Source organism: Hyperolius riggenbachi, chromosome 7 (assembly GCF_040937935.1).
Source record: "Hyperolius riggenbachi isolate aHypRig1 chromosome 7, aHypRig1.pri, whole genome shotgun sequence".
Taxonomy (NCBI): Eukaryota; Metazoa; Chordata; class Amphibia; order Anura; family Hyperoliidae; genus Hyperolius; species Hyperolius riggenbachi.
In genome coordinates this window covers 93,917,773-93,989,861 of record NC_090652.1, presented here as the reverse complement: position 1 = coordinate 93,989,861, position 72,089 = coordinate 93,917,773, and the positions used below count along the sequence as shown (strand labels likewise).

The following is a 72,089-nucleotide window of genomic DNA, read 5'->3' as shown; positions in this document are numbered from 1 at the left end:
ATATTCGCCATGTAACTTATTTATATTGCTTGATCCACAATCAGCCTGTACATCATCATCTTTACTACTGGCAGACATGAAATAAACAGACAGCACCAACTGCCATTATCTATAACCACACCCACTAACAATGTGATAAGCGAAAGGTTGTTTTTTTTATATATACATATCCACAGAAGGAGATACTGGTTGCTTGGCAATTGGAACCAGTCATTATTTCCCACAATGCAACAAAGCTCACAGACAGCAAACTGTCAGGACCTAGGTGCTGACATCACACTGTGGGAGGGGTTCCACCACAATATAAGCCATACAGACCCCCGGTGATCTATTTGAGAAAAGGTTAAGATTTCTTGGGAAAGGGGCATCAGCTACTGATTGGGATGAAGTTTAATCCCTGGTTACAGTTCCCCATTAGGAGAGTTATAATTGGCTTACTTCTGGATTCAAGTTGAGGCATACTGAGGTTGGGACAACGCGTTTCACAGGCATTTCTTGCTTCCTCAGGTCAATAATAACCACAAAAACTGCCATTAGCCAGAGAAAGTCAGACTCAAGCACCTCAGTCAAGGCTCACTGAGGCACTTGAGACTGACTTTCTCTAGCTAACTGTACTTTTTGTAGTTATTATCGGCCTGAGAACGTAGGAAATGCCGGCAAAATGCATTGTATAACCCTACTGTGTGCAATAAACTTTAGAATTGACATTGAGTTATAATTGGTTGAAGAATGGCTGTCTTGATTTAGCGGAAGAGGTAATCCAACTATACCTCTCCTTTTAAAACCTACTTCCATCTACCAATTATTACCAGGACATAAGGAACTCTAACCTGGAACACACAAAGAATTCACTGTCGGGAGAAAGAACAGGATGTTCCGTAGGACAGAAAGTAAAGGGAACCTCCCAAATGAGACATTAAAGAATAAAGAAAAACACAAATATTTTTGCTCACGTGAAAGGTCAGGTCATTTCAAAATTTGAAAGAACACCACAGGCATCTTCAACTAGCCAGTGTGTTAGTCAGCCCAGAGGGTTATTATTATTACTAATTTATAAAGCACCAGCATATTCTATGGCGCTGTACAAAATAAGAAACAAACATGGGGTACATCATTATACAGACTATGGTATACACCAATATACAAAATACAGAATTGGTATAAGATACAGAATTGGCAGGGCTGGATTTACCATAAGGCACTATAGGCACATGCCTACAGGCGCTTGATGATGGAAAGGTGGCTCACTTTTCTCCTTTAGTGCCTCCCCCTTCTTCCCTATGTAGAGTATCGAGCAGAGCATGAATGAAAGATTAATCACCCAGCTCTTGGCATTCTACTGATGACATCACCACTAGCTACTTAATACTGAGGGTACCTCTGGCTACCTAATGCTAAGGGATACATATAGCTATCTATGACAGGGCAAAAGCAGTAAGGTGGAAGTGACAGCTAGGCCAGCCAGCATATTTGCGACGCAGTTCGTGGTGGGGGTGGGGGGGGGGGGTGGTTTGAAGGTTCATAAAGGGGGAGTCTAGGGTGCCAGGACATCTGTGCCTATAGGCTCCTGCAATGTAAATGCGGGCCTGAAAATTGGTCATTACAGTGACAAAAATAAAAGGAATAAAATGTGTAACAAATTACAAGACACAAAAAGGTGAGTGAGCGACGCTTGCAATCTAAAGGAAGGGGGGAGGGGGGGTTGTCTCTGGATTTATCTACTGATGCTACTACAATTATTTTCTTGAGGAAGTATATTTCTCCAGTTAGTCAGCCTGCAGGACACAATAGAAATTAGCAGGCTTACAATAGGAAACTTTGGGTAACATGTTACATGTTGCCAAACATGTTTTACATGTCCATTGTGAATATGAGATGTCTTTTTTCTTCAAAAGCGTTGAATTAGTCACTCATGACTCATCCTATCCAAGTTGAATATATATATTGAAATGTATTATTGCGAGAGGCCCTCTGGATTTGTGAGGAAGTGTGGTGATGCGGCCCAGAGTGCTTGTATGTTTGAGTTCTTTGCCCAATGTGATGGAGACCTACTAGAGATCCAAGCTGCAGTACTTAATGTGGGCACACTAAGAGAACAGGTGATATCAACCAGCCTCTATGTACTTCTTGCTTTTTGTGTTCCTGTTTAGGTGGCCACCAACATTACATTCACTTATTGCTTCAATTTGCCTCGTTTAATATGCACGTGGCCGGGGGCCCAGAGGTATTGCTCTGAACCTAGAAGATCCGGGTCAACTCTGAGCACCAACATGTTCAGCAAAATGTGAGTGCAGTCATGACTGTTTGGGGGCATGCCTAGATAAAGCATGTGACCGTAGCAGGATTCTAGGCTCTAGCTACAATATAAATAGCCATATGATATAGAACAAAAGCATGAACAACTTCCCTCAAGTATAATTATGCAGCAAATCACTCTAAACAACATCATTAAGCAGAATATCCCACCAAACAACGTAATGTGTTGGCATGCACCCTCCCATAAACAACATACTAGGCAGCATGTAACTCCTCCCCCATCCTTTCCCAAGACATTATAGAAGAGCAGCATACCTCCCAAACTACATCATTTGGCGGTATAGCCTCCAAACAACATAGTTGGGCAGCATGTACCCCCAATCAACATAATTAGACATAGACAAATTACCTAGTCAACATGCCCACCCCAAAACAACATGAGTAGGTAGCATAACCCCCCAAACAACATAGTTAGGCAGAGTGTCCTCCAGCCAACAAAATTAAGCAGCATAACACAGCATACTACATAATTAGGCAGTGTGCCCTCCAAAACTAATCATTATGTGTCTCTTCAAATATACGGTAAATAATGGAATTATTATTATAGAGTGTGTGTGTGTGTGTGTGTGTGTGTGTGTGGTGTGTGTGTCCAAAAAATCAGGCAGTGTCTCCCCGAAATTTAATTAGGCAGTGTATCCCCCAAAACATAATTAGCTAGTGTACACCCAAACATAATCAGGCAGTGTGACCTCAAAACATATTTAGGCAGTGTGCCACCCATAACATAATTAGGTAGATTGCCCAAAATAATGTGTAGAAGTCTAACGGACAAGGAATGGATTGGGTGAACTCTGTACAGGAATGCTGAAAAGTGGAGAGGTCAAATAATATACAGAATGCCATTCCTTTTGCCTGGAACACGACATACAATTTCCCATCAGATTATCAGGTCAAAAATGATAATTTCCGACAGGTCCGATCTGATTTCCAATCATTTTTCTGATCGATTTTCTGATCACTTCTGTTCAAAATAAATCAGAAAAATGATTGGAAATCAGATCGGACCTGTCAGAAATTATCAATTCAACCCATCTATCTGACAGGAAATTGCAGGGTGTGTGCCAGGCATTAGGCTGAGCTGCTAATATTTATCAAGCTGTCGCATGTGTCATCCTGTAATTATGAGCGTGCATTCTGTGTGCTAAGCATACTGCTGTATTATTATCTGTCTGGGCACCATGCCCAGCGCTGCTTCATGTTGCTTATGCTCTATCAGTAGGTGTGGCATTTATACAGATGACACTGTAAGGTAATCACAGCAACTCAAGGTCCAAGCAGGAATCACAGCTGCTGCTTATTGTAAGAAGACATCAGACAGTGATCTTCACATCTTGACATCTCAGTAATCTTCAGTTTTCTGGTTATACCTACAACACAATCATTTTTGATACTTACAGCATACATAAAGCGTTGCAATCAGTATATATCCTAGAAAGAGTCAGAATTATTTGCAACACTGAGGCCTGGTGGGTGCACACATAACATAACATGATTATGTCATGTTGTCATTTTATGTTGTGTGCTGTTTTTGTATGTTTTTGCTGCATTCTTTCGATGTTTTTGGTGTTTTTGCGTTTTTTTTACTGCAGATGCGTTTTCAAGAGTTTTGCATGCTTTTTAGTGCGTTTGCAGTTAGCATATACAAAACGCATATGCGTTTTTCATGCATTTTTATATTTCCATTTATGCAAATCGCTAGGAAGACAACAGGAAGCGGAAATACATCATAAAAAATGTTGGGGTCAAAAAACGCATATAAAAACGCATGGGGAACTTATACCATTGCGCTCCTAATGACTTTCATATTGTGCATTTTTGCTGCATTTTTGAAGATTATGCAACAAAACCATATTCGATTTTTCCTGCGGTCCATAGATTTCCATTAGCGGCAAAAACGCAGTGTTTTCCGCAACGCTAGCATTTCTGCTATGTGTGCATGTAGCCTGAATCAAGCATACACACACTTTAACCTATTACTATGCTTTGGGGAGGAAACACAGATAAAACACCTGCTGACATGGAAATAGTATACAAACCCTAGTTGTGTTACCGGAGCTGATCCCAATCAAAGCTGAACACAATGCCAGCACTGGAGATGTACTCGCATCCACGGACTACATGTCCCAATATGCATCATGGCAGGATCATGGGCAAGACACTGCCTGGAACCTCAAAATCCTGCAAATGCTGCCGGTCGGGTGGAGAAGATGGCGCGTGCGGTACAGGACAGGGGCCAGAGAAGTAGGTGAGTAATGAAGCTCAACCCCGCCCCCCGGCTCACACCATTACAAACCTCCCTTATAGGGAGGGTCATTTAAAAAAAACAAAACATTTATGGTGCTCATTTGCCTTTAAGTACACAGCACTAAAACAAGAAGTTTTGAATCAGGATGACACCATTTATTGACTAACTTAAAAAAAAATAAGAGTAAGCTTTCGGCTATTCTGCCTTCATCAGACTCGAATCCTCTATGCAAGAAGATTTGAATCAGGATGATGATACCACTGCTAACTTAAAAAAAAAAATAAGAGTTAACTTTTGGTTATTTCACCTTCATCATACTTGTATCCTGCAACTACTGGCAGTAAAACAGGAATCTATTTTTGTACTTACAAAAATTGCCAGTCAAAGCAGCAGGCGCAGCTCCAAATAAACATCGAAATTTTATTTGTAACAGTTAAAATTTTGCTAAAAACAACTTCACAGCGCTATTACCGTAAATAAAATAATGAGAATAAAATAAATAAAAGAATAAATGCTAACATCTACTCCTTCCATCACTCCACCATGGTGGCTCCCCTCAGTGAATCCCTCCACTGGCTTCCTATCCAGTCCAGAATCAGATTTAAGATACTGTGTCTGGCCTACAAATCTGTCCACGAAACCTGTCCAACCTACATTTCCGATCTTACTCAGAGGTACACACCTAGCTGTTCACTCCGCTCCTCCAATGAAGTTTGCCTGACTGCACCCCGCATCACCCAATCCCATGCATGGCTCCAGGACTTTTCAAGAGCTGCTCCAACACTATTGAACTCCCTACCTCCCCCCATTAGGGTTCCCCTCTCTTTCAACATCTTCAAGAAGGCCCTCAAAACTCACCTTTTTCACTCTGGGCAAACCACCTCCCACCCCCCACACCCCACTGGAGCTGTAAACTTGCAGCTGAACTCTGGTCCCCTACCTTTTGTGTCCCTACCTTCTCCCTCTAGATAGTAAGCCTGTGGGCAGGTTTCTCCTCCTTTTGTCTCCTACCTGTTCATGCACCTCCTTACTGTACGCCCTTCCTATGGATCTGAATTCTTGAATGAACTCGACTGGCCTAATCTCCATGCTCCCATCCAGTGACTGACTAAGCATTACCATGTATTCATACTGTGCTGCGTGATCTGGTTTGCATGTATTCCTGTATTGTCGTATTGCTGTATGTCACCCTAAATTATTGTCTGTAACCTTAACTAATGTCCAGCGCTGTGTAATATGTTGGCGCCTTATAAATACAATAAATAAATAAATGCATGGATGTTTAAATAAACAGGTAATTAAAAAAAGTGAGGTATATGAACAAATCTTTCAGTGAATATCTGACTGCCCTCCTGTTTTGATAAACATCAAGCAGGTAGCAACGTGAATGAAGTCTTCCCAGGGATGCCTGAGGAGTGAAGTGGACAGATGATAATAGGATGGAAGGTGATATCATCGTCAAGATACACGTGTCAATAGCCTGGGCACACTGCTGTGTTACTCTTTTCTGGGCATGATGCCCAGTTCAGCCCCCCTGGCACTAGTGACTTATGAGCATGTGTGACACTTGTAAACAGGAAGTGTAGAGATAATCACTGGCACAGCGAAGATTGGGAGAGAGTCCTAAGCTACGACTCATAGCCATTCATTGTGTGCAGAGATCACACTATGCAGCTAGACCCGCCTCCCCGGGAATTCCTGCAGATCTGGTCACACCTCTAGGAGACAATGGCGTCAATTCACCAGAGATTACCAACCTATTTATCTCTTGGGAGGTAATTTACCTCCTGTGATATCTCCAAATAGCAATTCTCCAGAAGTATAGGGGAAAATATCGACAGAGAGAAATGAAAGAGATAAATGTGAGATATGTATGAGATAAATAAGTGATAGTTAGTAGTTAGTTTTTCTCCAAATCACAATTCACCAGGGAATGTGGCCATTCGTTATTTTTTCATCTCTTTATCCCCTGAATGAACCTGGAGATATCGTGGTTTTCACACAGCAGCTGCTGCTGTGGAAGATGGAGCCTTTTGAGCTTACTCTGTTAGGCCTGGTGCACACCAAAAACCGCTAGCAGATCAGCAAAATGCTAGCAGATTTTGAAACGCTTTTTCTTATTTTTCTGTAGCGTTTCACCTAGCATTTTGCGGTTTTGTGAAGCGTTTTTGGTGTAGTAGATTTCATGTATTGTTACAGTAAAGCTGTTACTGAACAGCTACTGTAACAAACCGCCTGGCAAACCGCTCTGAAGTGCCGTTTTTTCTATACTTAACATTGAGGCAGAAACGCCTCTGCAATCCAAAATCTGCAGCAGCCCGGGAGTATGCGTTTCTGCAAAACGCCTCCTGCTCTGGTGTGCACCAGCCCATTGAAATACATTACCCAAGCGTATCCGCAGCCGCAAGCGGATCGCAAAACGCAGCTGAACCGCTCTGGTGTGCACTAGGCCTTAGAGCTTGCTTCTATTATGAGGAGACGAAGGCGCAGGAGGAGGGTCTGTTTAATCGCCCCTCGTATTTTTCGTGAGAGAACAGTTCTTGATAATTTTACTGAGACAGAGGTGGTGAAGAAGTTCAGACTCACTCGTGATATGATTTATGATATGATCTGGCAGTAAAAGGCAGGAATACTCTGGTCAGGGAGTGGTAAACTCCGCCTCCTACCCACAATGCTTCACTTTCAAGCTTACAGAGAGGAAAAGTATCCCATTTAAATCATTAATACCGATTACCTAACTCTCTGCTTTCTCACACTTTCCTCATGCATATCTCTCCATTATCCCCTGCTATCGAACATTTTTCTCTCTGTCCTCTCACACTGGTGAATCGACTCCAGAGTGTTAAAATACCTCATGAGATAAACTACCTACCTTTTTTCTCTTAGTAAATCCTCTCTGGTGAATTGACGCCAAAGTTACAGCAGGTGTAGCTAGGTGTTGCCAATACAAAATATGAGGTGTTGCCAATACAAAATATGAGGTTTTTACTTGAATCTTTTATTGTCTGCAAGAAATAAATACTTCATCACACTGCGGCTTCTAAATACACCCAGACTCCACCTGACAGCTTGTGTGTGTGACATAATAAGATGTCATAACTGGGGATGAGGAGAACAAAAGTCTATTATACGCCTGCTAATGGTTTAGCAACCAATAGCATTTGTGCTAAGAGACTTTGCATTATGTTGATTGCACAAGTAAAGGACATACAGACTCCGGGACCATTATTCACCTTTTCTGTTTAGTTTTCTCCTAGGTGATATTTTTAAACCTTATCAATAAAATGCCTTTAAAGGGGAACTAAATTAAGAGGTATATGGAGGCTGCCATATTTATTTCCTTTTAATCAATACCAGTTGCCTGGCAGCCCTGCTGGTCTATTTCACTGCAGTAGTATCTGAATAACACCAGAAACAAGCATGCAGCTAGTCTTGTGTCAGATCTGACTTTAAAGTCTGAAACACCTGATCTGCTGCATGCTTGTTCAGGGGCTATGGCTAATAGAATTAGAGGCAGAGGATCAGCAGAGCTGCCAGGCAACTGGTATTGCTTAAAAGGAAATAAACATGGCAGCCTCCATATACCTCTCCCTTTAAGGTCATTGGTTTTTTTGTTTTTGTTTGTTTTTTAAAGCCAGATTAGGAGAGGGAAGTCTCTGGGTCCTACAGAAGACTGTAAGTGCACGAGAGAGGGCGCTCACGTGTGCACAGTATGGAGCGGCCCGTCTTCAGGAGCACTCAGCCTCCCTTTGGCGGCAACAGTATTTGATCAAATTGGTCAAATACTGCTACGAGGGTCGAGGGAGCCAGTGCTGGAATGAGGATGGGGAGAGGAGTGGGAAGGCTTATTAGGACCCAGAGCCTTCCCTCTCCTTAGGTAAGTATCTGGCTTTAAAAAAAAAATCCCATTTACTCTAAAGGATATCCAAGACGACTTGCTTTGCACAAATGGAGTGAGCAGGCATGTATGGGCAGCAGTCCTCATGCCCACTGCTCCCAGCATATGGAACCACCCCATCAAAAAAGTCCTCTGCAAGTTTGGGCACCGGATAATGCCTATAGCAGAATATCGGTAATATTACCGATATTCTAATATTGCATTACCTAAGCTATCTCTAACACTAACCCCCCCACACCTACTCCTAACACTAACCTAACACTAACCTAACCCTATCTACACCTATCACTAACCCTTTCATTTACACCTAACATTAACAGTTCGCTAGGTTTGGCTACATAACAATTAAACCCTGGGAGCCCTATCACTTACCCATGCCAATATCTAGAGTTTAGCTACATAGTAGCCCAACGCTGTAAGACCCTTTCTGACTACCTCCTCCAATATCAGGTGTTTGGCTACTTGATAGCTGAACCCCTGGAACTATTGAAACCCCTTTGCCACTAATTTGGAGCTTAGCTACATGGTAGCTGAATTCTGATGCCAAATAATACACTCAGCACCGCTACAACCGCAATTTATATTGTGGTCTATGCTGGCACCCAAATTAGCAGCCAGGCTACGCGCTCATTACCCGCTGTGATATACTCTATCGCAGGGGCGTCGCTAGCCCTATTTTGGGGTGGCACGTGCCCCCAATCTGTCCTAGAGTGCCACGGATCTCAGCGGCTCCCTCCAGCCGCCGCCGCGTCACTCAGACCTCAGGATCAGGCGGCGAGCCGGCGACCAATCATGCGGGCGCTAGGACCCAGCGCCCGCACTGATATGCGGAAGTGACATCACTTCCGCATATAGAGCGGGTGCGTCCGGCGCCCGCTCGTACTACTGGTCGGGTCGCCGCTGATCCTGAGGTCTGACTACACTGCCAGGTGAGGGGGGAGCGGCGGCGGTGGCTAGAGGGGGGGCCTCCCTGTCACTCACTCACTACCTAAAGGGGCTCCCTGGCACTCACTCACTACCTAAAGGGGCTCCCTGGCACTCACTCACTCACTACCTAAAGGGGCTCCCTGGCACTCACTCACTACCTAAAGGGGCTCCTTGTCACTCACTCACTGCCTAAAGGGGCTCCCTGGCACTCACTCACTACCTAAAGGGTCTCCCTGGCACCCACTCATTGCCTAAAGGGGCTCCCTGGCACTCACTTACTGCCTAAAGGGGCTCCCTGGCACTCACTCACTACCTAAAGGGGCTCCCTGGCACTCACTCACTACCTAAAGGGGCTCCCTGGCACTAACTCACTGCCTAAAGGGACTCCCTGGCACTCACTGCCTAAAGGGCCTCCCTGTCACTCACTCACTGCCTAAAGGGGCTCCCTGGCACTCACTCACTACCTAAAGGGGCTCCCTGGCACTCACTCACTACCTAAAGGGGCTCCCTGGCACTTACTCACTGCCTAAAGGGCCTCCCTGGCACTCACTCACTACCTGAAGGGGCTCCCTGGCACTCACTCACTACCTAATGGGGCTCCCTGTCACTCACTATCGGGGTCCCTGTCACTCACTACCTAACTGGAGGCGCCTGTCACTCACTAGCCAACCTGGGGGTCCCTGTCACTCACTTCCTAACTTGGGGGGCTACCATATTAAGGGGGCATTCTGCCTATTTATGTGAAATGCTGTCTATTTATGTGCCTCATGACTGCTGAATTTGTCTTGTTGGGAGCCTTATGATTTGTTGGGGGCCTCAAGATTGCTGAATTTGTCTTGTTGGGGGCTCATGATTTGTTGGGGGCCTCATGATTGCTGAATTTGTCTTGTTGGGGGCCTCATGATTTGTTGGAGGCCTCATGATTGCTGAATTTGTCTTGTTGGGGGCCTCATGATTTGTTGGGGGCCTCATGATTGCTGAATTTGTCTTGTTGGGGTTCTAAAAAATTGAATACATTTTTCAGGAGTAGGATGGATGAAATTGTTTATCTTCACAGTTTATTTTCAACTTGGATTTTCCATAATGTTCATGTATGAGTTAAAACGTTTGTACAGTATTTAGTTTAAATTGCTGTTGCCACTTTGCGATAGATAAGTGACTTTTGGGTTGCAGTTTGGGCACTCGGCCTCCAAAAGGTTCGCCACCACTGTCATAATCTAATGTCCCACCATTGCTAGGTTCATGTAAATTTGTCTCCACCTGTTACCACACCTATATTCTGGTCCATGGCCCACCCATTTTTTGGTGTGGCGCGATAAGCACGCCACACAACGTGATCCTCATATTTTTGGCACGCTAGCTGCAGTGTGCTGAATTCTGCTGCCTACAGTATGTACAGTATATGCTGTTCTCTCGTGCCTGCACTGTGTGCTGATTTACCTCCAGTGTGTACAGTGTAAGGTGTTACACGGTGCCTTTACTGATTGTAAACCAGCTATATTGTATGCTGATCCCTGCTACTTTCAGTATGTACAGTATTAGCTGTAAAGCCTGGTACACACATACAATTTTGATTAGCCAATTTTAGCTCTGTTCATAAAATTCATTGTCTGTTGGCCCACTTACTGCACGGGGGTGGTAAAATTGGGGGTCAGTGATTGACCAATCAAAATTGTATGTGCGTGTACATCTTTGATCTATGCCTATACTGATTGTAAATTATCTAAATAAAGGACAGGGGGCCCCATCCAATATTTCGATGGGCAGGCCCGTTATCTGTAGCTTACACCGCTGCTAAGTTCATGTACATTTGGCCCCACCCATGACCACGCCCACTCACCTCATGGCCACGCCCATTTTTGCCACCTCTCCACCTGGTGCCCACAGGTGCCCCCGATCTCCAAGGACCCTAGAAACGCCCCTGCTCTATCGCATACACAGTCACTGTTGATGAATGTGCAAGAGCACACTGCTTCTAGATAATATTACACATGGAGGTGGGGCTGCTTGTGCTATTGGTACTGCCTATAGAGAGGAGGAATAAAACATAGGGTCTGCTTGAAATAAGCATGTACATGCCCATTTCTAGGGCTGTGTGGGGCGTGCCGCCGCCCTGAGTGCTGTTGGGAGGGGGGCACTGTAATGGAGGGGGGAGCCAGAGCCACGGGCAGGGCAGCCCGACCTCTCCCTCCCTTTCTTTCCTCTTCCGGGCCGCCCTCCGTGCTCCCCCCTCAGATGGAGAGTGAGCAGGAAGTGCTGTATACAACTCCCTGCGTTCCAATCGCTGCTCTCTCGCCGCCGGTCTTTTCCTCTCTGCATACACGCTGATACACACGCTGCTTCCGGCTAAACAGGAACCTCTAGGTGGTTCCAGCCCCAGTATAGGCAGCCAGGTATAGGTGGTAACCCAGTACAGGTAGCCTGTAGCCAGATATAGGTGGTGCTCCAGTATAGAAAGTCCGCTGTAGCGGGCTCACTCATTTGCTACCCATGATCAAGCACTGATGTCACTCTTCTCTCAGTGCTGGAACGCGGTGTGTTGGTTAGTCAGCCACTAGCCCGCAGCCAGCACATGCGGCCCTTCCAGCGCTTTTGGGGGGCCCAGGGCCCCCAGAAGCCCTGGGCCCCTCACTGCAGTGTCAGTTGTCCCCTCCCCCCTGATGGCTGCCCTGTGTGCATATGATCGGTAAGAATAAAAAGGGTGTGGCTGTGAAAGTACAGTGGTTTTATTGTGTAATTCATGTTTGTCAGTCCTATGATGACTGACAGATAGACCTGCCAGATAGTGTAGGCAGGATAGCAAGGCTTCCAGACAGCTGAATGAATAGCACCCAATTTCTGAGATTGTCCTTCCGGCTCTGGTTCACACTTCGGAGCTTGAATTATCTCTCTTGCCTACCACTCTTCATAGCCTGTGATAGTGATGCAGTGAGGAGAGGAGGAGGCAGTCTTGGAGGAGAGGGGTCCATATGTCGGCAGCAAAAAAAAAAAAGGAGGCTGTCTGTCAAGTTTCCTATCGAGTGACAGGCAGCCTATTGGGCCAATCAAAGTGCAGGGATAATGTCCTTTAGAGTTATTGGACCCTCAGGGGCTCAGGGCAGGACGAGTGGGGCTCTTGTCATTTCAAGTTAGCAGGCATAAGTTTGTAGCGCTTGCTATGCTACTCTGATAAGGCATGTTAACTCTGATAAGGCACACTATTTGTTACAGTGATTCAACCCCTATGTCCTTTGCAGAATAATTCTGCATGCCAACGCACTGCCAATATGGACCATGTTATTCTTACTCACTGCATTTTGGCTTTGAATTATGTCCAGACTCCATTGAAGTTCACACTCATTAGACTCAATGGAGTTTTAACTCCCAATGAATTGAAATGCACTGCACAGCAACTCACTGTTGTAGTGTGAATGATAAAATGAAAGTCTATGGACTTTAATGTTACCATGTAGAACGCACACTATGTGCAGTGAGTCAAAACTTACTGCAACTTACATAGTGTAAATGAGCCCCAAACTAAATCATTAACATGGAGAAGTATTTCACCTACTTCACAAAAGACAGGTTTATAATGCACTACATGCATTGTAATGGCCTTTATCGTTATTGACTTCTTAAGGGACACTGACCTGATGAAGTAGCGATTGCGCCACAAAACGCATTGCCATGTGCCAACTAATGCATCTTCTGTGTGATCTTTTTGGAGGTTATACACAATGACCGTATGCAATTCCATTTTTCTCCTGAGTTTCCATCCAGGTGATATTTTAACACCTTGTCATAAAATCGCTTTTAAGCCACCAGCAAGCAAGAAAATACTCAAAATAATTTTGATAGCACTTTTTCTTTACTTTTTGGTACTTTTTTGATTACCAAAGAAAAAAAATGGTAATTGCATATGGGCCAATGCCTTTTGATTTTAATTAGTTTATCCTTTCTGGGCACCTCCAGTAGTTTCCGTTTCTCTATAATAGGCCCACAAGCATACACTACCCATACAATTTGGACACTAGCAATACTAAATATTGTAGTTAGGGTGAACTGCATTGCATGATGGAGTATTGTATGTACTGTAACTGAAGTTTCAGCCACATTGTAGATCCAACCTCTCTGCATGCTCCAATCACTGACTTGGATAAACAATCTGCTTTAAGTGCAATCACTTAAAGGGAACCTTAACTGGCGAGCAAAAAAAAATTCACTTACCTGGGGGCTTTCCCAAGCCTCCCGCAGCCGTCCGGTGCCCGCGCCGGTCCTTCGGTGCCCTCCGGTCTCCCTCCGCCGCTAAGTTTCGTTTTCGGACGACTGCCAGTCGTCCTCGGGCCTCTTCCACACTCCTCGTCGTAAACTGCAATAAAGCGCGTCCGCATGACGCCGAACGCGTCATGTGCATGACGCCAAACGCGTCATGCGGCGCGCTTTATTGCAGTTTACGACGAGGAGTGCGGAAGAGGCCCGAGGACGACTGGCAGTCGTCCGAAAACGAAACTTAGCGGCGGAGGGAGACCGGAGGGCACCGAAGGACCGGCGCGGGCACCGGACGGCTGCGGGAGGCTTGGGAAAGCCCCCAGGTAAGTGAATTTTTTTTTGCTCGCCAGTTAAGGTTCCCTTTAAAGCGGAATATAACCCTGCATTTCAACTTTGCTCTAAAACATTATTTACAGCATATTATATGCAACCAGCATTTTTTTTTTACTAGACCAGCATTGAAAGGGTTAAACACAGAGGTTTAAAGTTCCGTTGAGAGATATGCAGAAGTTCAGATAGATACATTTAACTAAATAGAATGTAAGGCCCCGTTCACACTGCACGCGTTTCCAGACGCGTTTGGGAAACGCGTGCAGGTGGCCGACACGCACGACATCAGACAGTGCATAGAGTGCACTGTCTGATGTTCACACTGCATGCGTTCCGTACCTATGCGGTCCGGGAACGCAAGCTGCACGCATTTTTTGCCAAAACGCGTGGCTGTTCCATTCACTTTTCAGTGATGGGATCAGCCACGCAACGGACACGCGTTGCGGTCCGCATGCATGGCCGTCCGCGTTTGTGATGTGAACGGGGCCTAACAAGTGATAAATGTTACACACTCTTTGGCTGTCCTCCAGCTCCTTCTCAGTCAGAGAGAGTGAGTCACATTCCACACTTAGATACATTTATGTAAACAAAATGTATCTATGTAAGCTTCGGATGCGTCTGCAGTTCTCTCCAGGAACTTTAAAGCTCTGTGTAACCCTTCCAATGCTGGTCTAGTAAAAAAAAAAATGCTGGTTGCATATAATATACTGTAAATAATGTTTTAGAGCAAAGTTGAAATGCAGGGTTATATTCCGCTTTAATGAGTTAATTAACCCTTTATCAGCCAATTTTTTAAAGGCTTGTAAGTGCTCCAGGCCAATTACTTTTAGCCAGGCTCGGACTGAGCCACCGAACCACCGATGGTCCCATCGGTGGGCCCCGACTGCCCCTCCTCTTGGGGGCCCCAGAGCTAAGAGGGAGGGGGGCACAGCTTGGAAGTGGGGAATTGGGCACAGAGCGGCGGGGAGGGGGGGAAGCGTCCCCCCCCTCCCTCACCTAGGGGCCCCCCCTTCTGCGCACCCCCCTCCTCCAGAAGTGCAGCCAGCAGCGAGCGGAGAGTAGCTACAGAGATGATGCTAGCTCCGCTCCGAGTCTGCATGCCGCTGCCCTGCTGGTCTCTGTCTGCTGTAGTGATGCTGTCCAATCACGCTCTCGCAGTACTTCCTGCAAGAGCGTGATTGGACAGCGTGACTACAGGAGACAGAGACCAGCAGGGCAGCAGCGGCATGCGGAGCGGAGATAGCATCATCTGAAGCTCGGTAAGCTATTCTCCGCTCGCTGCTGGCTGCACTTCTGGAGGAGGGGGGTGCGCGGAAGGAGGGGCCCCTAGGTGAGGGAGGGGGAGGGGGGGAGGCTTCCCCGCTGATCGGGGAGGGGGGGAGGCTTCCCCGCTGATCTGTGCCCGCTGATCTGTGCCCTCTGCCCCCCTTCCAATCTGGGGGGGGGGGGACTTGCATTGTGTGGGGGTATCTCTGCCACCAACCTGATTGCATTGTGTGGGGGTATCTCTGCCACCAACCTGATTGCATTGTGTTGGGGTATCTGCAGCCAACCTGATTGCATTGTGTGGGGGTATCTGCAGCCAATCTGTTTGCATTGTGTGGGGGTGGGGACTTGCATTGTGTGGGGGTATCTCTGCCACCAACCTGATTGCATTGTGTGGGGGTATCTCTGCCACCAACCTGATTGCATTGTGTGGGGGTATCTGCAGCCAACCTGATTGCATTGTGTGGGGGTATCTGCAGCCAATCTGTTTGCATTGTGTGGGGGTATCTGCAGCCAACCTGTTTGCATTGTGTGGGGGTATCTGCAGCCAACCTGTTTGCATTTTGTGGGGGTATCTGCAGCCAACCTGATTGCATTTTGTGGAGGTATCTGCCACCAACCTGATTGCATTGTGTGGGGGTATCTGCAGCCAACCTGATTGTATTTTGTGGGGGTATCTGCAGCCAACCTGATTGCATTTTGTGGGGGTATCTGCAGCCAACCTGATTGCATTGTGTGGGGGTATCTGCCACCAACCTGATTGCATTGTGTGGGGGTATCTGCAGCCAAATTGATTGCATTTTGTGGGGGTATCTGCCGTCAACCTGATTGCATTTTGTGGGGGTATCTGCCGTCAACCTGATTGCATTGTGTGGGGGTATCTGCCGTCAACCTGATTGCATTTTGTGGGGGTATCTGCCACCAACCTGATTGCATTGTGTGGGGGTATCTGCCGTCAACCTGATTGCATTTTTGTGGGGGTATCTGCTGCCATTTAACTACTTGATGAATTATCATGAGGCATGTAACTACTTGAATATTTTATCTAAAATGTATCTTGTCAGACCTAATCTCTGTGAATAATACCGCTACTTATTTTGTGTTGTATTTTTTTTTTAAGTCTTCCCATGACTCATCATGACCACGCCGATGTTCCAGTGCGTGGTGACACCCATTTAAAAGTTTCGCTGTGGGGCGCTGTGCGCGCCGCATTTAGACATATCCCTATTGGAGACTGTCCTCAGAATTGCTCACAATCTATTCCCTACCATAAAGTCATGCAAAATTTCTAGAGTACATTTGTATGTGAGCCCAAAATGGGGAGAGGGGGGGAGGAGGAGAGGGGGGTGGGCCCCAGGCTGAAACTTCCTTGGTGTTTAGTGCCCCCAAATATATAGTTTCCCTAGTGGTGTTTAGTGCCCCCCTTCCCTATAGCTTCCCTGTTTAGTGGTCCTTCCTCCATCCCCCACATAACATCCCTGGTGGTATTTAGTGGCCCCCTCTCCTCCATATAGCTTCCCTGGTGGTGTTTAGTGGTCCTTCCCCCATATAGTTTCCATCATATAGCTTCCATGGTGGTGTTTATTGTTCCTTCCTCTCCCCCCCCCCTCCCATATAGCTTCCCTGGTGGTGTTTAGTGCCCCCTCCCCTTATATAGCTTCCATGTTGATGTTTGTTGCCTCCCCTTCCCTCCTCATATAGCCTCCCTGGTGGTGCCGAGTGGTACTTCCTCCCTCCTTCCCCCATATAGCTTCCCTAATGGTGTTTAGTGGCCCCCTCCCCCATATAGCTTCCATAATGGTGTTTAGTGACCCCACTCCCCCTTATACTGTAGCTTCCCTGGTGGTGTTTTGCACCAGAACGTGGATATGCACTGCCGTAGAACACAAGGAGGGCTCCCACAGGATGCAGACGTCAACTTGGCTTGCCCCGGACTGCCTAAGGGTCCCATACAGTTGTGATAGTTCTGATGCCCTGATGGCGGCCCTGGGAAAGAGCATACATTAGTGTGGGTGGGTAGGACAAATGAGCTTGGAGAGAAGCATATCTTAGTGTGAATATGACAAATCGAGGAAGGAGCATGGAATGGGGTTGAGTAAAATAATGAAGTCAGAGGATCACAAATTGGGGATGGGCAGAACAATTGTGCTGTAAGGTGTATATAGGTGGAATGTAAAGGTGAGGGAGCACCATACAATGGGATAGGGAGGACAGATGTGGATGGGCACACAAAAGGGTTAGGAGAGCAGACAGGGTTAGGGCACATTATGGGGGCAGTAGTTCAGGTGAAAAGAGCACACTGTAGGGGAGGAGTAGTCAGTTGAGTCGAGTGGGGTCTGTATGCATTTTATGCCCTCTCTCTGTGTATACACATTCTCACTCACCTGTATGGTCAGGGGTAACTAAGTTCTCTCTTTTTTTTTCTTCTCAAACTATAATACTGAATACAAAGATCATGTGAACAGTATTACTAGGCATCTTGTGAATAAATTATGTAGTGTATATCATGTAAAATTATTTTAATCACAGTTGCACTTTATCACACAATTAGCTGTACATAGAAAAATCACATTTAACATTTTCCCAGCAGTATTTTAAATGATACAGTTACATAGTTATTTTGGTTGAAAAAAGACATACGTCCATCGAGTTCAACCAGTATAAAGTACAACACCAGCCTGCTCCCTCACATATCCCTGTTGATCCAGAGGAAGGCGAAAAAACCCTTACAAGGCTAATTGGACCATGCCTTGTAAGGGTTTTTTCGCCTTCCTCTGGATCAACAGGGATATGTGAGGGAGCAGGCTGGTGTTGTACTTTATACTGGTTGAACTCGATGGACGTATGTCTTTTTTCAACCAAAATAACTATGTAAGTATGTATCATTTAAAATACTGCTGGGAAAATGTTAAATGTGATTTTTCTATGTACAGCTAATTGTGTGATAAAGTGCAACTGTGATTAAAACATTTTTACATGATATACACTAGGTGTACAGTCTGAATTCCGTTCACCAGGTTGATAGATGATCGCGTTCCAGCAGAACCGTGCTGTGAGAAAGCAGCACAAAGATACACAACCAATCCCAGAGCTGCTATCAGATGCGCCCTTATAGGCCAGTTTCATTTTCCTGGATGGAAACTGTATCACTTTTTTTACATTTCATATACATCTACAGTATAGTTTAGTTTACTAAAGTACTAAAAATAATGTACACAACTAGTGTTCATTACAGACCCAATATGACACATACAACAGTACATAGCATAATGCAAAGCTGACAAGTATTCTACAGTACAGCAGTGTAATCGTAAAATCCACCTTTATACTGATAAGAGCAGATTAATCAACAATATCAATATGCCATGTTTACAGACCGTGCACCTCTAGGTTTGACTGTTCTATGCATTGAGGAACATTATTCACAAATAACAAAGTCAACTATATACATTAAACAAACATCACGTCTATTGCCAAGACAACATCTAGAAGTCAACTTCATATGCCGCTGGTGACTCAGCTTTCAATCCGGAGCTAGTATAGTTACACTGATAAAGTATCATGTGCAGTGATTGGTGAATTTTGCCATTTAGAACATACCTTAGCATGTATCTGTTGGCAACCCCTGTGAGTGTAGACCAATTTAATCAAAGTTAAAATTGCATTACATTGGGGGTTTTTACCTCCTGCGGGTCATAGGGAGTCCGGGACCTGGAGTTTTTTTTTCTGCCTTGCCACTGCCTGGGTCAGTTGTCTGTGCAGGTACAGGCCATGTGGAGTCCACCGCTGTTACCCAGATGGTCGAGGACTCACTGAGGTTGGAAGATACCATGGTGATCGGGAAACCTTTGGCCTTGTTGGATGCCGGCTCCTTTCTTCCATCGGCTGCTGCTGCACCACAGCAGGGACGCCTTTGGTTCAGCCCCTCCATGATGCCAGCTGCTAATCCGGAAGTAAGGGCCGCCACGGCTGGATGCTTCTGTAACAGCCAGAGTATCTTGACCAGCCCTGCCAATTGCTGCCAAGAAGCCCAGACCCACCACAGAAATGAACACTACTGCACCTTTTGAACTAAAACACCTTGGCCAGCATTGCCAAATGCCATCAATCAGGATTCTCTTTCATGGTGAACTGGGCCATCACTGTTGAATCTTCGCCTCCCCCTGCCCCCATCTTTCAATGTCTCCTTAGGAATAACAGATGATTGCCAAGTGCAACTGGTGGCACCATAGTATGACAGCCTTAGCTTTCAGACATTTCCCGTCCTTACTCTCACCATCCAAACCGCTCTTTCCATAACCTGTATGAGCCAAAAGCAATTTGGGGTACAACCTCCCCCCCCCCCCTTTGTACTTGGCAAAATAAATTATTCTGATCCTTAGGAGAGTTTGCATAAATAAGTAGGAGGAATATGTAGGGTTTGGTACACCAGAGGAAGGGTCTGAGTACCTGTAACATGTGGTGTGTAATTGCTCAATAGGTCAAGCACAAATGTTACCCTGAGAAATGACTCTTTCATTTATTAGTAGTAGTAATTTGTTTATTTTGTAGGGTTCCTTAAAAAAATAAATCATTTTGGAATCCCAGTTTAAGCTGAGAAGCAGCACTCCATGACCACTGTTTCTTATACAAAAAAAAACTCAGGCACTATAGAACTACCTTGCTATGATATTAAAGCAAACCTAAGGCCAATCTCAGGTGAAAAACAAAATACTTACCCAAACAGGGGGAATTCTTTGGCTCCTTCAGAGGCTTCCCACGCCGTCCTCCAGACCTCTTTTGCTGCCTGAGACCCTCCATAACATTAGGGCCATGCCCCTCTTCTGGCATGAGCACAGCCGTGCTCACATCTGAAGAGGTGCACAGCCCTAATATTCCTTTCCGACAGGCCCTTGTCAGATGGGCCACACTTGACCACGGCAGGATGGTGTGGGAAGCCTCTGCAAGATCCAGAGGCTTCCCTCTTCTTTGGTATGTACAGTATATGAATACCTGTTCGCTTCAGGCAGGGGCGTAGCAATAGGGGTTGCAGAGGTAGTGACCGCATCGGGGCCCTTAGGCCAGAGGGGCCCCCTCAACTTCAGTATTAGCTCTCTATTGGTCCTGTGCTCATAATAATTACTTCTATAGATACTTTGAATAGTGGTAACCCTTAACAAGCTGTTTCCCATCCTTTTCTTGCACCTCTAAAACTGTAGTTGCCCTTGGCAGGTTTTGGTGTGCCGTATCACTTGTTACGTATAGAGTGCTTGGGGGGGGGGCCCCATTGTAAAACTTGCATCGGGGCCCACTGCTCCTTAGCTACGCCACTGGCTTCAGGTACACTTTAAGGTGCACACAGAGATTTAAACTTTACAGTCAATGAGATGGGACATTTTGGGCTGATTTTTTCCCCTCCTCCCCTTCATAAGACTCATGATACAGCTCAGCCAAGCCCAGCATGCATGACTGTCTCTACCTAGCAGCAAACAGATGGTCAGAATGAGCAAGGAATGGACTGTTTCAGCCAGCAAGAGCCTTCCGTCTCTATATGTGGCTTTAGAATGCAGAACTTGCACTTGGATACACTGATCAGTAAACTAGGGCTGGTCAATGCAATGCTAATAATTTGAAGCTTATGCAAATTTTATTTTATGCAGCTAATAAAAGTCACCAGTTCTTCCATTTCAAAGGTACATAATTGTGCAGGAGGCTCTGTAGTGCTAATCAACTAATTTAGCACCACCATAGGCCGTAATACGGCTATAGCAGCACTCAGTGGCTAATTTGGGCACCAGCAATAGATCATCAAATTAGCTGTCTTGGAACCCCAGGTCCCAACCATGGGCCTGTATGAATATACCATGTATGACTAATCCTGGTATAGTAAACTTCTGATAAAGTTTACTATAAAGGGATTCTACTGTATTGCTTTATATTAGTTTGTAACCCCACCCTCCCAGTGATGCTTAGCCTAGGCCTTAGCCAAAAAAAAAAAACATTCTGGGAGACCAGATACATTTTCCACTGCTTAAAAACCCTAGGCCTTGTTCACATTAGTAAACACAGATGGGAACACGTGCGGTGTGAATGGGGCCTAAGTAAACCATCATTCTACAGAGATCGCCTGACAGGACAAAAGATGTCACCTTAAACGCCGCTGGCCCAATGCTTCACCTCGCCACATAATTTAAAGTGACTCTAACAAAAATTACAACGTTTTTTCTACCATCCTACAAGTTCCTAAACCTATTCTAATGTGATCTGGCTTGCTGCAACTCTTTCTACTATAACCATCTCTGTAATAAATCAATGTATCTTTCCCCTGTCAGACTTGTCGGCCCAGTGTCTGGAAGGCTGCCAAGTTCTTCAGTGTTGAACTGTTCCTCTATGCACACTCCAGTGTCTGTTTTATTTACATAAGCCAGCAGCTTCTCTGCTATCTTATCAGTGATAGAAGAGAGCTGGATAAAGCAGCCCATACACTCAGCCGATTTTCTGGCCGACCGATCGATCCCGATCGATCGATCGATTGCAAATCGGTTGGCCAATCGACCGATCGATGGCCGATTTCGATGGATTTCCATCGAACTTGCAGGGTGGAAAATTTAGGTCGATCTGAAGAGATTGCTTATCAGTTTTTGCATTGGCCTTAATGGAAATCTGATGGCAAAAAAATGCCATCAGATCGAATTTCAATAGATTTCAAACTGAAATCTGTTGGAATTCTATCCTGGTAAAAAATGTTCTAAAAACGCATCAGATAGACCATCAGATGCATTTCTTATCTATCTGCTGCCAATCTGACGAGTGTATGGGCACCTTAAAAATCCTCCTCTGGAGGCTGTGAAAGTAGCTGGCTGACACATACTGAGGAATTAACGACATAGGCAGAGCTGTCTGCAGGAAGCCTGTAATGTTCAGTGCATGAGAGAAGCTGGGGACAGAAGGTAAAAACACACAAGTGATCTCTTGAGATTCAGAAGTAAGGCTGTATACAGCCTGCTTGTGTATGGATGTATTTTCTATGTGTGGACATGCTGTACATCAACCTACTTCCTGTTTTGGTGGCCATTTTGTTTCTTTATAAACAAACTTTTTAAAACAGTTTTTGACTACTTTTAATGCGGCGGGGAGCGGTGAAATTGTGACAGAGGGTAATAGGAGATGTCCCCTAACGCACTGGTATGTTTACTTTTGTGCGATTTTAACAATACAGATTCTCTTTAAATGTTACCTGGGCACATTTGAGCTAATCACTGGAGGCGCTGTTGCCAAATCTAGTCTGGCACGACGTCACCCTATGTGGCTCAAAGTGTTGGCCAAAACTTAACACTCTGATCTCCCTCTCTCCCAGCCCCATGCTGCACTAGTATGCAAACTATGTAATTAGAAAGATACGCTGGCACACACGCAATACGGCAAAAATACAGTACACAAGAGCTGGCACCCACCCTCTAGAGCGAAAAGGTAGGAGACCCTCAGGATCACACCCACTACAGCACTCACACACCCCCTCTCTCCCTCCCCCCCCCCCCCCCCCCCACACACACACACACAGGAAAAAAAGCAAATACTAAGGATGATTGGGGAGTAGCCGTAGGTGATCAAGATATTGGACTGGAAAACATTAAGACCGTTGGAATGTAAAATGATGCATTCAAACTCTATCCCTTCATATTACTATATATATACTTTTTCACCAACTTCAGGTTTACAGGTCCATAGATAAATACCAGTACAAAGAAACAAAAAAATATATAATTTGGTCAGATTATGTCTTCTACGGTACATTTTAGACGTTCCTTCAGAAAATATTTTTTATTAAGTTGACAAAACTACCAGCTGTGAAAATAATTTGTATGATAACATTGACTCTGCAGTACTACAGTCAGTTCAGAAAATAGAGTGAGAACTAGAGTAGGCAGTAGTAAAGACACAACTGGCACAGCTTCCTGCAGCAGATGCCGCCACAGTACAGGTGGAAGATGCCGGGTTCTAACTGCCTAAATACTGGCATTCCTATTTATAGCATTTACGACTTTCCTATGCAGGAAACATCCACTTGGCAGGTTACTGTTTCCTCTGCTTCAATCTGTCCATATAGGCCTGCAGGGACTTCTGGATGGACTCCTTCGAGATGAATTTGACAAAATTGTCGATATCAGCTTCACGGTATTTGACTAGTCTGTCTATAGTGTCCTTACGCATCATCGACTTGGTGATCTGCCGAGCATGATCTGTAACACAAAGGAATATTGTTAAAGAGACACTGAAGCGGAAAAAAAAATGATATGATTTGTATGTGTAGTACAGCTAAGAAATAAAACATTAAGATCAGATACATCAGTCTAATTGTTTCCAGTACAGGAAGAGTTAAGAAACTCCAATTATCTCTATGCAAAAAATTTATTTCTAAGACTTTCACAAGTGGTGGAGAGGGCTGTCTTCTGACTTTTATTATCTCAACTGTTTACTTTTTCTCTGCCAGGGGAGAGGTCATTAGTTCACAGACTGCTCTGAAAGAATAATTTTGAATGCTGAGTGTTGTGTAATCTGCAGATATTAGAGAATGATGCAATGTTACAAAAACGCCATATACCTGAAAATAAAAATATGAGAATATTTTCTTTGCTGCTAATCTTCTAGTAATTATTCATAGTACACAACCAATTCATTATATCATATTTTTTTCGCTTCAGTGTCTCTTTAAAGAAAGGCCAACATTTAAGGCCCGGTTCACATTAGCGGTGGCTATCCGGAATAGCCGTGCCGGAGCCGCACCGCATGCTGGCCGGACGAAACGGACGCACGGCATAGCAATGTAAGTCTATGCCAGGGTTCACATGTGTCCGTTTCGTCCGGACCGGAGCCGGACCGGATCCGGACCGGATCCGGACTCCGGTGTCCGTTCCAACATGCGCTATTTTTTGGTCCGGCTCCTCCGGCAGCCGTATCCGGGGCGGAGCCGGACTGCACCATCCGGCCAATGGAAACCAATGAGAACCGGAGAGCGCACAACACACTGGCAAAAAATCCGGATGTTCTACCCCACTTCCTAGGAGGATTGTTGCGGCGATATTGTATCGGGGACACATGGGCAACCATTTTGGAGTGGAGCAGCACGAGCTGGAGATGTTGGCAGCATGTTGGAGGTGGAGGTGAGTGCTAAACAGCGGAGGGCCTGATTCCACAGGTCCCCCTTCTGCTGACCTCCCAGACCCCAACATTTTTTTTTGTTTTTATACAGGTTGTTATCTCTTTAAGAATCCGGATCCGGACCGCAACCGTGTTCATACCGCACGGAAACCGTATGCAACCGGACCGGATCCGGACAGGAACCGTACGGTTCAGGTCCGATCCGGCTCCGGTGCGGTCCGGACATCCGGTGCGGTTTTTGCAAAACCGCAAGTGTGAACCGGGCCTAAGTGTTGTCTTAGCATAAGAGACAATGAAAACAAATCATAAGACTTTGTACTGTCAGTGCAGTTGTATTTGCTCATGAAATAAACTTGCTGTGATTCCTATTTAACCCTTTAGCAACCAAATGTTAAAAACTTTATTTGGGTGCAGCGCCGAATTTTTCCTGCTGCTGGGGAAGTGCACCTACCCTAGTCTGGCAGGTATGCAGAGCGGGTGGCAGGGAGCTTTTATGGTTACCCATCTGGATTGGCTTCTTCTTCCTCCACAACGGTGGCGATGTACATCCCCGACAGGTCTTCTTGGTTCGGATCACGATATGATATGTTTTGGGTCCAGGAGCTTGCGTCACAGTTACAGCTGTAATGCCGACACAGCCTCCTGGATCCCAACCACGTCATGTGATCAAGACGCAGAAGTCCTGTCGGAAGTTCAGAGGAAGTGAAGAACCGTCCAACCGCTCGCACTAGGCAGCCAAATGAGATTTGCAGACAGAGGTGTACATTGCACAGCAGATTTCAAACAAAACAATTTGTTTGAAGCTGCTAATGTGTTAATGCTTCCTTGTAATGAAAATACTTACCTCAGTAGAAAGAAGTCTCCGGATAGTACACTCCTCTGTTCCTGTACTTGGAATGCCCTTTGAACATATTTGACACGACTCGTGTGGCTTTGTGCTACTGCACAAGCGCGAACCCTACTGGCAGCTGCATTGAATCCTGGGCTTTTACATTTACCGTTATTCCTCAGTAACAGAGTTAATGTATCACAGATTGATGAAAAACATAACACTAACCATGATAGATGTTTGTGAAGCTATGGAACATGGCTATACAACAACTGAAAGAAGCAGTGCTTGACAGAAACATCTGGCGTACAGAAGAAGATATGGTTATTCAGAGTCAGAGTGGACTAAATGAGTGAGGAGGAAGAGGAACCATGAGGAAAAAGTGTAAGAACAAGCAGTGCATTGCAGCAGGCTGTTTAACCACACCACAGTGTTTATGCGGCCCCTGACCTGTAAGCACATACAATGGGAAATTGAGTATATAAGAACATGACCACTGAACACAGGAAGAAGATGGCCTGGCCTGATGAATCACATTCTCTAAAGTGAACCTGAGGCAGTTTTTAATATAAAAAAGGGACATGCCTCCAAGCCACTGTCTGATTTTTGTACAAACTCCACAGTCCTCGTAAGAATTAGACTAGGGAGTCAGAGTCAAGGAGTCGGAGGTTTCATAAACTGAGGAATCGGAGTCCGATGATGTTTGTACCAACTTCACAGCCCTGGATCCAGCTATATTCCCCACCACAGTCAAATCATCCTAGCGAATGACAGACTGGACATTAGCAGTCAGAGGGAGGTGACCAAAGTCACACCTCACCATGACATTGACTTTGTTACAACAGGTACCATGTGACCTGCCAGAAGTTGCCAGGACCAGCAAAGACTGGCTGCTTTGGGGTTAAAGATTGAGGGGTGTAAAGAAGACCAAGTTTGTGAGAAACTGACCATCATTTTGTTTCGCATTCTATTCGGTGGTTTTCTGTGTGTAATTTACAATGTGCGAGCATAACGGCCTGTGTCTGTCACCTCTTCAGCCAAGAGAAGTGTGACAGGTGAAAGGTTAATGAAAAGGGTGGAAACGGCTGTGTCATTTTAAAAATAGGAGCCGTAACCAACGATGCTTAAACATAACATAAAAACTGGTGGATGCCTAACTTTTTCGGGGAATATCTTTTGTTATAAAATGTAGAACATGGTCCTTTGCTTGTCAAAGTAAACATATTACATGAAAAATATAAATGCTGTAAAAACAACAAAATAAAAATAAAAAGGTTTACTGGTTTGGCTCTCATGCGATACCCTTACCTGGAACAGAAAACCACTGGGCCATGGCTGCAGCTGCTGTGCTCAGTACCTTGTCCTCTGGAACTAGCTGATCCACAAGACCATTTTTAAGGGCATCAGGGGATGAATACATTTGCCCCAGCTGGAGGGACCGTTCTGCCACACGATACCCAACAATGTTTACCATGGTGTCTTTGAACCTGCAAGAAATACAAATAGTTGTTTAGTAACACATTATGGTGATCTGAAGCAATGGTAATAAAGAAACTATTTAGAGCTTACTGCAGTCCCAACTACCAGCTGATCTGAACAGTTTGCATTGTTTTTGGATGTAAAACGTCAGACAGCAACGTCCCACCCAAAAGGCCGGCACACGTGCTATAATGTTTTTGACTGAGGCAGTCCCTGCAAAAACCTAGTGCGTGTACACCTGACCCAATGCGTCTCAGGAAGATCTGAACTGACATAACATCACACCATAACCCGCTCTGTCCTCCCTCCTCTATCCTCCCATTGCAAAGTACTCAGCCCTGATCTGACTTTTCATTTAATACCTTCAATGCTAGCAATTAGTGTGCTCCTAGCCCAAGTTTAGATTAGGGGGCTGTGCTTCAGAAGTAACAATCACGGAATAAATGTTTTAACAATTCTAAAATTTCAGAGCAGATTAGTGTAATTTATGGCAATACCAGAACATATGCATGATGTCCCCAGGATGCAGCCAATTTTAAAGCAACTCTGTGTTCTTTTATACATGTTTTATATAGTCTTTCCAGTGTATGTTTATTATTATTTAGTGTTGATAAAGAGCCGATATCTTCCGCATCGCTGTACAGAGTGTACATTGTCTTATCACTTAAAAGAGAAACCATGACCAAGAATTTAACTTCATCCCAATCAGCAGGGCTGTGGAGTCAGAGTAATTTTGGGTACCCAGAGTTGGAGTTAGTGATTTTATAAACTGAGGAGTCTGAGTCGGATGATTTTTGTACAAAATCCACAGCCCCGGTAAGTATCAGACTAAGGAGTCGGAGTCATTTTGGGTACCCGGAGTTTGTGGTTTCATAAACTGAGGAGTTGAGTCGGAAGATTTTTGGACCGTCTCCACAGCCCTGCCAATCAGTAGCTGATACCCCCTTTTACATGAGAAATCTATTCCTTTTCACAAATGGATCATCAGGGGGCTCTGTATGGCCGATATTGTGGTGAAGCCCCTCCCACAGGAGACTGTGAGGACCATTTTCCTGGCAGTTTCCTGTCTGAACATCGTTGCATTGTGGGAAATAGCAGTTTACAGCCGTTTCCAACTGCCAAAAAAGCAAGCAGCAGCTACATCACCTGCCAGCAGTAAAAATGTCACCATGTGATAAATGTCAGAATGTAAACCAGAGAGAGGAAAACTTTTACAATGGGCAAACACTGACTAAATCATTTATACATAATTATTGTAAAAATGAAGCACTTTTTTTATTACATTGTTTCACTGGAGTTCCTCTTTAACTGTCCCTCAAAGGAGCTCACAATCTAATCCCTACCAAAGTCATATGTCTATGTACAGTATGTTTCGTGTAGTGTATATGTATGAACCTGTTAATCTAGTTGCCAACACTATAACTGTTCTAGAAGCAGAGGGTCCGCACCTGTCCAGGATTCCAATTCTTTATTTAGGACATATCCAATATTAGACATACAAGCATCAAAGCGCCAACATACTATAACTTATGTAAAACTTTTCTACTGCTTTACAGTTATCTGTAAGCCTGGGGAGGCATTCCAATTTAATCCTCATTGTTGTAAAGGTGCCACTAATCGAGGCCCCAGCATGGACGCCTGATCATAGTTTGGATCATGTTCTGGTTGGCTCTGAGGGCCAGATATTCAGCAAAGATATTGAATAGATTTCATGCTGAAATCTATTTGTAGTGGGTGGGCAGATTAGATGCCTCTCTGATCAGATTTAGACCAGAGAGGGAACTATTTTGGTCATATCGGGTGGCTATCAGTTAAAGCGGACCTGAACTCAGAACTCTCTCCCATAAAAGAGAAGCAACAGCATAACCTTAAAAAAAAACATTTCAGCTAATGCAAATCCTGCAACAAATCTGCATGTCTACTTCCTGCTTTCATGGAAGCAGACATATCGGTTTACCAATTCGCTCTCTGTTGAGGCAGCCAGCTGACTCAGCTAAGGGATCAAATTACACTTGTGATTAGTCACAGATGAGGGGGAATTGGACAGGCTTAACTCTCTAAATACATACAGGGTGTATTTTTATATGTTTCCTTCTGTCCTGTGCAAGAGATCTGTTCCACTTTAATGTATGTCCACCTTTACTCGGTTTTTAAAGGGATACTGTAGGGGGGTCAGGGGAAAATTGGTTGAACTTACCTGGGGCTTCTAACGGTCCCCCGCAGACATCCTGTGTTGGCGCAGCCACTCACCGATGCTCCGGCCCCGCCTCCGGTTCACTTCTGGAATTTCAGACTTTAAAGTCTGAAAACCACTGCGCCTGCGTTGCCGTGTCCTCGATCCCGCTGATGTCATCAAGAGCGCACAGCGCAGGCCCAGTATGGTCTGTGTCTGCGCAGTACACTCCTGGTGACATCAGCGGGAGCGAGGACACGGGCGTGCAGGCGCAGTGGTTTTCTGACTTTAAAGTCAGAAATTCCAGAAGTGAACTGGAGCCGTGGCATCGGTGAGTGGCTGCGCCAACACAGGATGTCTGCGGGGGACCATTAGAAGCCCCGGGTAAGTTCAGCTCATTTTCCCCCCGACCCCCCCTACAGTATCCCTTTAAGTGTTTTATTACAGAAATAAAGATCAGACTTGTGTCTTTAATAAGAAAGAATGTACAGTATATTAACAAGTCCCATTTGTACTCGCGCATTTTTAAAGTTGAGCATATTTAACCCCCCTGGCGTTCAATTTCCCCTGGATTTCTGTACAAAAGGTGATCCAATTAATTTTCATAACCAAGCAAGGGTCTAGTATACAGTGCAGGAGAGTATTAACGTGTATGCATGCAAGTACTGTTCACAACATGTTTTGTATGAACGTGTATAACCGTCAATACCGCTAGGGAGGATAATAGAACCATGTTGGCTGGTTTGTTGTCTGGAGCCCACTGAAGACATACACACTTTTTGTTCTCTTGCTTTACAAATATAGAATTTGTATTTTCTAACAAAATAGGGTTTCCTTGAAGTTTCAACCCCAAAGCTTATACAGTAGAATCTCTGATATAATAAACCTCTGAATATAGTAATCTCAATCATCAGCAAATGTGTCTGTATAAATACACAATGTATGACCAATTCTTATATAGTAAACTTTTGATACAGTAAACTACTTTCCCTGGTCCCTTGGAGTTACTATAAAAAGGATTCTACTGAATTATCAATTTGCTAAGAGTGGTTCCCCAAGGCATTAAATGACTTTAAAAAGTGAATAGTGACCTGAATGTGCCCTCTTTTGTGTCTACTGGAGAGTGGATTGACTGCTGTGGTTCTGGAGGAGTCACTTCCTAGTTTGTTTGCTGGGGGTTTGGAGCACCATTTCTACCCGGTTGGAGACTTAGCTACTGGGTGGGATGCAGGTGACGGATAGGAAATGGCCTACTGATACGTAAGTTAGCTGTGGATAAGGCTAAAACCAAACACACAGTCCAGACCGAGGCCTGGACTTGCCTTCTTAAAACAGAAGGTTTTTGCAAACATTCAGCTTTATGTGAGCAAGAAAGGTCTCCCATGATGCATCACTGCTGGATATGCAAATCATCCCTTTATGACCCTAGAATGTACACACCCAGAGCGGTTGGCATATAGTGTGCCTATAGTCCATTCATTTTACTGAGCCATACTAAGGCTCGGTTCACATCTAAACCGGATGTAGACCGTTAAGTGTTCACTCCGATGGGCCCATTGGGATCCGCAGCAAATGCGTTTCTAACATGGTTTTCTAGTAGAATTGTACTCGCTTGTCCATAAAAATCATAGTTGTCTGGAGCTTGCATAGCACTTATTGCAACGCATCTATTAGACTGACAAGTAATTGGATGCTCTTATTACCATAGGATCCGACGGCGGTCAGTTTTTATATTCTGGCAAAATGAACAAAAAAATGTCCCAAAATGTCCCGTTTATGAAAAGAGCCTAATCAAACATGCATACAGCTGTTTCAGAGTTGTTGCTCCTCCTCAGTGCAAGGCATGGATTAATATATCTCTAATAATGAGCATGAGGAAGCAGGACGTGTTCCATATTTATAAGACCTCAGATTAGCAATAGGAATCTAGAGGCAGGAGAGATCTTCAAGCCCTAGTTCAGCCTATTTTGTAATGCATACGACAATCAATTTGCATTAATGAGTGGACAAACATTTGTGTTGGCTCGTCTGAACTCTGCCACAAATATATATATATATATATATATATATATATATATATATATATATATATATATATATATATATATATATATATGTATACACACACATACATACATACATACATACATAGATAGATAGATAGAGAGAGATGTTTAGGAACAGTTTAGCAAAATGTAAAACTGCCCTGGCATGTATGGGAGCACGTTCCACGGCGGAAGGGGTTAACTTACCTATGTTACCATTTTTCAGCGATGCGCTGCACGCCAATCTCCACTTTCCTGACATTCGATTGTGAAGGCAAAAGTGTGGGAAGTTGGAAAGCGGCATGCAGCAGCGATTAAATGGTTAAACCCTTGTTTCATGGCCCCTGCGCGCTCAGACACTGGGACCGTTTTCCATTTCCTGAAATTGTTCTCACTCATCCATAGGTCCCATTTCTTTTTGAGATTACAGTGTCCAAATTGCTCCCCCATCCCATTATCACCAACATGAAATAGTCAGCAGGGAGCTAAGAGGAACCATTATCCAAACTCTACACACATCACCTAACCCTGCCTGACTCCTCCCTCTTCTCAGAGGTTCACTCTTTGTGGCCAGGAATGCATCACTATAGCTGAGCACAGTCTTATCTCCATGATCAATACCTAAAAGTATAGATATGCAATGTGTATTAATGTAAATATACCATCATGTACATAAAGAAAAAAAAAAAGAAGTGAGGCTGTATGGATAGGTGCACAGCTCGAAGCATGCACAGCTACACAATAGGTCATTAAATCTGAAAAGCTCAGTTCCAAAGGTAATACTTGTAATTTGCACTAATTAGCTTAATAGCTTTAGAATGTGCCTTATTGAATTATGGATTTAGTTCGGCTTAAGTAAACACCTATAATGCAGACCCCTCTTACGGTAGGCTGCCTCCATACGGATATGTGTGCTACCGATTCATGTAAAGCAACAGGTCAGCTTTGATGGTAATCTATGCTGCCAGGCATCTATCCGCCAGTATACTGGTGTTTCTATTTTATTGTTAAAAGTGTGAAACCATTTAATCAGCTGAATAATACAATTTCCTGATCTCTTACACAGAATAAATAGAGGGATTGTTGTTTGCCTCATAGCTAAGCACCACGATCCACACAGCGCACGAGCACACCTGTAATTATGTGAACAATGTGCAAGATAGAATTTCTGCCACTCCTAGACCGTTTATCTACTGGAAAACCGAAAACATGACGAGGTGGCATTGACACACACACACAATACATTTTCCACATTACCAGAAGGGTGCCACTATGCCCAGCTGGGTCTCATTGAGGCCAATAGCAAATTTTGGGTTGTCCGCCATGATCCGGTAGTCACACGTCAAGGCCATCAGGCACCCGCCAGCGGGGCTTGAACCCTGTGTAGAGGAAGGCAGGAAATAAATGCAGGTTTTTCATATCACGCTCGCTGCTCTGTAAGTCATGGTCATTATTTGTTTTATAAGCAGAGTATTTTTAATGAGTAACTTCCAGAAGCCTCTATACAAGTGCTTAACATCTGCCTGCCCACATGGATGTTGCATTACATCACTTCACATTCTTCAATGCATGCAGAGGACACCTTAGTTATATCTAAAGTGTCTTATGCTACGTAAAAATGGCGACTATGGTCGTTTGAAACAGCTAGTTAACGATCGTTCCGCCGACAATCGGGGGGGAAAACCCCCCCCAAAAAAACTTTACCCAACGATCATTAACACGAACGACAAAAGAACGACATCGGGAAGATGGAAATATCCAACCTGATGGATCGTATCTACCAACAATCGTTACAAAACTATAGTGTGTACAGACATCGGCCGAGAACGATCGTTACAAGGGCCAATGCGCCTGCTTTGAATTATGCCCAGCTTCAGTACTTCCTTTGTAGCGTGGCCGTAAAGATTGTTACATTACTCATTTCAAGTTAACAATCATATATTTGTATCGTTCTTTTCTGTGAGAACGATCGTTAAAATGTGTATGATGATCGCTGCATCCCATCGTTGCATTCCTATCATTGCCGTATCGTTCGTCTTTCAATTATCGTTCCTAGCGAACGATCGTTATCGCAAGTGTGTACGTTGCATTACTCTACTTCCTCATTAGCTCAGGAAGTAGAGTAAGGCAATACAGAGAAGACTGGGGACCCATCTCGTGGAACGCAAGAGGTAAGTCCGTGCTCCTTGCCCGCCGCCGCAAATTCTGGAGGTGGGAGTGCTTAACCACTGCGGTCTTAAACCCTCTAGTGACTAGGCCATTTTTTTTACTAATTAAGCCACTGCAGTGCTGTACAACCCAGCACACAAGTGGTTCCCTACCTTTTTCTGCCCACCAACAGAGCTTTCCGTTGGTAGGCTATGATCGCCCCCAGGATGTTTTTTGTTTTGTTTTTTTAATAAATAGTGTTCTTAAAAATAAATAAATACTATTTTTAAAATATTTTATCCGAAGCCCGCTAGCCAATGACAGTGATCTCCTGTCATAGGCTTAAGCCTATGACAGCGGATCGCTCCTGTGTGTCCCAGTACAGCGCTGCACCATGTAAATAGACGGCGGTTTCGCCGTCTAACAGTCTACAAGCGACAATCGCTGCTGGCAGTCTGATAACTCAAGCAGGGACGCACGTGCATCAACGCACGCGGTCCCCTGCAGTCTCCGCCCCTAGGACTTCCCGCCAACTGGCGGGGAGTGGTCCTGGGGCTGCCACCACGTTCACACCAATTGGCGTGGAGTGGTCAGCAACAGGTTAATGGGGAGGTCAGGCCCCCCCTACCCGCCACTGTGTGTGCCTGCTGCTCCCCCTCATAACCCTGGGGCACCTATAAATGGCTATACTGGCGGCACCAATAGCTGTCTACCTATACTGGGGGTATAGACCTGGCAACAATGGGGGCACCTATAGCCGGCTACCTATACTGGGGGCACCTATAACTGGCTACCTATACTGGGCAGTGATTTCTAGTTACGCCCCTGCTTCGCCTCAGTTTTGCTTCTGACAGGAGAATAGATACTTGCATTGATGGCTGCGATTGTCACCATGTTGGAGCTGTACAGTTTCAGCCACATTTCCTGTACAGCTCTCCAGAAAGCTGCATAGTGTTCATTGCTCTTTCCACACATCTCTGTAATGTCCAGCCCAGCAGAGAAGATCTTAGGGGAGGCCTAGGTATAAAACAATACAACAAATAAAATAAAAAAATAGAAATCTAGATTTACCACCTTTCACTTAACCATTTAACGGCAAGCATACGTATTAAAACGTCATGCTTTCCCCTATTAATGGCAACATGACGTTTTAATACGTCGCGCGTTCCCTCCGCCGCTCCGCACGTGTCCGCGCCGCTACCGCCGCCGTTTCCGTCGGGTTCCCGTGCTGGGTGATTGGGGAAGAGGACCGAGCGGTCCTCTACCCAATCGCACTGCCTGGAGTGAATGGACGCGACCGCGAACAGCGGCCGCATCCATTCACAAAACAGGAAACTGTCACAGTTGCTAAAATGTAAAAAGAAAAAAAAAGTTATCACTTCCTAATGGGAGAGTTTTCACTAGCACCATCTTGTGGCCAAAAAGTATATTGCACATACAGGCAAATACATAATATCCACACAATATTAATAAAATTAAATTACATTTCCACCCTTTCCCCCCTCAAAAAAAACCCACTTTTAAAAAAAAATCAGCTATAAATAAATAAATAGTTGCCTTAGGGACTCAGCTTTTTTAATCTATATTGTATGAGGGAAAAATAATTTTACTTTATTACATAGGGGCTTGTAATTATGGCCAGAACAAAAACAAAACAAAATAGAAAAATAACACCTATATTTCAAAATAATATATTGTCGCCATACATTGTGATAGGGACATAATTTAAACGGTTTAATAATCGGGACTACTGGGCAAATACAATGTGTTGATTTTATCAACAGGAGCATGTTTAATTTTAAAACTATAATGGCTGAAAACTGAGAAATAACGATTTTTTCCCATTTTTTTTGTATTTTTCCAATTAAAATGCAATTAGAATAAAAAAATTCATAGCAAAATGTACTACCCACAGAAAGCCTAATTGGTGGCGAAAAAAACGAGGTATAGATCATTTCCTTGTGATAAGTAGTAATATAGTTATTAGGGAATAAAAGGGAGGAGCACTGACAGGTGAAAATTGCTCTGGTCCGTTAGGTTAAAAACCCTTGGGGGTGAACTGGTTAATATACTGCTTCTTAAATAAACCATATCTCTCATCCAATATGTTGTACAGACTTGATGCAGGTGTCTTCACAGAATGCTGGGGAACAATTAAATGGAATCTGCAGTGGGAGGGATATGGAGGCTGCCATATTTATTTCCTTTTAAACAATACCAGTTGTCTGGCAGTCCTACTGTTCTCTTTGGCCCCAGCAGTATCTGGATCACACATCTGAAACAAGCACGAGCTAATATTGACATTTTTGTCAGAAACTTCTGATCAGCATGCCAGTTCGGGGTCTATGGTTAAATGCATTAGAGGCAGAGGCTCAGCAGAACAGCCAGGCAACTGGTATTGCTTAAAGAAAATAAAGAAGGCAGCCTCCATAACCCTCTCACTTCAGGTCTCCTTTAAACAGATTGCTGTAAACAGCATCAATCTGGAGCTGTGGGGGAGACTGAGCATCACATGGCAGCCTGATCATCTCTCTTCTCAATCAAAAACATCAGAATGCAGAAATGAAAAGTGCCTCAGACGCATTCTTATTTCCTGACTGACAAAAATTGTAAGCATATGTCTCCGCCCACTATTCTAAAGCGCGGCATTATGGGTGTGACTTTTCAGGCATGTTTAAAGGGAACCTGAGGTGAGAGAGATAGGAAGGCTGCCTTGTTTATAGGGATGATCAGTGAGTTGTAAATATTTCTGAGTTCATGCAGAAATATGTACATTTTTATACAAATATATGCAGGTTGAAAATGGACCAATCAAGTCCCACCCAGGTTTAAACTGATTGGTCCATTTTCAAGCTCATTGATCATCCCTATTTGTTTAATTTTAAACAATACACGTCCTGCTAATCTGCATGCTTGTTCAGAGTACATGGCTAAAAGTATTAGAGGCAGCAATCAGCAGGACAGCAAAATGAATGTCAGGCTCCATATATCCGTCACCTTACAGGGGTTCTGTGGAGGGGCTCAAAAGACAAAATACGACACTTACCTGGTGCTTCTATCAGCCCCCTGCAGCTGTCATGTCCCACGCCGTCCTCCTCCGTTCCGCTGCCGGTCCAATATTCATCTAAATAGACAAATAGTGCTCGCTCCAGTGCGCGTCATCGGGAGCTTACTGCGCAGTACGAAGTTTTCTTCTACTGCGCAGTAACCTCCCGATGACGCCACATCCACGCAGCCGCAGTCTAGACGCAAGATTAGACCGGTACCGGCGGTGGGGAACGGAGGTTAGGAGGAGAACGGCGCGGGACATGACAGCTGCAGAGGGCCGATAGAAGCAACAGGCAAGTGTTGGATTCTGTCTTTTTAACCCCCACCACAGAACCCCTTTAAGTTCCCTTTTAGGCTAATTTCACATTTGTGTGGCGAACAGGAAGTAAGTCACTGGATTACCAGCGCTCTGCACATGTGCGCCGCTACCGCGAATGCTTGTGCACATTTACTGTGGCTCTATAAAATTGCATTGCTGCATAATCCATACGGTAGGCACAGATCATGCGGCAGCACACTCCACAGTTTGCAGTGGGCTTGCATCGATTTCACTACTTCCATCACAACACGTCCACATAGCGTGCAAGTCTCCATAGACTTACATTGCCCTTGTGACAAGCTGCAGTGGAGGAGAGAATGCTACAAAACACGGCAAGTGTTAAAGTAGTTTAAAAGACAATTTCCCTTTTCTAAATAAGAAAGGCACGTCGGAAAATGTGAGCGTTTCCAGCTATAGGCAGATGATGCCGGGACTCCATTCTTCTGACACTGATTCTATAAGCTGTGCAAGTAATGGAACCCCCATGGTTCAATCAGTTTCCATATTGGAGTATAAACACCATTCACTACAGCAGGGCTGTGGAGTCGGTACAAAAATCTTCCGACTCTGACTCCTCAGTTTCTGAAGCCACGACTCCGACTCCAACTGCGGGTACCCAAAATTGCTCAGACTCCGACTCCTTAGTCTGATACTTAACAGGGCTGTGGATTTTGTACAAAAATCATGCAACTCCGACCCCACAGTTTCTGAAACCACGACTCCGACTCCAACTCCGGGTGCCCAAAATTGCCCCGACTCCGACTCCACAGCCCTGCACTACAGTATGGCATTCTCTAAACCAGGGGTCTCAAACTCGCGGCCCATTTGCGGCCCTCGGTACAATATTTTGTGGCCCGCGCCGGCAAAAGCGACTCGGAAGCAAACTATTTTACCTTATAGTTCGCTTCAGTGCTCCCAAGTAATCCGCCGCATCCCCGCCGCTAAACGAGGGCTGCAGAGCCCCCAAATTCCCCGGGCAAACATCCACGACTGGGCTGAGGGGCAGAGTTTCCAGCTGTAGCTCTGCGCCTCCTGACGTCAATCTCGGCTCGCCGCCTCTCCCCGCCCCTCTCTGTGAAGGAAGAGTGAGAGGGGCGGGCAGAGGCGGCGATCCGCCACGATTGACGTCAGGAGGGGCAGAAACTGAAAGCTCTGCCCCTTCCAGGAAATGCCGGCGGATTGCCCCCCGGGCGATTTGGGGGCTCTGCAGCCCTCGTTTTGTGGAGGGGACACAGCGGATTACTTGTAATGGGAGCACTGAAGTGAACTATAAGGTAGGACACTTCATGTTCAGAAGAAAATTAAAACTGTTAATAATGACATTTGAGGACTTTTTTTTGTGAAATCCCTTATGCGGCCCAGCCTCATCCTGACTTTGCCTCCTGCGGCCCCCAGGTAAATTGAGTATGAGACCCCTGCTCTAAACAGAAGGTAAACTACATGCGATTGCTTCCCCTTGTTTGAAACGCAACACCCCTTCCTCATACTGTACATTATTCATGTGCAGAGCCTATGCTAACATACAGAAGTCAGGATAAGGCCCCGGCAGCCTCGGTCCATCTCCAGCTTCTCCAAGGTGATACAGAATTCTGTCAGGAACTCCAGGCTGAGGCTGTTCACTGGAGGATTTTTCATTTTCATGACAGCCACCCCTGGGAAAACAGACAAAAGCGCCATTATCTCCTACTCATCAGTAACATGAGGCTCTCTCTAGTGAGCTCCTTTGATCAGGAAGCATGGCAGCCTTCCCAGCAATGTCATCTGAATAGACCAACAAGCAGCAGACTCCAACAATGCTTTATGCAGTGAAAATAAGCAACACGTTACCTCAGCCAAGAGAAAATCCTGGAAATGTGTACTATCTCCAGTACAAAGCTCAGTTTCAGGCCCAAATATGAACATTTCAATTCATGCTGCCAACTGAGGTACTAAGGAATTCAACCCTTCCTGCCAGATTGAAGCAGTTCTTGTATAGCCATTTATAAACACAGTGCCTTGTAACAAAGGGCGGCCATACTCTATGCACACTGTTAAAAGGCATTGTGTATTGACCTGAGGAAGCAGGCTAGTACCCAAGAAACATGTCTGTGTTTAGAATTAAAAAAAAAAATACCTTTTCCAGTACAACTGGTGTTCTAACTTTCAGAGAGGTAAGAGAAAAACCTCTTTTTATGAAATTTTATGCCAATAGAAAACCTGATAGTCTGCAGGCCCATGTGGACAGTGCGACCACCTTGAGCACTGGGCGGAGCGGCAGGTGGGTGGGCGCAGTGGCGAGCGGGGGGGGGGGGGGGGCCGCATAGCGCTACAACTCACCTCCGCGATGCACGCTTCTTCAATCTCCTTCCTCCCAGGCATCTGTTGTGTTGGTAACAGTGCCCCCTGTGATGACGTAACCGCATGTCATCACAGGGGGCGTTGTTACCAACGTTGCGACGGATGCCTGGGAGGAAGGAGATTGAAGAAGCGTGCATCTGCCCCGCCGCTGCATAGCAACCTAGCTATACTGGGAGCTCCTATGCCTGGCTATCTATGCCAGGTATAGGTCCCCCTGACCTATACCTGGCTAACCGATACTGTGGGCACCTATACCAGGCCAACCTATACTGCAATTTTTACACCCTCGCCCTGGGTGCAATTTACCCTAGATACTGCCCTGATACTCTGGGTGCCTCCATCCCCAGAAACCGGCATGTGAAATGAGATAAACATGGAAACATATAGTACTAGCCCTACTAAGAACTTCTTTGAGGTCCATTTTTACTTCATTGCAAGGATTCATAAACCAGTGCTCTGATCTAAGCAAATGAGGCACTAAAACAGAAGTCAAATGCAGCCCTGGTTCTCCTGAAAACCAAATGGAAGCTGACACACTTCTACTTGACTAAGGAAACACTTCTGATAACAGGAAAGGGCTGAAAAGTTCAAAATGGTATTTATTTTATTTTGCAGCTGAATGAAACCGATTTTACATCACACTGACATGGGCGATGTTTTTAAATTCAGCCCTTCAAATGAAATTAAATAAAAAGAATATGAGACTCGGTGAAAAAAAAAATTGCATTTTCCGTTATTACTACTCACACAATTAATTATCTCAGTTATATTCGGTTCACGTTTGGTTTAACCTCTTGAGGACTGCAGTGTTAAACCCCCCTAAAGACCAGGGCAATTTTCATTAAATTGGCCACTGCTGCTTTAAGGCCAAGCTGCAGGGCCGCACAACACAGCACACAAGTGATTCCCCCCCCTTTTTCTCCCCACCAACAGAGCTCTTTGATCGCCCCCCCCCCCCCCCATTTATTTTTTTAAATGTCTATGTTATTGTTTTTTAAATAAAATTTACTATTTTTTTTTTTAATTTCCTCTGAAAACCCTCCCCCCAGCCAGCCAATGACGCGATCGGCTGTCATAGGCTTCAGCCTATGAGAGCTAATCGCTCTCCTGTGTGCCGGGGGACAGCCGTGTCACACAGCTGCCCCCAGTAAAGCGCTGCTGCAGATCGCATCGCTGTACTTAGTGAAAAGACGGCGGTTTCGCCGTCTAACAGTCTCCCGAGTGGCGATCGCCGCTCGGAGATCCTCAAGCAGGAGATGCGAGCACAGGTCTCCTGCAGTAGCCGGCCCCAGGACTTGACGCCAATTGGCGTTAGGCGGTCCTGGGGCTGCCGCTGCCACGCCCTTTGGTGTGGGGCGGTCTTTAGGTAGTTAAAGATCTGGCATGCCGAATCAAACAACGTCAGAGGGCAGCTGCACATATGCTAGATTCTTGTCCAAGACGGCCTAAAATGGCTGCCTAAGCCAAGTTCACACTCGTGTGTGCATGAGACTTAAAGAGACCCTGAAGTGAAAAAAAAGACCCACTAGGGGCGTTTTTACCTCTGGAGGTGGAAAGCGTTTGGATCCCTGACTTCCCGTTCAGTTTGAAAAGTGACAGTGCCACACTAAATAATAAAGAGTTTCCTCCTTAACTAGTTAACCCCGTGTGTCACCTATACTTCACCTTAGATCAGGGATGTCAAACTCCAGTCCTCAAGGGCTGAAGTCCTCACACATTTTTGACACAGCTCAAATTAATTGACGGGAATGAATTAGCAAAGGTGTGGTTCATCACATAGAACCCATTTCTTCATTTCTCTGTCCATCCTAAACACTGGCATGAATCTGGCCCTTGAGGACTGGAGTTCGACACCTGTGCCTTAGATTCATGAACACTTGTAATGGCTGCCGCCCGTAGCAATCGGATGCAATTGCTAGGGCGACAGTTCGAGGGTCCAAGGCTGTATAGATACATCACTATGCTGTTGCCTAGCAATGTTTCTCTACAGCACTGGGGTTCCCAAACCTTGCACCCTAGCGATGCATCCAGTACCGCAGACTAGCGATAATGGTACGCTACATACGCGACTAGTGAAGAAATATGGCATATGTGGTATCATTTTAATCGGTACGAGCCAAATATATTTTGAGGCGTTTATAACTGTCTCTCGTCTATAAAATTAAAAAAATATTGAAAATACAAGTACCCAAAGATAGCCCAGATTGTCCTGAAGAAAACAATATAGTTATTGCTGTATCAATGATGACAGATAAAATGCCAAAACCATGAAGAAACTCAAGAAAGCAAAGTGGTTAAACTGGCAGAGAAAAATGCGAGGTGGCATTTCATTGCTTCTTATGGACCCCACTCCTAAAATAGACGGCATCATTGTTTGGCTACCTGTAAAATGGAGAATACTCTTCAAGATTGGACTGATGACATTCAAATCACTACACAATTTGGGCCCTGGATACAAGGACTTGCTGAAACTGCACCACACTTATCACAACCTCAGATCAGCAGGACCCACAAACTTGGTCACTCCCATAGTGCACTTCAAAACCTTTAGAGCGAGAGCTTTCTACCCTTACCCTTTGGAATGACCTACCACACCCCCAGTAAGAACAGCCCCATCCCTGGAGTGATTTAAATCCAGACCGAAAATCCACCTGTTTAACCTGGCATTTGCGGACGTATAGAATTCTTCCTCTGTACCAAAATTTACCAATCAACCAATTACTGATCTGAGCCATGCTTATGCGTTTTGAGTCCTACAGGAGAAAAGTGCTTTACAAATGTTATTTGTTGTTGCATGAATGTGGGGTTTGTGGTCTGGAAAACGGACATACTCTAGATCAGTTTTATATGGCAGTAATCCATCCATTTCTCTTACCAGAAGACTCATCCATCTCCACCAGGATCTTATCATTACTGAAGTGCCTGTTGCTTCGATGGTGATTCCATGATGCTAGAATACTTCTATGACCATACCCTACAAGAAAGAATATTGAAATAGTAAGATATCAAATTCCAAATTTGTCAAACGATGGCAACAACACTGTGACCTTACTAGTGTCTAGGATGCTGTAAAGGGGCAATTGGTATTCGGGCAGGCGTTATTCCTCTTAAAGAGAGTCTGAAGCGAGAATAAATCTCGCTTCAGACCTCATAGATAGCAGGGGCATGTGTGCCCCTGCTAAAATGCCGCTATCCCGCGGCTTAACGGGGGTCCTTTCACCCCCAAATCCCCTCCGTACAGCGGGGGAGCACTTCCGCATTGGGGCAGGGCTAACCGCCGCAGCCCTGCCCCACATCTCCGCCTCTCCCCCGCCCCTCTCAGTCTTCCTTCACTGAGAGGGGCGGGGGAGAGGCGGCGATGCGCGTCTGATAGACGTGACTAGAGGCAGGGCTGCAGCCGTTAGCCCTGCCTCCAGGAAACAAATTTCACAACCAAGTTTGCGACCAAGGTTTGCGGGGGTGGGTTCGGGGGTGAAGGGACCCCCGTTTAGCCGCGGGATAGCGGCGTTTTAGCAGGGGCACACATGCCCCTGCTAACTATGAGCTCTGAAGCGAGATTTATTCTCGCTTCAGAGTCTCTTTAAGGTTGCCATACACTGTACAATTTTTTTTTTTTTTGCCCAATTAGACATTCAGACACAAACTTCTGATAGATGGTACATTAAGGCTGGGAACACACTAGGCCAGGGGTCCCCAAACTTTCTTCGGTCAGGGGCCAGGTCAACATATTTCAGTCTGCTGGGGGTCCGGAACATACATAAAATGATGTTGAAAAACATTACATTGAATTTAGGCATTGATTTCTCCCCCCAAATCATGCCCGGAGAACTCACAGCAGCAGTCATTCATTCTTAAAGTGCCCGAACAACATCTTTGTGCACCAGACAGCATAGCTCCCAACTGTCCCTTTTTCGGAGGGACAGTCCCTTTTTGGGAGCCCTGTCCCTCTGTCCCTCTTTCACCCTCATTTGTCCCTCTTTCAGGACTTTGTCCCCCTTTCTATATAAATATGTATATATTTCTATACTAAAATGTGTTTGATTGACTCTGAACTTTATCCCAATCCTTTAAATTGATATATTACTAATTTTATAATGTTACTATGAAGGAAAATAAACCAGGATAGAAAGGACCAGTGTGGTTTGAATTATAAAACAACATCTTTTTCTTATGAAATTTTTATGGTATGTGTGACTAGGGGTGTGGTGGGGCGTGGCCAGGGGTGTGGCAGGGGCGTGGAATTAAGTGTCCCTTTTTCTTATCTCAAAAAGTTGGGAGGTATGCAGACAGTGAAGCTTACCCAGGTGACAACATGCCGTCCAATTGGACAGCAGTGTGACCCGTCACAGAATTGGATTGGAATCCAGCGAATGACTGCTCGCTGGCTTCTACAGTATGTGGATGGGTGGTGCCAGCACTGCTATTCTATATGCAGGCCGCCAATATTTCATAGTGCAGTGGGCCACATCTATAAGTTTTATATTTTGTGTTGTGCGTGGCTGGTGAAAACGCCTCAGCGGTCCGCATTCGGCCCAGGGGCCGTAGTTTGAGGACCACTGCACTAGGCATGGTGTGAAAGGTTGCGTTTTGCTACATAGTGCATTTTTTTGTCAAAATAAAGTGTGTTTTATGTGCATTTTGCACATATGAATCGCAAATGCACACTAGGCATTGTGTGAAAGGTTGCGTTTTGTAAGCATTTCTGATATACGTTTTATGCAACATATTTTTGGAATGTGGCCAGTATAAGCACATATTTACAATGCCCTCTCTGGCTCATCATTAGGAAGTCAACAGGAAGCAGAAATACACACTTTTTTTTTTAAACGCATTAAAAAAACGCAATAAAACTTTGTACTTCTGCGTCACCATTGACATACATTATATGTGTTTTAGATGAATATGCTGTAAGTTCAGGGTTTTCTAAAACGCACATTACAAAACGCAAGCAAATGTTTTTTTCATGCGGCCCATTGACTAACTTTATATATTATACGCATTAACGCTAGCGTTCTAAGCAACGCTAGCGCTTCTGCCTAGTGCGTTCCTACCCTGAAGTAGATTTAAGAGTTTACAGTTAAACACAATCAAAAGTAAAAACTGTATAGAGCATGGCCAGCTTTATAAAGGCTTCAGCACTAGACACAGGCACTGCATGTCTCCAGATCAGTACCCCACGTAGCCTTACCCATCAGCACATACCACTAATGAGGTTACTTCATTTTTTTCATGGACTGTTGATTCAACAACCAGTTTAGGATTAAGTATTAATGCTCCTTTAAAGTTAATATCATTTGGAGTTACAGATTTAACGTTACTTGGAATTCGTGCCCCAGCAGTGGTGTAGCTAGAGATCATGGGGCCCTCAGATGGAGCAATTAAGCAATGCCAGCTGCCTTTACCCTATGGATATGAATGAGTTAATTGGGCAATTTACATTGTCATGCAATCACCACTGCACATAGTTCATGGGCGCTGAGACAGTCAGAGGGTGGAGAAACACAAAGTTAACAGTAAATACACTATGGCGAACAATTGTAAAAGTTAAAATATGTGCAAACAGACAAATAAGAAGTACATTTTTTCCAGAGTAAAATGAGCCATAAATTACTTTTCTCCTAGGTTGCTGACACTATAGTATAGTGATGGCTAAACTTGGCACTCCAGCTGTGGTAGATCTACAAGTCCCATGAGGCATTGCAATACTCTGACAGTTCTAAGCATAATTCGGGGAGGCAGAGGCATGATGGGATTTGTAGTTTTGTCACAGCTGGAGTGCCAAGGTTAGCCATCACTGCTATAGTAAGTACAAATCTGACAGAAGTGGCAGGTTTTGGACTAGTCCATCTCTTCATAGGGGATTCTCAGCAAGGCTTTTATTCCTTATAAAAATATTCCCTAAAATAGACAAAGACAAGACAAATAACATTTAAAATAGGATTAAAACAATGATGCTGGCCAGCTTCCCTGCTCGCTGCACAGTTTTTTGCCAGTTGGACAGAGCAACTGCCATTCACTATGTGATTTAGAAAATAAATCCCTGAGAATCCCCCCATAAAGAGATGGACTAGTCCAAAACCTGTGGCTTCTGTCAGATTTCTATCTACTGTAAGTGACAGCAACATAGGAGAAAAGTAATGTATGGCTCATTTTACTTTGGGAAAAAAACAAAAAAAACTTGTTTGTACATTTTAAATTTTACAATTTTTCACGATAGTGCCCCTTTAAGTACCCCATAGCGGCTTCTATGGCTTTTGCTACGCCCCTGTGCACCAGACACTGATATGCAAGAAAAACACATGAATATGTTGCAAGTACCTGTGTAGTTTCTGGCTTGCAGCATCCAGTAGTTCCTTACTGCTCGGGGAGCAGAGTTCCTTCACCAGCACAGAGCAGATTATCTGACAGCTCGCTTCTTGCAGTTGCTCTCATACTGCATCTGCTACTCTTTTCGCCCACACATTAACTTTCTTTTCTACATTTAGGCTACTTGCACAGTAGGACATTATGTTTGATGCGACGTTAAGGTCGCACTACGGGGCGCTAACGCAACGCATATACACTTTCACAGTGCGACGTTAAAGTCACACGTTACAAATTGTATTTAGTATGGAATGAAAACGGCGCATGCAGGACATTTTAAAAAAGGAAAAAAAAAAAAAAAAACATTATCGAGCATGAGCAGCACAAGTAACGCAGCAGATTCATTGTTAAACGCACAGCATGCAGCACTTTCTAATAACGCTACACACAAACGCAATGTGTGCACTGTGAATATCGCACAGACTTTGCATTGCTGTGCTTTACTCTGCGTTAAAGTACTTTATAACGTGTGACTTTAACGTCGCACTGTGAAAGAGCCCTTAACCACTTCCCAACTGAGGGGTTTTACCCCCTGACCACCAGAGCAATTTTCACCTTTCAGCGCTCCTTCCATTCATTCGTCTATAATTTTATCATTACTTATCGCAATGAAATGAACTATATCTTGTTTTTTTCGCCACCAATTAGGCTTTCTTTAGGTGGGACATTATGCCAAGAATAATTTTATTCTAAATGTGTTTTAATGGGAAAATAGGAAAAAATGTGGGAAAAAAATTATTATTTTTCAGTTTTCGGCCTTTATAGTTTTTAAATAATGCATGCTACTGTAATTAAAACCCATTAAATGTATATGCCTATTTATCCCGGTTATAAAACCGTTTAAATTATGTCCCTATCACAATGTTTGCCGCCAATATTTTAGTTGGAAATAAAGGTGCATTTTTTTCAGTTTTGCGTCCATCCCTAATTACAAGCCCATAGTTTATAAAGTAACAGTGTTATACCCTCTTGACATAAATATTTAAAAAGTTCAGTCCCTAAGGTAACCATTTATGTATTTTTTTTAAATTGTAAATTTTTTTTTTTTTTTAATTACAAAAAAAAAAAATTGGGGAGTGTGGGAGGTAAGGAGTTAATTTTTTGTGTAAAACAAGTTTATTTGTGTGTAAAAAATGGTTAGGATGTAGTTTTACTATTTGGCCACAAGATGGCACCATTACCAATTTGTTTCATACGACCTGCAAGCGTCCTTCTGGACTCTTGCAGGAAGTAGAAAGAGGCTGGGACTTTGTTATTTTTTCACAATGATCGGGCTGCTCAGCCGAGCGGCAGCAGATCATTGCGGGGCTGAGATCAACCAACGGGAATGGATTTTCCCGTTCATTGATCTCCGGGCGAGCGGGCGGCGGCGTGTTTACTAGCGGTGGGCGGCGTGTTTACGAGCGGGAGCGCGGACAGCGGCGGGAGTGCGCAGAGTACGGATTTCTCCGTCCCTGGGGGTGAAAGGATGGAAAAAGGGGCGGAGAAATCCGTACGCGCGGGGGTAAAGTGGTTAAAGTGTAGCCGAGACGGGGGATTTAAAAAAAAAAAAAATTATACATACTTGGGGCTTCCTCCAGCCCACTCGAGGCTGATCTTTCCCTCGCTGCCCTCCTGCACCATCTGAATCCTCTGCAATTTGGCCCCGAAAGTCCTTTAGTTGGGGCTAGTAGACACAGTCCAGCCGGAATGCACAGCGCAGCATGCTCCTGGTGACATAAGAGCATGTGGCTGGGCCGAGCATGCCCAACAGTCAGACCGGAGGACTTTCCTGCTAAATTGCGGAGGATCTAGGCGGGGCAGGACGACGGCGAGAGGGCGATCAGCCTGGAGGGGGCTGGATGAAGCCCAAGGTAAGTATAATTTTTGTTTTAGGGCCCGTTTCCACTATAGCGTTGCGGAATCGCCGGCGAATCACCGCAGGCAAATCGCATGCGGGTGCGATTCCGCATGCGTTTTTTGCCGCGATTTCGGATAGGCAAGGCTGTATGCGAATTTAACCATGTCACTGCCTGTGTAAATTAACATTAATACCTATGCGAAATCGCATGCGAATTCGCGGCAAAAAACGCATGGGGAAAACGCATGCGATTTCCCTATTAAATACATTGCGTGCAATTCGCCTGCATTCCACACGCAGGCAAATTCTGAGGGCCCTACCATGCAGATTTTTTCTGCACAGAAAAACGTGCGGGGAAACGCACAAGTGGAAACAGTCCCATCCACTTGTACTGACTGTGCGAATCCGCATGCGGGCAACGCATGCGGATTCGCGATAGTGGAAACGGGCCCTTAAAGTCCCCCGTTTCAGGTTCCCTTTAAAGTGAACCTAAAGCCACACAAAAAAAATGAGATGAGCTCACCTGGGGCTTCCCTCAGCCCCCTGCAGCCGATCGGTGCCCTCGCAGCCCCGCTCCGATGGTCCAGGACCCGCCGGCGAACACTTCCGGTTTGCCCGTCTCCGGCCGCCAGGCATGGGAACGCGAGTGATTGTTCGCGTTCCCAGCGTGTATATCGCCCCCTATGCTGCTATTGCGGCCTCCTGGCACTTCTAAAGCACTTAGTGAATAGCAGCATAGGGGGCGATATACAGGCTGGGAATGCGAACAATCATTCGCGTTCCCATGCCTGTCGGCCGGTGACGGCCAAACCGGAAGTGTTCGCCGGCGGGTCCTGGACCATCGGAGCAGGGCTGCGAGGGCACCGATCGGCTGCAGGGGGCTGAGGGAAGCCCCAGGTGAGTTCATCTCATTTTTTTGGCGTGGCTTTAGGTTCACTTTAACATACAAGAACGTTAAAGGGAACGAAAGTGTAACTTAGGTGGCCCCTCACTGTCATTCTTCAATTATGATTGGTCAATCACTGACCAATTTTATCATCTCCATGTAGTATGAGGGTTTACCTATATGATCTGCTCATAGTATTTAACATATTCACAAAACTTCTCATAAATGATTTTTCACCTAATTGATAAAAATAACCTTTCAACACATTTACAAGCAAAATAATCAAAGTGAGTTGTTCCTGATTAACTTCATTTCAATATTACTTTTACCTTAAAGAGAACCCGAGGTGTGTTTAAATAATGTTATCTGCATACAGAGGCTGGATCTGCCTATATAGCCCAGCCTCTGTTGCTATCCCAAACCCCACTAAGGTCCCCCTGCACTCTGCAATCCCTCATAAATCACAGCCATGCTATGAGGCTGTGTTTACATCTGTAGTGTCAGTCTCAGCTGCTCCCCCGCCTCCTGCATAGCTCTTGTCCCTGCCCCCGTCCCTTCCCTCCAATCAGCAGGGAGGGAAGGGATGCAGGCGGGGACTGGAGTTCTGCAGGAGGCGGGGAGAGCAGCAGACTGACACTATAGAGATAAACACAGCCAGCTCTGACAAGCTGTTTGTCAGCAGTGTGGCTGTGATTTATGAGGGATTGCAGAGTGCAGGGGGACCTTAGTGAGGTTTGGGATAGCAACAGAGGCTAGGCTGTATAGGCAGATCCAGCCTCTGTATGCAGATAATATTCTTCAAACCCACCTCGGGTTCTCTTTAAGTATATTATTGCTCTTTGGGAGCTTAAAAATGTAACATAGATAAGGTGAAAACAGAGGTAAACAGGTGAAAAAGCTTTGTGAATCATGTCAAATATCTGTTGATCCTCATATTACATGGAGGAGGTAAAATTGGTCAGTGATTGGCCAATCATAATTGAAAGTGTGCATCAGGCTTGAGGACCAAAAACCAGTGTGAGGGGCTCCTCTCTCCAGGATAGACTGCTAAGCAAATTGTCAAGCGGTGTCTATACGGCCATTTTTCCTAAATCGCCATCCATTTCATTATTGGAATTAGTAAAGTGTACAGCTTCAATTTGACTTTTTTGCCCCACACAAAGTATTAGCAACAGCTGAAATAATCAGAGGTACTCCAAATTCCGCTTATCCCCTCAAAAAGTTCCAAATATAGCACCACCTAAATTCCCCATAGGTCAAGCTATTTAGTGCAAATGAGCATTCATCTCTTATCTGTTGTTACATTTATGCTAACTCAGTGGCGTCCCTACCATGGGGCGGCCAGGAGCGCTCCGCTCCGGGTGTCAGCTCCAGGGGGGGTGTCATCAAGGCCTCCCCAGAAGCCTTGATGACACAGGAGGGGAAGCAGCGCTGAAGGAGGGGTGGCAGCGTCGGCGGGGAGGGGGGAAATACCCCCCACATCTCCCTCACCTGGGTCCCCTCCTTCGGCGCTTCCCCTCCACGGGCGCCGGCAACGGGCACTGACAGGGCGGCTGATAGCCGCCCTCAGTTTACCCGAGCAGGGCTACGGGAAGATGGCCGCCGAAGCCCGCACTGGAGACAAAAATAGACGGCAAGATGGCCGCCGACGCCATCTTGCCGTCTATTTTTGTCTCCAGTGTGGGCTTCGGCGGCCATCTTCCCGTAGCCCTGCACTGATGACGCAGCAGGAGACGGCGCGGGACATTCAAGAGGAGCTGCGGAGGCTGCCTGGGACTCGGAAGAGAGGTTTCATCTGCAGGTAAGGTTTTTTTCTTTTACAGGTGCACCGGCCCGGCCACCCACCGCTGCTGCCCACCTACCCACCGCTGCTGCCCACCTACCCACCACTGCTGCCCACCTACCCACCAGGCTACCCACCACTGCTGCCCACCTACCCACCACTGCTGCCCACCTACCCACCGCTGCTGCCCACCACCTACCCACCACTGCTGCCCACCACTGCTGCCCGCCTACCCACCAGGCTACCCACCACTACTGCCCACCTACCCACCACTGTTGCCCACCTACCCACCGCTGCTGCCCACCTACCCACCACTGCTGCCCACCTACCACCACTGCTGCCCACCTACCCACCACTGCTGCCCACCTACCCACCAGGCTACCCACCACTGCTGCCCACCTACCCACCACTGCTGCCCACCTACCCACCAGGCTACCCAGCAGGCTACCCACCGCTGCTGCCCACCTGCCCACCGCTGCTGCCCACCTACCCACCACTGCTAGCAGGCTACCCACCACTGCTGCCCACCTACCCACCGCTGCTGCCCACCTACCCACCACTGCTGCCCACCTACCCAGCAGGCTACCCACCACTGCTGCCCACCTACCCACCAGGCTACCCAGCAGGCTGCCCACCTACCCACCACTGCTGCCTACCTACCCACCAGGCTACCCAGCAGGCTACCCACCACTGCTGCCCACCTACCCACCACTGCTGCCCACCTACCCACCGCTGCTGCCCACCTACCCACCGCTGCTGCCCACCTACCCACCACTGCTGCCCACCTACCCACCGCTGCTGCCCACCTACCCACCAGGCTACCCACCACTGCTGCCCACCTACCCACCACTGCTGCCCACCTACCCACCAGGCTACCCAGCAGGCTGCCCACCTACCCACCAGGCTACCCACCACTGCTGCCCACCTACCCACCACTGCTGCCCACCTACCCACCACTGCTGCCCACCTACCCACCACTGCTACCCAGCAGGCTGCCCACCTACCCACCAGGCTACCCAGCAGGCTGCCCACCTACCCACCACTGCTGCCCACCTACCCACCACTGCTACCCAGCAGGCTGCCCACCTACCCACCAGGCTACCCAGCAGGCTGGCCACCTACCCACCACTGCTGCCCCCCTACCCACCATGCTACCCACCTACCCACCACTGCTGCCCACCTACCCACCAGGCTACCCAGCAGGCTACCCACCACTGCTGCCCCCCTACCCACCACTGCTACCCAGCAGGCTGCCCACCTACCCACTAGGCAATCAGGCTGCTCACCCTTCACCACCTACCCACCAGGCTATCAGCTTGCCAACACTCAAATCTGCTACCGATATTGTGTATTTTGTGGTCAGATCTGCTACCGACATTGTGTATTTTGTGGTCAGTTTAACTACCGTCATTATGTATTTTGTGGTCAGTTTAACTACTGATATTGTGTATTTTGTGGTCAGTTTAACTACTGATATTGTGTATTTTGTGGTCAAATCTGGTGCTGACATTGTGTATGTTCTGGTCAAATCTACCGCAAGATTGAATGATTTTTTTCTGGTCAAATCTGCCGACATGATTGAATGTATTTTCTTGTGAAATCTGCTCACATAACGTGTAATGTCTGGTGAAATGTTCTCGCATTACGTGTATTTTATGTTGAAAGCTTCTGACATTTTGTGTATTTTCTGGAGAAAAGCTGCGCAATGATGTGAATTTTCTGGAGAAAGGTTGACTAAAACTTGGGTGCACTTTTAAATTAGCTCCGCCCCATCCGGTCATAGCCACGCGGTGTACCGGGGGGGGGGGGGGGGGGGGGGGGGTGTAAGGGGTGCCTTTCAATACCTAGCACCGGGTGTCAAATGCCCTAGGTACGCCACTGTGCTAACTGCATATGATGCTCTTGCAATTTCCCATCTGATTGACGGGAGTAGATTATTTCTGACATGTCCAAACCGATTTTGCGAAGTTATCACAGGAAGATCTATCCCTTTATTGAACGGGAGATTGTATGGACATGTACACATGATACAACGTCGCATCAGATGCGAAATTGAATCATGTGTACCCATCATTATGGTTGCAGGCAGCTAACGTTACACAGCCCAACACTAGATGCTGCTGCCCTATAATACAAATAGCAAGAGCACAAAATGCAGTTTTTTGTTTTTTTTTTGAAGTAGCTCCAGTAATTTCTTAATACTCTCTTTATATATGCCTGTAAAAATGGCTATTAATGTCACAATCTTAATAGTATCTCAGCACTACAGCGCCATGTATAACATGAACAGTCAGCTGACTGCCTACTATAGCAGAGGGCACAGGGTGACACAGTAGAGGGCACCCGTCAGCTGTTCAGTGACTGACAGGGGAAGCGCCACACTGCGCGGGAAGCTCAGCAAGCAGGGAGGAAGGGGTGCAGTCTCGCGCCGCTGGAGCGGGAAGTGTGGCGCGCGGGCTCTGGCGCGGGAACTCGTCACGCACCTGATAGAAGCCTGGCTGCAGCAGCGCGCCTCAACACAGCCAGCGCCGCCATCTTGAATGACCCTTCACCCAAGCGCGGCACTCATTGCGAGATGTAGCATAGCGTAGGGCGACCCCTAGCGTGACGATGTGGAACTGCAAGTGCAAGCTCTGTAGCTTTGTAATGGAACCAGGCTGTAAATGCAGGACAGCAAGGCGAATATTTATTAACATACAGCCATTAGCGCATTTTGAATGGCAACACCAAAAATGCATTTGCTTTCATTAAAGAGGAAGTAGAAAAAATAATATGAATAAGATTGTACTTTTTTTTTTTTACAATACTCATTTATAAATTATTTAGTCAGTGTTTGTTCCTTGTAAAATCTTTTCCTCTCCCTGATTCACATTCTGAAATGTATTACAGGTGGTGACATCTAGTACTGTCAGGTGCATCACTTAGGAATGTTTGAGAGTTCCAAAGCCAGTAAAAATATACTTGGTCTCCCCGAGTTCTACTATAAGATGTTATGGTGCCTCCTTAATTATACATCTATATTGTGCTGAAGAGAGTAAATTGAATGTCTCTTAGACCTGGGACCCCATAAGAGCACTTACAGCAGCGTTTTGGAATAGCTGACAACGAGAGATTAACCACTTGCCGACCGCCTTAAGCCGATGGGCGGCGGCAAGGGCTGGGCCCAAACGATCGCAATACGCCCATTGGCGGTGGAGGCGGCGGGCGTGGTTATGCGGCGATCGCGTAATTCGTGACGCGATCAGCCGCCGGCGACTGGCTCCGCCCCCCTCGCGCTGTAACCCGCCGGCCGTTCGGAAGCGCCGGCGGGTTACTAGCACCCGGATCGCCGCATGGATTACGTATAATAGGCTTTGTAATGTATACAACGCCTATTATATAGGCTGCCTCCTGCCCTGGTGGTCCCAGTGTCCGAGGGATCACCAGGGCAGGCTGCAGCCACCCTATGTCGCACCCAAGCACACTGATTCCCCCCCCCCTGCCCCCTGATCGCCCATAGCACCCCTCAAACCCCCCCCCCCCCCGCCCACCCCCCAGACCACTGTTTGAACCCAGTCACCCACCTAATCACCCATCAATCACTCCCTGTCACTATCTGTCAACGCTATTTTTTTTTAACCCTAAACTGCCCCCTGCTCCCTCCTGATCACCCCCACCCCTCAGATTCTCCCCAGACCCCCCCCCCCCCCCTGTGTACTGTATGCCTCTATCCCCCCTGTAATAACCCACTGATCACCTGTCAATCACCTGTCAATCACCCATCAATCACCCCCTGTCACTGCCACCCATCAATCAGCCCCTAACCTGCCCCTTGCGGGCAATCTGATCACCCACACCAATAGATCGCCCGCAGATCCGACATCAGATCACCTCCCAAGTGCAGTGTTTACATCTGTTCTCTCCTCTAAACACCCACTAATTACCCATCAATCACCCATCAATTACCCCCTATCACCACCTGTCACTGTTACCCATCAGATTAGACCCTAATCTGCCCCTTGCGGGCACCCAATCACCCGCACACACGCTCAGATTGCCCTCAGACCCCCCTTATCAATTCGCCAGTGCATTATTTACAGCTGTTCTTCCCTGTAATAACCCACTGATCACCTGTCAATCACCTATCAATCACCCATCAATCACCCCCTGTCAATCACCCATCAATCACCCCCTGTCACTGCCACCCATCAATCAGCCCCTAACCTGCCCCTTGCGGGAAATCTGATCACCCACCTACACCAATAGATCGCCCGCAGATCCGACGTCAGATCACCTCCCAAGTGCAGTGTTTACATCTGTTCTCTACCCTAAACACCCACTAATTACCCATCAATCACCCCCTATCACCACCTGTCACTGTTACCCATCAGATAAGACCCTAATCTGCCCCTAGGGCATCCAATCACCCGCCCACACCCTCAGAACGCCCTCAGACCCCGCCCTGATCACCTCGCCAGTGCATTGCTTGCATCTATTTCCCCCCTCTAATCATACCTTGAGACACCCATCAATCACCACCTGTCACCCCCTAGCACACCTACGCATCAGATCAGGCCCTAATTTGCCCCGTGTGGGCTCCTGATCACACGTAAAAACCCTCAGATCCCCCTCAGATCACCTTCCCAGTGCATTGATTGCATCTATTTTCCCCTCTAACCACCCCCTGAGACACCCATCAATCACCTCCTGTCACCCTCCTAGCACCCCTATCCATCAGATCAGTCCCAATACAACCTGTCATCTAAGAGGCCACCCTGCTTATGACCGGTTCTACAAAATTTGCCCCCTCGTAGACCACCTGTCATCAAAATTTGCAGATGCTTATACCCCTGAACAGTCATTTTGAGAAATTTGGTTTCCAGACTACTCATGGTTTTGGGCCCGTAAAATGCCAGGGCAGTATAGGAACCCCACAAGTGACCCCATTTTAGAAAAAAGACACCCCAAGGTATTCTGTTAGGTGTATGACGAGTTCATAGAAGATTTTATTTTTTGTCAAAAGTTAGCGGAAATTGTTTTTTATTGTTTTTTTCACAAAGTGTCATTTTTCACTAACTTGTGACAAAAAATAAAATCTTCTATGAACTCACCATACACCTAACAGAATACCTTGGGGTGTCTTCTTTCTAAAATGGGGTCACTTGTGGGGTTCCTATACTGCCCTGGCATTTTAGGGGCCCTAAACCGTGAGGAGTAGTCTAGAAAACAAATGCCTCAAAATGACCTGTGAATAGGACGTTGGGGCCCTTAGCGTATCTAGGCTGCAAAAAAGTGTCACACATGTGGTATCGCCGTACTCTGGAGAAGTAGTATAATGTGTTTTGTGGTGTATTTTTATACATAACCATGCTGGGTGGGAGAAATCTCTCTGTAAATGGACAATTGTGTATAAAAAAAATCAAATAATTGTCATTTACAGAGATATTTCTCCCACCCAGCATCTGTATGTGTAAAAATACACCACAAAACACATTATACTACTTCTCCTGAGTACGGCGGTACCACATGTGTGGCAGTTTTTTGCACCCTAAGTGCGCTAAGGGGCCCAAAGTCCAATGAGTACCTTTAGGATTTCACAGGTCATTTTGCGACATTTGGTTTCAAGACTACTCCTCACGGTTTAGGGCCCCTAAAATGCCAGGGCAGTATAGGAATCCCACAAATGACCCCATTTTAGAAAGAAGACACCCCAAGGTATTCCGTTAGGAGTATGGTGAGTTCATAGAAGATTTTATTTTTTGCCACAAGTTAGCGGAAAATGACACTTTGTGGAAAAAAAAACAATTAAAATGAATTTTCGCTTACTTGTGACAAAAAAAAATCTTCTATGAGCTCACCATACTCCTAACAGAATACCTTGGGGTGTCTTCTTTCTAAAATGGGGTCATTTGTGGGGTTCCTATACTGCCCTGGAATTTTAGGGGCCCTAAACCGTGAGGAGTAGTCTTGAAACCAAATGTCGCAAAATGACCTGTGAAATCCTAAAGGTACTCATTGGACTTTGGGCCCCTTAGCGCAGTTAGGGTGCAAAAAAGTGCCACACATGTGGTATCGCCGTACTCAGGAGAAGTAGTATAATGTGTTTTGTGGTGTATTTTTACACATACAGATGCTGGGTGGGAGAAATATCTCTTTTTACACATACCCATGCTGAGTGGGAGAAATATCTCTGTAAATAGACAATTGTGTGTAAAAAAAAAAAAATTGTCATTTATGGAGATATTTCTCCAACCCATCATGGGTATGTGTAAAAATACACCCCAAAACACATTATACTACTTCTCCTGAGTACGGCAATACCACATGTGTGGCACTTTTTTGCAGCCTAACTGTGCTAAGGGGCCCAAAGTCCAATGAGCATCTTTAGGCTTTACAGGGGTGCTTACAATTAGGCACCCCCCAAAATGCCAGGACAGTGAACACACCTCACAAATGACCCCATTTTGGAAAGTAGACACTTCAAGGTATTCAGAGAGGAGCATAGTGAGTTCGTGGCAGATTTCATTTTTTTTTGTCGCAAGTTAGAAGAAATGGAAAAACATTTTTGTCACAAAGTGTCATTTTCCGCTAACTTGTGACAAAAAATAAAATCTTCTATGAACTCACCATGCCTCTCACTGAATACTTTGGGATGTCTTCTTTCCAAAATGGGGTCATTTGGGGGGTATTTATACTATCCTGGAATTCTAGCCCCTCATGAAACATGTCAGGTTCTCAGAAAAGTCAGAGGTGCTGGAAAATGGGAAAATTCACTTTTGGCACCATAGTTTGTAAACGCTATAACTTTTACCCAATCCAATAAATATACACTGAATGGTTTTTTTTAATCAAAGACATGTAGCAGAATAACTTTTGCGCTCAAATGTATAGGAAATTTTACTTTGTTTGAAAAATGTCTGCACAGAAAGTTAAAAAAGTCATTTTTTTTGACAAAATTCATGTCTTTTTTGATGACTATAATAAAAACTAAAATTCACAGCAGCAATCAAATAGCACCAAAAGAAAGCTGTATTAGTGACAAGAAAAGGAGGTAAAATTCATTTAAGTGGTAGGTTGTATGACCGAGCAATAAACCATGAAAGCTGCAGTGGTCTGAATGGAAAAAAAGGCTCTGGTCCTTAAAGGGGAACTTTAGCCTAAACAAACATACTGTCATTAGGTTACATTAGTTATGTTAATTAGAATAGATAGGTAATATAATTTCTTACCCTCCCCATTTTAAAAGAACAGGCAAATGTTTGTGATTCATGGGGGCTGCCATCTTTGTCATGGGGGCAGGCATCTTTTTGGTTGAAAGGAGGTGACAAGGAGCAGGAGAGACAGTTCCAACTGTCCTGTGTCCTGATCACCCCTCCCAGCTGCACACGCTAGGCTTCAAATGTCAAATTCAAAATGTAAAAAAAAAAAAAATTGCACCAAAACAGCAGAACGAGAACAACAACATCAGAAATCCCATCATGCTTTGCACAGCATTAGGAGAAAAATGCCCGGGCAGTTTTTTTCTGTGCAGCTAAAAATGAGGCTTGTATAAGAGAAAAAAGTTCTGATGCCGTGAAACAGTTAAAGAAACACCAGGCCTTTTCAGTGCTGCTGAGTCAATTTTTAGTCTGGAGGTTTACTTTAAGGGGCGAAAAGACTGTGGTCCTCAAGTGGTTAAGGTGTTGGGGCCTTGGGGCGCCTCTTAGTCTAATAGAGATCAGTAATGGCTGGGGTGGGATGGATGGAGGGTCGCACTTTGGTGTCTCAGCCTTGGGTGCTGGAAGACCTTGTCCCGGCTCTGGCTCTCATACTACATGGAGGTGGTAAAAGTGGACATGTGTATACACCTTTCCCTGGCTCAACCCCTCCTTCCTCCATCCCAGTCCACAAGCCATCCATAAAATAATTGGAGTGTCCAGAGTGTTTGTGCTTTTTATCATTTTTAAAAACATTTCGGGGGTAGTGGTTATTGTATCAGGTCAGTTCGTCATTTGAGCAAAGTAACTGAATTCCTGAGATCTTAGGGCAGGCGCTGACTAGACTGACAGAAGGAATGTAAAAATCTTCTGGAGCTGATTACTTTTGAGGCCCCTTTTATACATGGTGCATTGCTTCGCATTGCACTCCTCTGTATCAGTTTCCATTAGTCTCTATGAGTCTGGCCACACTACCCGCGGTGCAATGTGATGCAGCGGAAGTGGTTCAGGTGAAGCAGAGCGGTATGAGCAGGCATTTGCATTGGAGTAAATGACACCGTAACAATCTGTTTGGATTGTTGCGGTGCACATGTGCCAATCAGTGGTGCTCAGCAGAGCTCGAATATTCGAGTAGCTCGAATATTCGAGCTCTTTTTCAGCTATCCGAGCTCGGTATTCGAGCTCCGAATAGCTGTAGCTATTCGAATGGGCTATCCGAGTACACTCGAATAGCCCATTCACTATTCGAGCTATTCGAGCAAACGGCGCTATTCGAGCTCGGTACCGAGCTCGAATAGCGTCATAGCCCAGATTGATGTCCTTAGAGCCAATCAGAGGGCTCCCAGGCCCTCTGACGGCAGCCAATCACAGAGGGGGACCCTGGCCAGCCCCTACCCTATAAATAGCGGCCGCCATGTTCCGTTTCTCCATGCTTGCCTGAGACTTGTACAGAGAGAGAGTTGCTCCTTTGTGCTTTGGCTTAGCAAGTGCTCTATTGTGATCATTTACCTAGCGTTTTTGCTCACCTACACCTGCCATATACACCTATATTGTTGTTAGTTAGATAGACATTGTATTTTAGTTAGTAGCTTGTGTGTTACATTAGAGACAGGCAGCTGCTGCAAGCTTACAGGTTTAAGCCTCAGGGGGGCCTTGCCTCTGTGGGCAGCTGTCCTCTGTTTATTTCTCTCATCTATACCAGTATTTCTGCTGTCCTTTACTAATAGTATTGTAGTTATACTGTACTAGGAGTAGGACACTCACTGACTGTCACTGTTTATAGGCTACTAGCTAGCTCCTGCGTGTGTGCACTCACTCACTGTCTGTGTGTACACACACTCTATTTCCTTCTGATTACTGATAGATTATTGTTAGTTAGTTGTACTTACTGTTACTACTTACTCTTACTGTACTAGGAGTCTAGGACACTCAGTCAGACAGTCACTGTGTTCATAGGCTACTAGCTCCTGCGTGCGGTCACTCACTGTCTGAGTGTACACACACCACCCACACTCCATTTCCTTCTGATCGCTGATTGATTATTGTAATTAGTTAGTTCTACTTACTGTTACTACTTACTCTTACTGTACTAGGAGTCTAGGACACTCAGTCACTGTGTTCATAGGCTACTAGCTCCTGCGTGCGGTCACTCACTGTCTGAGTGTACACACACCACCCACACTCCATTTCCTTCTGATCGCTGATTGATTATTGTAATTAGTTAGTTCTACTTACTGTTACTACTTACTCTTACTGTACTAGGAGTCTAGGACACTCAGTCACTGTGTTCATAGGCTACTAGCTCCTGCGTGCGGTCACTCACTGTCTGAGTGTACACACACCACCCACACTCCATTTCCTTCTGATCGCTGATTGATTATTGTAATTAGTTAGTTCTACTTACTGTTACTACTTACTCTTACTGTACTAGGAGTCTAGGACACTCAGTCACTGTGTTCATAGGCTACTAGCTCCTGCGTGCGGTCACTCACTGTCTGAGTGTACACACACCACCCACACTCCATTTCCTTCTGATCGCTGATTGATTATTGTAATTAGTTAGTTCTACTTACTGTTACTACTTACTCTTACTGTACTAGGAGTCTAGGACACTCAGTCACTGTGTTCATAGGCTACTAGCTCCTGCGTGCGGTCACTCACTGTCTGAGTGTACACACACCACCCACACTCCATTACCTTCTGATCGCTGATTGATTATTAGTTAGTTCTACTTACTGTTACTACTTACTCTTACTGTACTAGGAGTCTAGGACACTCAGTCACTGTGTTCATAGGCTACTAGCTCCTGCGTGCGGTCACTCACTGTCTGAGTGTACACACACCACCCACACTCCATTTCCTTCTGATCGCTGATTGATTATTGTAATTAGTTAGTTCTACTTACTGTTACTACTTACTCTTACTGTACTAGGAGTCTAGGACACTCAGTCACTGTGTTCATAGGCTACTAGCTCCTGCGTGCGGTCACTCACTGTCTGAGTGTACACACACCACCCACACTCCATTTCCTTCTGATCGCTGATTGATTATTGTAATTAGTTAGTTCTACTTACTGTTACTACTTACTCTTACTGTACTAGGAGTCTAGGACACTCAGTCACTGTGTTCATAGGCTACTAGCTCCTGCGTGCGGTCACTCACTGTCTGAGTGTACACACACCACCCACACTCCATTACCTTCTGATCGCTGATTGATTATTAGTTAGTTCTACTTACTGTTACTACTTACTCTTACTGTACTAGGAGTCTAGGACACTCAGTCACTGTGTTCATAGGCTACTAGCTCCTGCGTGCGGTCACTCACTGTCTGAGTGTACACACACCACCCACACTCCATTTCCTTCTGATCGCTGATTGATTATTGTAATTAGTTAGTTCTACTTACTGTTACTACTTACTCTTACTGTACTAGGAGTCTAGGACACTCAGTCACTGTGTTCATAGGCTACTAGCTCCTGCGTGCGGTCACTCACTGTCTGAGTGTACACACACCACCCACACTCCATTACCTTCTGATCGCTGATTGATTATTAGTTAGTTCTACTTACTGTTACTACTTACTCTTACTGTACTAGGAGTCTAGGACACTCAGTCACTGTGTTCATAGGCTACTAGCTCCTGCGTGCGGTCACTCACTGTCTGAGTGTACACACACCACCCACACTCCATTTCCTTCTGATCGCTGATTGATTATTGTAATTAGTTAGTTCTACTTACTGTTACTACTTACTCTTACTGTACTAGGAGTCTAGGACACTCAGTCACTGTGTTCATAGGCTACTAGCTCCTGCGTGCGGTCACTCACTGTCTGAGTGTACACACACCACCCACACTCCATTTCCTTCTGATCGCTGATTGATTATTAGTTAGTTCTACTTACTGTTACTACTTACTCTTACTGTACTAGGAGTCTAGGACACTCAGTCACTGTGTTCATAGGCTACTAGCTCCTGCGTGCGGTCACTCACTGTCTGAGTGTACACACACCACCCACACTCCATTTCCTTCTGATCGCTGATTGATTATTGTAATTAGTTAGTTCTACTTACTGTTACTACTTACTCTTACTGTACTAGGAGTCTAGGACACTCAGTCACTGTGTTCATAGGCTACTAGCTCCTGCGTGCGGTCACTCACTGTCTGAGTGTACACACACCACCCACACTCCATTTCCTTCTGATCGCTGATTGATTATTGTAATTAGTTAGTTCTACTTACTGTTACTACTTACTCTTACTGTACTAGGAGTCTAGGACACTCAGTCACTGTGTTCATAGGCTACTAGCTCCTGCGTGCGTGCACTCACTGTCTGAGTGTACACACACTAAATTTACTTGTGATTACTACTGATTATTGTAACTGCTAGTTGTACTTCCTGACTGTTACTACTTACTTACTGTACTAGGGGACACTCACTCAGTCACCTCACCAACCAACCCACTCCATTAAAGTACCCCACTTTTCACCCGCCCTTTTAAAAAACTTTTGTCTATACGCCCAAAACATTGAAGATGTCTGGAAGTGGCAGCCAGCGCGGTTTGGGCAAGGGCAAGGACAGCAAGGGAATCAGGAGGAGAGGGAGCAGCATTGTGGCAAGCCGCGGGCGCGCCACCATGCACAGTTCCGCAGCAGCAGCAGCAGCGTCAGTGGCTAACATTCCTCCCATAGCCACTGGCCGTGGACGCCTTGGGCGCCGCCCAGCAGGAGCATCTGCAACTCACGCTGCAGAGACACAGCAGCAGCAGCGTGTAGCACCTGCTCCCATTTTCCTCCAGCCGGGTCGGAAACGTCCCATTGAGGAAAAGGATGCAGACACTGTGGTGCAACTCATGACGGAGGATGAGCAGCCCGCCATCAGCTCTGCATCCGAGGCCTCCACCCTCACCACCACCACCACCCCTGTTCGCAGCAGCCGCCCAGCAGGGTCTGGGGAGGAGGCCAGTTCACCGTCACTCGCCGACCTGTCATTCAGCAGTCTTTTGACCCCAGGCATCATGAGTAAATTGTCTGCTGTTGTTGGCGATCTTGAGGAGGAGATGCTGATGGGCACTTTGGGGGATGAGGGATTGGACAGCAAGACTGTGGCGACAGTCAAGCAGCCCATCCATGCATCAGGAGAGGAGTTTGGGGGGTCCTCATCCCAGCAGGACATGTTTCAGGAGGGGGAGGATGATGATGACCCGGTGACAGACAGAGACTGGGTGCCACCACCTCCAGGGGATGTCGTCCTCAGCAGCTCTGAGGAGGAGGAGGAGGATGCGCTTGTGGGCCTTGCAAGGAGGCGCATCATTGCAAGCATTGGCAGCGTCCCACAGCCTGCTGGTGTCTCAGGCTCAGCAGCAGCAGCAGCAGCAGCATCAGCCAGTACCACCCCCAGCCGCACCCAAGCCCCCCCCCCAACCACCACAGGGAGACAGGCAGCAGCGCTTCCATGCCGTAGGGGGAAGTTTCTGTCACCAATCTGGCGGTTTTTCACCATGCCCACTGTGTACAGCAAGTACGCCACTTGCAACCACTGTCAGCGGAAGTTGAGCAGAGGTGCAGACCCCTTAAAGTTCAGCACCAGCTCGCTCATCAACCACCTTGCGGCTAAACATTTCCACCAGCATGAGGAGTTCCAGAGGCTGAAGGCATCTGCTGCTGGCAGTGGCACCACACCCATCACTGCACAGCCTTCAGCAGCAGCAGCAGCAACAGCAGCCACCCGCCCTCCTGCTCCTCCAGCAGCACCAGCAGGAGTGCGGAAACGCACTGCTCCTCCCCCCTCTGCAACTCCTGCCGCCGACACTGAGGCCTGTTCTGGCAGCCAGTCCTCAGTGGCCTCCTCTGCTGTGTCTGCTGATTCCCGTGTCAGCAAAAGGCCACGCCAGAGCCTTTTGAGCGAGTCCTTCCAGGGGGTGGTTAGGGCTCTGCCTCCCAGCAGCCGTCGCGTGCGGCAGCTGAACGGCTTGCTGGCACGGGCCATGTGCTCCCAACTCCTGCCGTACACGCTCGTGCAGGAGGGGAGCGACATTCGTGCGCTGCTTGCTTGCGCAGCCCCAGACTGGCAGCTCCCCAGCAGACACTTCTTTGCCCGCAAGGCCATTCCTGCACTGCACCGCTTTGTGATGGCCAATGTGGAGCGAGGGCTGGAGCACGCGGTTGGTGAAAGGGTCCACGTCACCATGGACTCCTGGAGCAGCCGCTTCGGGACAGGCCGCTACCTGTCCTTCACTGTCCACTGGGTCAGCTTGGTGGAAGGGGGTGAGGATGGGAGAGCAGCAGCGGGCACAGCAGCAGCAGCAACACAGTGGGTGGTGCCACCCCGCAGGCTCAGGGGAACTGCAGCAGGTTCCTCCGATCCTCTGCCATCCTCCGGCACACCTGGCCAAACCCCCCGCCTCAGCAGCAGCGTGAAGGCCCGCCACTGCCAAGCGCTGCTGCACTTGGTCAGCCTTGGGAAGACCAAGCTGACGGCAACCCATGTGTTGGCCAAACTCCAGGAGCAGGAGAGGATTTGGCTGACCCCCAGAGGCCTCAGAGTCGGAGAGGTGGTGGCCGACAATGGGGCCAATCTGGTTGCCGCAATAGACAGGGGAAACCTGACCCACATCCCCTGTCTTGCCCACGTGCTGAACCTGGTGGTGCAGAAGTTCCTGCGCACCTACCAGGGGATGGGCGAACTGCTGGAAACGGCAAGGAATGTTGTGCGTCACTTCCGGCGCTCGGCTGCAGCCTGTGCGAGCCTGGAAGACGTGCAAAAGGAGCTGGATCTGCCACGCCATCGGCTGATCCTTGACGTTCCGACTCGCTGGAACTCCACCCTGGCGATGTTGGAGCGTCTGGTTGAACAGAGGCGCGCTGTCAAACAGTACCTTGCCCTGACCACTGTTTCCGCAGCTCTGAGAAGGGACAAGACCAGCAACTTCCCGTCCATCGTCCCCGATGATGACTGGAGGCACATGCAGCAGGTGTGCTTAGTGCTGGCTCCCTTCCTGCAGGCCACAAACATGGTGAGCAGGGACCATGCTATGGTCTGCGAGTGGGTGCCCCTGGTTTCTCTGCTGAACAGGGCCCTCGATGCTTTGCTGGAACAGGGAGCGGCAGCCTTGGACCAGCAGGAGCGGCAACCAGCTGCGCAGTCCACCTCTGAGGGGGAGGAGGAGGAGGACTTGGTGGAGGTCCCTGACCTGGCTGCTGATGAGGGGGATCAGCACAGCGCAGCTGAGTTGGTGCGGGGGTGGAGAGAGGATGAGGCGGCAGAGGAGGAGGATGAGGACAGCACTGACGTCGATGTGCCAGCAGACGTGGCCCGCCTCTTCCCAATGGCAGCGCACATGCTGACGTGCCTGCGCAGGGACCCCAGGGTGATCCAGATGAAGCAGAGGGAGGACATCTGGATCAGCATGATGTTGGACCCACGCCTCAAGGGGAAGTTGAGCCAGTTCCTGCCGCCTGCAGGAGGAGACCCAGCGCAACAAATAAGGAGCTTGCAGCAGGCCCTTGTTGAGCGCTTGGAGGAAGCCTTCCCCCAGCCTTCCACCCCCACTGTCCAGCAGCCAGCACAGAGGCAGCAGCAGGTGCCTGCATCCAGCAGCAGCAAGCGCCCCACAGACCTGCTGTCTCTCAGCCACGAGCTCTACAGGACTGTAGAGGCTCCGGCAGCAGTGACTAGAGAGGAGATGCATGCAGCAGCATCCTCCTCCGGTCACAGCCAGCGCCTGACCCGCATGGTGGCTGACTACATGGGGTCGTACAGCGGGCTTGACAGCGATGCCCCTGTTGATCCCATGGAGTATTGGGTCAAGCGCATGGAGATCTGGAGCGAGCTGGCGCAGTACGCCCTGGAAGTGCTGTCCTGCCCCCCTTCCAGCGTGCTGTCCGAGCGCTGCTTCAGTGCAGCTGGTGGCGTGGTCACCGAGAAACGCTCACGTCTGTCTCACAAGTCTGTGGACAGACTGACGTTTCTCAAGATGAACCAGGCGTGGGTGGAAGGCGAGTTCCTGGCCCCTGTTGTCGGCGAGAGGGGGACATGAACTGGCTGCCGGAACCATCGTTAATGTGCCTTACCACCCTTTACCACCTCCTGGCTCCTGCTCACTAAGCCAGCCTGGTTCACTTTGACTATTACGTCGCCTGCAGCCACACATTTTACACCTACAGTGGGCTGCTGTGTACTGCCCTTCTGCTGTCTGTCTGTGTTTCCCACTGCCAGGGTACACAGAATTACCTTCTTCTGCTGCCACTCTGCCACCAGCTATTACGTCAAACAATAGCTATATTGGTTGCAAAACCAAAAACCAAAAAACCATAAAAAAAAAAAAAGGTTTAATTTTTCTGAGGTGCCCGGGTTGAAAACTGTGTTGTCCCAGTTGTGTATTGGACACAATGTGGGCTGCACGACCGCTGTCTGGGACCTCCTGTTGTGTTTATTTACAGCCCTGGTATCACCGCTAGGTACCAGGGCTATTATGTCACGCTGCCTACCTGCTGCCACACTCACACTGCTCCTCCATACCTCCTCCTGCTGCTGCTGCTGCTGTCTGTCTGTGTTTCCCACTGCCAGGGTACACAGATGATTTACCTTCTGCTGCCACTCTGCCACCAGCTATTACGTCAAACAATAGCTGCTCGCCTACTCCTCCATTCCTCCTCCTGCTGCTGCTGTCTGTCTGTGTTTCCCACTGCCAGGGTACACAGATGATTTACCTTCTGCTGCCACTCTGCCACCAGCTATTACGTCAAACAATAGCTGCTCGCCTACTCCTCCATTCCTCCTCCTGCTGCTGCTGTCTGTCTGTGTTTCCCACTGCCAGGGTACACAGAATTAACTTCTGCTGCCACTCTGCCACCAGCTATTACGTCAAACAATAGCTATATTGGTTGCAAAACCAAAACCAAACAAACCATTAAAAAAAAAAAAAAAGGTTTAATTTTTCTGAGGTGCCCGGGTTGAAAACTGTGTTGTCCCAGTTGTGTATTGGACACAATGTGGGCTGCACGACCGCTGTCTGGGACCTCCTGTTGTGTTTATTTACAGCCCTGGTATCACCGCTAGGTACCAGGGCTATTATGTCACGCTGCCTACCTGCTGCCACACTCACACTGCTCCTCCATACCTCCTCCTGCTGCTGCTGCTGCTGTCTGTCTGTGTTTCCCACTGCCAGGGTACACAGATGATTTACCTTCTGCTGCCACTCTGCCACCAGCTATTACGTCAAACAATAGCTGCTCGCCTACTCCTCCATTCCTCCTCCTGCTGCTGCTGTCTGTCTGTGTTTCCCACTGCCAGGGTACACAGATGATTTACCTTCTGCTGCCACTCTGCCACCAGCTATTACGTCAAACAATAGCTGCTCGCCTACTCCTCCATTCCTCCTCCTGCTGCTGCTGTCTGTCTGTGTTTCCCACTGCCAGGGTACACAGATGATTTACCTTCTGCTGCCACTCTGCCACCAGCTATTACGTCAAACAATAGCTGCTCGCCTACTCCTCCATTCCTCCTCCTGCTGCTGCTGTCTGTCTGTGTTTCCCACTGCCAGGGTACACAGAATTAACTTCTGCTGCCACTCTGCCACCAGCTATTACGTCAAACAATAGCTATATTGGTTGCAAAACCAAAACCAAACAAACCATTAAAAAAAAAAAAAAAGGTTTAATTTTTCTGAGGTGCCCGGGTTGAAAACTGTGTTGTCCCAGTTGTGTATTGGACACAATGTGGGCTGCACGACCGCTGTCTGGGACCTCCTGTTGTGTTTATTTACAGCCCTGGTATCACCGCTAGGTACCAGGGCTATTATGTCACGGCGAGCTGCCTGCCTCATTGACTGCCTGCTGCCACACACTCATCCTCCTCCTCCTGCTGCTGAATTTACCTCCTGCTGTCTTTGTGTTTCCACTGCCAGGGAGCACATACAATGGCGCTTCCAACATGCGTGCGCCCACCAGCTATTTGTTACGCTCAAAAATAGCTGCATTTCTTTAAAAAAAAAATTGAAAAGAGAAATACGTGAAGAAGAAGAAGACGATATTGAAAAGGAAGGAGAAGATGAAGATGAAGAAGAAGAAGAAGATGAAGAAGAAGATGAAGAAGATGATGAAGAAGAAGATGAAAAAGAAGAAGAAGATGAAGAAGATGAAGAAGAAGAAGATGAAGAAGATGAAGAAGAAGAAGAAGAAGATGAAGAAGAAGAAGAAGATGAAGATGAAGATGATGAAGAAGAAGAAGAAGAAGAAGAAGAAGAAGATGAAGATGAAGATGAAGATGAAGAAGAAGAAGACAATATAGAAGAAGAAGAAGAAGATATAGAAGAAGAAGAAGAAGATATAGAAGAAGAAGATCGAGAAGAAGAAGAAGAAAGATAAAGAAGAAGAAGAACAAGTATATACAGTAACACTACTGAACAAAATTAAGGACACAACTTCTCTTTCCACATTTTTTTTTAAAGGAACATCCCCACATAATCACTTGCTGTTGTTACTTGGAAAAAAAGAGGTTTCTTGCATCATTCACCCTCAAAACAAGTGTTGGAAGCTATTTAAGGCCAATTCGAATAGTCAGCTCGAATAGTTAGCTCGAATACCGACTCGAATAGTGAGCTCGAAGTCCGAGGTCGAATCGAATAGTAAAAATTATTCGACTCGAATATTCGACTGACCTCGAATAATTTACTATTCAAATTCGACCAAACTCGAATTTTAAAAAGGGGTATTTGAGCATCTTGACCAAAAGTGACGTACTTCCTGTCCAGCAGGGAGCACGTCACTGTTTGGGGGCGGGGCTATGCATATTACCCTGTCTGCCGCAGGATAATGTGCAAGGGCAAATGGTGCTGTGCGATTGTCCTTCCCCGGGCTCTCATGTCGCACTGCACCATATGTGAAATTACCCTAAAGGTTAGTAAATTAGTACCGTATATTCTGGCATATAAGACGACTGGGCGTATAAGACGACCCCCCAACTTTTCCAGGTAAAATATAGAGTTTGGGATATACTTGTCATATAAGACTACCCCTCTTCTGACGCACACCAAATAAAAATTAAATAAATCATATAATGATGCTATGTATGAACAGATACTGGTGCTGTACTGTATGTGGTACCCAGTATAAAACAGTATATAGGTGATTGACTGGTTTGATTGGTCAACTCTTCCTCTTCCTAAGCGGATTGGTCAGCTCTCCTTGTCTACCGGTTTATCAGAGCGATATGGAAGAATAGATTGCGCTGTGCCCATAAAACACGCCTCTTTCACCTATCTGGCCCACCCTCGTATCCCATTTACCTCCTTCTCTGTCTCTCAGATCTCGCACATGTGCGCCTGTGCCGCTTCACTACAGTCCTCAGCAGCGAGATCTGAGAGTCGGTAACAGGATAGGGCTTATCACCCGGCATCAATGACACACGACGTATAAGACGACCTTTGACTTTTCAGAAAATTTTCAAGGGTTAAAAAGTAGTCCCATACGCCAGAATATACAGTATTTACGATTACTAATGTTATTCTATTGGCTCTCCAATACACTACACAGTCTTTACAAGATCGGGTAAATAATCGATATCTCCTCACTATTGACTGTTTACCCAAATGTCTTGTGCCACTTTATACTGTATGTGATCGGATTTTAGCAGAAACCTGCCAGAATATTATTTGGAACACCGCTATTGGTAGCTCGTATTGATTGATCAAGTGGGCCCTACTTTTTAACAGATTTCCACTCAGTTCAATGTTTTAAAAAAGTCTAGGCCCGTTCACACTGCACGCGTTTCCAGCCGCGTTTTGGAAACGCGTGCAGGAGGCCGACACGCACGACATCAGACATTGCATAGAGTGCAATGTCTGATGTTCACACTGCATGCGTTCCGTACCTGTGCGGTCCGGGAACGCATGCTGCACGCAGATTTTGACAAAACGCGTGGCTGTCCCATTCACTTTTCAGTGATGGGATCAGCCACGCAACGCACACAAACGCGTTCCGCACGCATGGCCATCCGCATTTGTGATCTGAACGGGCCCTAATAGTGTATGGACGTATGTCTAACTCGATGGACGTATGTCTTTTTTCAACCAAAATAATATGTAACTATGTAACTATGTAACTATGTATAGTAGACTTTATTCATTGGCCACCTCTATAAAACTTCTATTCTTAGTAGCAACAAGGAATGGAAACGAGATGCAAATAATTCTGAATTGGTGGAAACTTTTGTTTGTTTTCTGTAAATTCGTTAGACCAATCAAATGCTGCTTCTGTGGGATTTCATTGGTGGAATTCAAGCTGCATACATATTCAAAACATTTGCTTGCAAATCTGCATTAAAGGAAACTTGAGACTAAGTAAAAGAAAAAATGCATACTTAGGCCTCTTGCACACTGCAAGCGATTCCGATTCAGATTCCGCTTTTTAATCTGTTTTTACATCCGATTCCGATTCAGATTTGCAGTTTGCTCCCTGCACACTGCAAATCAGAATCTGAATCGGATGTAAAAACAGATTAAAAAGTGGAATCTGAATCGGAATCACTTGTAGTGTGCAAGAGGCCTTACCTGGGGCTTCCTCCAGCCCCCTTCAGGCCGATTGGTCCCTCGCTGTCCTCCTGGGACCCCTTGATCCTCCGCTAGGCGGGGCATATTGCGTATGGGCCTTGCCGTGCTCCCTATCGCGCTACCGTCACCGGGCTAGTTTTGTGCCTGTGAAGTACTACTGCTACTGCGCAGAACACTCCCTCCCACAGAAGCGCCACAGGGGAGCGTGTGAGGTCGGACTGCCGGAATTACTGGGCCACCTAGCAGAGGATCCAGGCTGCCAGGGAAGAAGGCGAGGTACTGATCAGTCTGAAGGGGGCTGGAGGAAGCCCCAGGTATGTATACATTTTTTATTTTACTCGTCTCAGGTACACTTTAACTTGGAATTATTATTTTTTTTTTATTGCATCCCATTGACCAGTCTTATTAGCAACCTCTTTAAAGAGGAGCTGTTAGGTATAAGGTCTCAGAGAAAATAAACACATATATCAGTAGCTAAAGATTGGCTGTACTTACATTACATATGCATTTCACTGTCCACGTTTGGATTTCACAGAATTTGTATATAGTATATGCAGAGAATGATGCTCCTGACAGCCCATGGCAGGTTCCATGTTTGTGAAGCCAAATGTGTCGTCATGTCCTGCCTGCTTCTGATCACAGAACAGCTCGTACAGAATAACACAGTGTGCAGTGAATATTAATGAGCCATGTGGCTAGGAACAATAGCGGACTCCTGCAGAGTAATCTTCCCGGAGATTTATCTGTGCTGTGAGTTTAGAAGCTGCTGAAACTTGATCCCGTCTTCTCCTTAGCAGCCGAGGGGAGGGCCCCAGAATGCTTTGCAGTATGGAATGCGGCTTGCGTCCTCCTTAGGAGCTTAGCTTTTGGTGATAAGCACACATTAAATGTAAGAGAGATTTTTATCTTTAGTAATGTCTTTTGGCTTCTGTCTAAACTGTTTAACACAGGAGAATAGAGGTTTAAATTAGCTTCTGCAGCCTGACAGTTACTCTTTAAGGCCTCTTTTCCAAGGACGGCTGAACTAGATTGTCGAGCAGGTCAGCCGCCCAGCTGGCAGCCACAAGCAGTTACATGAAGTCAAATGGGTGCGTTCAGTAATACCATGCATCACATTTGACATGCGGCAGCGTTATCGAACAACGAAAAACGGTCTTGTGCATCTGAGAATGGCAAGCTGGCAACCGCCGTGCTCAGAAGCAACTACATGGGGAGCGCCTGTCCACAACCCATGCCAAGTGCTAGTAAGTGACCGGCCAATGGATGTGAGCAGCTGACATGCCGTGAATTCACAATCTTCAGCTGCTTGTGGAAAAGAGGCCTAAAACAAGGGAACCCGAAGTTAGAGGAATGCAGAGGCTGGCATCTTTCTTCCCTTATAAACCAACACCATACTCAGTACCTGGATGTTATGCTGAGCTTTTGGCTTTAGTTGCTTTTGAGTCATAGACCTGCAACAAAGATGCAGCCAGTGGAGTCAGCCCATCTGATCTGCAGGCACAGGAAATGGTAGGCTCTGTATTCCTCTCTCTTCACATTACCTTTCAAAAAAATTATGAAAGTGCTCCTCTGGCTCCATCGAGTGTTAGAATTGCTGCAATGCAATGTGGAATTTAGCAGCAAGGGATGGTAATGCTGTAATTCTATCGTAAAATATAATGGAAATGATCCTCTAGCTCCATCTAGTGTTAGAATAGCTGTAATGCAATATAGAATTTAGCAGCAAGGAATGCTAATACTGTATAATTTTAACCTGATGAAAATATATGCAGCTTAGAAATAGGTCAATCAAATGTGGCTGCTTTTATTTATTTGAATAGTCCATTTCCAATCAGCATACATTTGCATAAAATCTACATCAGCTTTGAATAATTAGCATCTTGTTGCAAATCGCTATTAGCAGCTCTTGATTCACACTCTAAATTAAAAGACCTCGTCTTGTGGAGGCTGTCATGATATATATGCCAATGATATATCACTCTAAGTCAGATGATGCGCCATTGGGTAAGAAACATAGGTGGGCCAGAGGCAAACCCAGGATTTTCAAGGGGGGATTCCTGAAAGGTCTCCCTCAGCCAAGCACAATATAGTATAATAGCATGGTAGGACATCATGCTGGGTACACATAATGCAATTTCTCGTCCAACTGACAGGATCTGACAATTATTTCCTAAATGTCCCATCTGCTCCCGATCCACAACAGGATTGATCAGGAGCAGTTTGGATACAGATAATAATGAGGACAGCCGACATTGGTAATGAAGGAGAAGCAAAAAGTGAAGCATTCACCCAGCAGGTGCACAGGGCTGTGCTCATACCTGACTCTGTAAAAGGGAACCTGAGGTTAGAGGGGTATGGAGTCTGCCATATTTATTAGCTTGTAAACAATGCCAATTGCCTGGCAGCCCTGTTGATCTTCTAGGGTACGTAGTGTCTGAGTCAAAACCTTGCAACAAGCATATGGCTAATCCTGTAAAATCTGAGTCAGCTGAGTCAGAGTACCTGATCTGTTGCATGCCTGTTCATAGTCTATGACTAAAATAATTATACACACAGGATCAGGAGGACAGTCAGGCAACTGATATTGTTTAAAAGGAAATAAATATGACAGCCTCCCTAACCCTTTCACATAAGTTCCCTTTAAGTTCCCCAGAGCTGCTCCATGTTCTGTACACACGCTGCTGCTCCATCCAAAGCTGTAGCAGGGAAAGAAAGGGGGCAGGCAGTGCTGTGAGCTACAGTCTGCCT

The 72,089-nt window shown here is 46.2% G+C and overlaps 1 protein-coding gene across 3 annotated transcripts; it reads right to left on the bottom strand.

Moving 5' to 3' along the window:
* Positions 1–23,015: 23,015 nt before the first annotated feature.
* Positions 23,016–52,179, bottom strand: ECI1 (enoyl-CoA delta isomerase 1). 3 transcript variants are annotated; one of them, XM_068244345.1, is made up of 7 exons: positions 52,102–52,179; positions 41,622–41,720; positions 37,934–38,061; positions 33,913–34,059; positions 32,152–32,273; positions 26,506–26,684; positions 23,016–23,449 (listed from the first exon to the last, which is right to left on the bottom strand). In XM_068244345.1, exons 1-7 carry the CDS (start codon positions 52,151–52,153, stop codon positions 23,283–23,285), a joined length of 894 nt encoding a protein of 297 aa, XP_068100446.1. In that variant the 5' UTR covers positions 52,154–52,179; the 3' UTR covers positions 23,016–23,282. The 3 variants fall into 3 exon arrangements, with proteins under 3 accessions (XP_068100446.1, XP_068100447.1, XP_068100448.1); XM_068244346.1 differs by lacking the exon at positions 52,102–52,179 and adding an exon at positions 51,507–51,707; XM_068244347.1 differs by lacking the exon at positions 52,102–52,179 and adding an exon at positions 45,065–45,251.
* Between the last annotated feature and the right edge of the window lie 19,910 nt (positions 52,180–72,089).

Coding starts and splice junctions, on each gene's coding strand:
- ECI1 (XM_068244345.1), bottom strand. CDS start 52,153: ATGGCGGCGCTGGCTGTGTTGAGGCGCGCTGCTGCAGCCAGGCTTCTA. Junction 34,060..37,933: donor GGGGCCTTATCCTGACTTCT/GTATGTTAGCAT, acceptor TTTTATACCTAG/GCCTCCCCTAAGATCTTCTC. Junction 32,274..33,912: donor TGACAATCGCAGCCATCAAT/GCAAGTATCTAT, acceptor TCCTCTACACAG/GGTTCAAGCCCCGCTGGCGG.